This window comes from Malus domestica, chromosome 11 (assembly GCF_042453785.1).
Source record: "Malus domestica chromosome 11, GDT2T_hap1".
Classification (NCBI taxonomy): Eukaryota; Viridiplantae; Streptophyta; class Magnoliopsida; order Rosales; family Rosaceae; genus Malus; species Malus domestica.
The window spans coordinates 17,257,014-17,329,102 of NC_091671.1; the positions used below are offsets into that span (position 1 = coordinate 17,257,014).

The following is a 72,089-nucleotide window of genomic DNA, read 5'->3' on the forward strand; positions in this document are numbered from 1 at the left end:
CACAAGTGCGCCCACAAAGTAAGAGGATTTGGCGAATGGATTTCCGATGCCTCAGTCAGTTTCTCTGAAAAGAAAGAGTGTTTAGGGCTTAAGTGCATAGCAAAAGCTTACCCGAAATTGGTGTAGAGGGAGTATTTATGGGGAGGTGGCCTACCATGGTGTAGGGGTTCTGCCATACACATGACGGCTTTCCATTGGCCAAGGTGTATCATCTGTAGGATGGATGAGAAAGGAATAGTTTGAAGATATTAATTATGAGATAATATCTTGGGATGTTCTTGGAAGTATCCTTGATTGGATGTGATGAGGATTCCTTACTTATTTGAATTGACCATCAATCAGGAATGTATTAAATATAAGATTTAGTTATTAATCATATCTTTAATGTCTTTGACTTTTTCTCCTTGCCACAAGTAGAGGAGCTTGGTGATGTTTTAGTTTGCTGCTCAAGCCTCCAAGGATGTTAAGCTGTGTGGGAATATTTGTGGAGCTTGCATATTTAATAAAGGCATTCTTGTCTTCTTTGGGAAAAATTTTATGTGTCGTGTCTAGGATTTTTTGAATTATTTTTGGCACAAGTGTCCCTACACTTGCTGGGCTGCATGCAAAAAAAGGGAAAGAGGTATAAAAGATCCCAAGTTGAGTAGGCGAGCAGAAAGGTGTTTCTTATTTGTCATAGATTCTGCATTTTAACTTGGAGTTAAAGTCTTCTAGGAAATGGAAACCAATTACCACCAAAATCTATTAAGTCTATCTTAAGTAGATTATTAAACAAATTTGGAGAGCAATTTTTGTCCCAACAAGAGAGAGAGAAAACCAGAGGAAGTTGTACCCCATCTCCTAGTCTTCTTCTTTGCTTGCCCTTGCAAAGAATCGATCGTCATCATTGTCTTCTTCTTTATATTGCATCGAGGTAAGAAAAAGTTCATTTTTTTTCTTCTTCTTTTTATTTTTCTAGAGCCGCAGGGCTTAATGGGAAGGCTCAGCCAGGGTCGAGATCTAAACTGGCGTGGCTAGAATGCCAAGGGCTGCTGTATAAGGAGTTGGTGTGGCAATGGCAACGACTTGAGATTGGCATGGGCTATGAGAATGGGCGATGGGATGCTGAGTTGGTAAACTGCGTGAGCTAGGCTTACGAATAACAACGATTCAGTTTGGGGATAGAAAATGTTATATCTATCCCCATAACTACGAAAATTATCCATATCTATAACTGCAAATTAACCATCGGGGGTTATCCATAACCATATTCACCATGTAACAGATTCTTTATGGTACTGTTTGGTACACAGACGGGACGAAATGGGACAGAACAGGACGGGACGGGACAGGACGGAATAGAACGGAACAGATGATGTAAATATTGAAAAAGATAAGGAGAAATTTTGTCATAAAATGTTATAAATTTGTGTTCCACGGATGTGGAACGGGTCGTTCCAAGGGGAAGAGGTGGAACGAAAAATTAGCCAAATTTCGTCCCATGGGACAACCCGTTCCACAGTTTTTAGGCACACCAAACGTGGGACGGAAAAGCTCGTCCCGTTCTGTTCCGTCCCGTCCCACGTACCAAACGGTACCTATCAGTTAGCTGTTATATCCATGTTTGTCAATACAAAAAAATATATTCGTTCAGTTGATGCATCATAATTTAGTAGATATTAATTTCGTCATTGAACATTTGATATATAAAATGATTCAATGAACATATCTTGTGGAGTAGAAAAATTAAAGGATTGAATTTAAAACATTGATGATGTTGGCTGATCTTTGATGTCTTTCATAAGCACCATTGAATTTTCATTGATTTTGATTCAAAACTTTGAACTTTCCTCGCAAAATGCAACTCATATTGCGCAACTTTTATATTCTCAAGGTAATGGGTTCAGTGAATAATGTGTATATAAATTATATTATATATTATTTGGGTCGGATTTAGGTACGTATACGAATCGGGGACCCAAATAACCATATCCAAAACCAAAACATAATATTCACATTTTCCCCATATCCAAAATGTACCTGAATTTTCATACCTAAAGTCCGTCCCATTCGGGCGGTTATCCATCGTTCTATTGTCCCTTTACATATTCATCAACAACCGACGTATGGCACCGACAATAATGAGTGCAACCCTTACTCACCGATCTGCTATGGTAAGTATAGCGGTGCGTAAGCCGGTGACGGTGACACGACAACGACACGTTTTACTGGTGTGTGACGGCACGTGATACCACTATGGCGGCGTATGGCCAGGGCATAGCAGTGCGTGCAAGACCTAGGACCTATCATAGGGCTTTTCAGTGTTCTGAATCACATGGTGCCCTCCGTTTGTGCAAGTTTGAAGCCTAAATGGCTGTTTTGGATTAATTCCCATAAAATGTTCATTAAACGTTATTTTAGCGTTATAGTTAATTCACAGGCTTAGTAGAAATTAAAAAGGAATCATGCAAGGAGCCTAACAAGGAAGGATGCTCTGCTTACCAGTAAATGGATCCCATCAAACTAAATGTTTTACATTATTACTATATATCGATGCATATTAATACTATTGATTAGTCTTTGATGAGACTTAAGTAAGATTAGTTTAAATGATATCATGAGACTATTGGTGATTTATTTTCACCACATGGTCATCATATGCATTGTATAGCTAGCCATGGTCGTAGGTTTATTACAGGTACTGATATTTCTAGTAGTGGCTAGATTTGGTAGTAGATGTTAGTAATCATTCAGGTAGATGCAAATTTACTTGCTTACGATACACTTAAATTACTTTTGATTATGTGAATGGTTTTACTTTCTTTGATATGACGAGCTATGCGGTATGATCTTGACTACTACTATGGTAGTATATTATGTATGTAGTTTTTCACTATATATGTGATTTCAAAACGGGAATTATTATATTCGAATGATTTCTACTAGATAAACTTGATCCACTCACACTTTGTTTTTCAACCCCTCAGGACGTAGCGGGTACAAGGATAACCCTTGGAGTGACGAGTAGGCTTAGCAGTGAGACCTTCCCTTCAGATTTTTGGTGATGACTCCCTTACTCCAGTTTATTCTAGTTTGTAATAATTGCATGATCATAATTTCGATTATGCATGGCACTACACTGCTATGTGCTTACTGTTGTGTGAAACTACTGTCGGCTCTGGTGTGGTGTGATAATATTGAAATATTATCCTTGAATATGTGTCCCTAAGTGGGGAGGTTGATTAGGAATACTTTGTAGTTTCTTTTATTTATTAAAAAATGAAATGTTTGTTTCAAATTCATTCACATCATAATTATCTTCTGAGAGCTTTCGTCATTAAGTTGGTTTGTGACATCATCTCACGATGGGGTCATATAGTCAACTTAGTGGCGGCCAACATATTATAGCCATGTAACTTATGTTATTGGAGTTGGAGTATGTCAGCTTAGTATCAGAGCATGGTTAATGGGCGTACATTTGCATCCAATGTTGCCAGTTATTGTGATAGTAATTTAATGTTTACTTAACAAAACTATGTTGCCTAGGCATATAGTTAACTGAAGCATTATCTTAATTGATTCCTAATACTAATCGAGGCTGCACTCATACAGAGATTGCCATAAGTCATAGTGCCTACTCTATTGACGGCCATGGGCCTGGAGAAGAAGCCAAATCTTGATTGGAGCATATAGATGATGTCCTTGAGGTTATGAGATGTCCAAATGACCAGAGTGAGCACAGTTACATTCTTTTTGATGAAGCGCGCTAAAAACTGGTGGAAGATGAAGCGCCAAAATATTCAGGCTAAAGAAGTTTGGATTTGGGATGTTTTCAATGAGTAATTCAAGAATAATTTTCTGAGTCTCGAGTTTCAGGCTATCAAAAGGCGAGAGTTTCTGGCTCTCAAACAGGGTGAAATGTCAGTGGTTGACTATGACTGGGAGTTTTGGCGCCTTGTGGAGTATTGCCCGGGTATTAGAGATAATGCGAAAGAGAAGAAGAAGTAGTTCATCGCGTGTCTGAATTCGGAGTTGTGCGCTTATTCAGTGGGTTAATGATGGTGTCACATATGAGACACTTTCTGCACAGGTTAAAGGGTTGAGCAAGCTAATAACAGGAAGAAGTAGAAACATGTAGTGAAAGGTAAGCAAGCAAGCACTGATGAAGGGCAGTTCAATGGGTTCAAGAATAAGTTCAAGGTCGAGAATATCAATGAAGCATTGTTTATGGGCGGAATGAAATGTAAAGTGGTTTTTTTCAAAAGAAAAGTTAGCCTTCTACTACTAGCGGTAGGTGTAATACCACTACACGATAGGCCAATAAGGGTTCTACTGGTAGTGGCCGATTTTCGGGTATGGGATTATGCTTTAATTGTGATCAGCTGGGACACTTTCAAAGGAAATGTCCTAATCTGAGGTAACAATTGAAGATATCTTACAGAATGACTCAACAGCCTGATTATGAGGTTCCAAATAATCAATATCAGCAATTTGCACTTTACCTTGCATTTGGGTACCAATTTTTTCCTCCTATTCACCAGTTTCCTCAGATCGATATGCCTTAGGTTCCACAACGTACTCCGCAGTTTGGTCATCATAATACTTCTCAAGGATAGTCGAGTGGTGGAGCTTATGGTAGTCAGAGTCAGAATAACCGACATTGCCGAAGGAGTCAAACTCAGAGATCTTGGGTTTAAGATGAATTTTTCAATACATAGAACTATGTCCCACACTTTTTGGTAATCCCAGAAATTGTATCCTTTAGGCCTCGTATCAGGACTAGAATGCAAGTGAATATGGTCGGGGACATTTCCCCACACTTCCAAGGAGATAACTTTGAGTAGAAAAAGCAATTATGTTGTTGGACTCACTTTTTGTAACACCCCAAACCCCAATTATATGTATAGTTTTGTTGTTCCCCAAAATGTTTATGAAATTATCAATTTAGTCCATATTTCTTTACCCAAGTGAGCTGCCATGTGGTAGCACCCCTAACAAACCTTACATTTTTTCTCTCTCTCTCTCTCTTACCCCGTGACCCTTTTCCTTTCTCCCTCTTTCTCTCTACACTCACTCCCGTCTCTCTCTCTCTCCCTCAGTCCCCGATCTCTCACCCCTCGACCCACACCCGAGAGCTCCACACCACCCTCCCCGACATCAACAGCGTTATCATCGTCATTATAAACTTCGCTCTTCTATCTCTCTCCCGTCGCTGCGAGGAACGACAAAACCTAGAAAACTCCAGCGGGGTTTTATTAATTTTTTCGGTTGGGTAAGCCTTGAATTTCCCTCTATTCGTTCTAGATTCTAGCATGAATGTGTTTTAATGAGTTTTATAACGTTTTTATCAAGGTTTTAGAACGAAATCGGTTTGGAGGAAAACTCACCCAGCTCCGGCAAGCCATGACTTTCGTGGGATTTTTTTCGAGCACTCACGGCCGTTACACGGCAAAGAAAGGGTATAGGAATACTCTACTATCTCCCCTCTTCATTTTGGTGTATGGTTTGGACCCTAGTTTGCTAGAAAGCCGCCAACCAGAGCTGTAGCAGCTCCGACTTTCTTTTCCGAGCAGCACGTAGGCCATTCAGGTCACCCAAACCCCCACAGGCCTTAGCCCGCACTTGGACCAGCCCAGTTCTCCTTTTTGGTTATTTGGCCTGCGGGCCGTACCTTGTTTGGGCTCAGTGAATGTGTGTGTGTGTGTTGGGCCGTGCCTGTGTGAGGTGTGTGTGTGTCTGTGCGTGTGTGTGTTGTTGTGTGCGTGTATCCGTGCATGTGTGCATGCTGGTGTGTGTTGTGTGTTGTGTAGGTTTGGGCTCAAGCCTAAACCACCATTTTTGTCCCTAAACCTATCCCAACCCAAAACCCATTTTCTTTTATTTAATTTGTTTTAAATCAAATAGGGCCCCTTGGGCCATTTTCTGATAAGCCCAATCTCTAAACCCTTGGGGTTTTGGACCTAAGCCCTAATCCAGATCCAAGTTCAAAACCCGTAGACCTAGTCTGACCCAATTGACTGACCCGTTGACTTTGACTTTCGGGTTGACTTTTAGTTTTCGTCTGAGACCCTTCCTAGGCTAATTTCAACGTCCTAAATCCGTTTCCGATGTCCATATTCCCAAATTAAATCGTTTGAGTAGAGTTTGACTAAATATACCATTTTTGTGTTTATGGGTAATTATTGTGGCTTTTGCATATTCGCTAATTGCGCGGCTTTTCGATGGCAAAGTATTGTGAGTGGACCTCTTCTAAAATTACATGATTGTATAGTTCAATTGCATAAATGAACAGCATGCCTTACGAGTTTATGTTTTGATTTTATGTTAAGCATGTTTATTGAATATGTTGATTTTCGTCTCATGTTTTTTGTGAGGAATTCATTGTTGGCCTATTTTGAGCTATATTTTTAATATATAGTATTTTTATAAAAATCATGAACTGGTAGACTATCCGATGGATGACGATAGGATGCTAGAACATGTTTTCGAAACCCCTCTTTATAGTACAGATGATGGATGACTTTATACTATGAAGTGGTTATTTTTTAGAGGCCTAACTATTTGTGTGTACCTAGTGGACACTATGCCACCTGGGGCGAGGATCTGGTGTTGGCAGTTAGGCCGGGAGAAATAATCCCTGGCTATGGGCTGAGGGACACGAAGCAGGCATTGGGCCGGGAGTTAGTAATCTTTGGCTACGGGCGCAGAGACCACGGTGTTGGCATAGGGCCGGGAGTTATATTATTAATTAGTGATCTTACTGGCAGCACACCGCGCTTACGAGACGATACACGTGATGATTTATATAATGTTTTTCTGCGTTATACCTGTTGAGATGTTTTATGGCATGCTAAAGTTTCAGAAAACCTATCACTTATTATGCTAGTAGTTTTCATTATTTATAAACCTGGGGGTTAGTATGTTCATAACTGTTTTCGTATTATGTATGTGTGTATATATATATATATATGAACTTGGTCCACTCACCCTTGTTTTGCGCCCCCTTTCAGGATTTAGAATCGAGGTGTACGATCCCGACATCAACGCTTTCGCATTGGCTTATTCAAGTCCTTTCGGTGTAGGACCCACATCCTTTTATTTATTCAATTTTATATTAATTCTTTTAGAGCTCTAGTTAGTCGTATGCTCTGAACACGTTCCTAAATTATTAACTCATTGTATTTAAATTTCATAACCCTTATTTACTTCTTATTCTTAGCTTTTGTATCAATTAATGGCTTTCGTCACCCTCGGGTGTCGGCCAGCACGTGTCTATCCTGGTATTCGGGGAATATCAGGGTCGGAGCGTGTCACTTTTGTATCTATGAACAACATCTACTAATTCAGTTTCAATCAGGATTCTCTTATACCAATATCTCAGCTTATAGTGAGGGCGAGCGTGATCACAATGGTATTTTTCACCTACTTGTCTAGAAGAAAAGGATAAATCTAAATCCTCTATTATCATCAGAGGAAAAATGCCATGGACCAAGTGAAATGATTGTCAACTACCGCCTTCTCCTTGCCTTTGTTATAAGGGAGAGGCGTTGAAAGGGGATTTAGATTTGCTTGGGAGGATGAAGAAAAACCCTTTTGAATAGAGGCATAACTTTTCCTAGCAAGCGCTAGAGCTTGCTCCTTTTTTGTGTTTGCACTGAAAAAAATTCATGAGTTGAAAAGTCAGGCAAAAAATTTGATTCACCCTTAATATATTCAATATCAAAATCAATTGTTGACAAGATCCCTTGCCATATACCAAAAGTTTTCTTTGATGCTAAATTTTTAACATCTTTCAGTAAAATATCTTTGGCGGCCTTACAATTCACTGTAATCAAGAATCGTTTATTAAGAATGTCACTTTTGAATTTTGTGACTGTGTGAACTATAGAAAGTAACTCCTTCTTAACCGTTGAATAGTTATGATGGCTGATTTCTAGACTCCTGAAGTGAAATGAACTAATTGTTCTTTAGCATCACCATATCCTTCTTCAAAAGCATCAGTTTCTACAATTTTAAAAGCTTCTGGGTTAGCTAAAGCAAGACATGGATTCCTTGACTTTTCTTTTCAAAAGTCCAACTGCACCGTTTTGTTCTTCACCCCATGGAACATGGGTTTTCTTTAACCTTTGATATAAAGGTTTGCTGTCTTTGGCAAGATCCTTATAGAAGTCTCTATCATAATTTAGACTTCCTAAGAATCTCTACAATTGTGTCTTGTCCAATATTTCATCTAGAAATTTATCAGCAAACTTAATAGCACTGTCAATAGGCAAAAATATTGGGAAATTTGGTGAAATAGCCAAAATTTTGATCATGAATTGAATTTTAACCAACTATTATAACTTTTTATAATTATAACCAAAATTTGATATGAAAATACTACAATACCCTTTTTTTAATTAAATAATTACACAACTACATCTTCTCCATCTATTATGCAGTCTTTCCGATTCTTTCCTGCAACACGGTCAGTATTGCTCTACTCTCGTATTGATTTTGATGAAATAGCCAAAATTTTGATCATGAATTGAATTTTAACTAACTATTATATTTTTATAATTATAACCAAAATTTGACATGAAAATATTACAATACGCTTTTTTAATTAAATAATTACACAACTAACTACATCTTCTCCATCTATTATGCAGTCTTTTCGATTCTTTCCTGCAACACAGTCAGTATTGCTCTACTCTCGTATTGATTTTGTTTCTTTCAAAAAAAAACTACATAAAACCCTAAAACACCACAGCATCCATCCCATTGTCAATTTAATGTTTTTTTTTTCAATAACGAGCCTATTGGTCGGAATTGGATCGATATATCTCATATGACTTGGATAAAGGAATCGGTTGATAGGATCTTAATTACCAGTCATCACGAAGCTCGTTTGTGAAGGAAGGAAATGCATCACGGTAATGTTTATTTTATAGTGATTTGATGTTTTTGTTGATTCTCCGTTTTCTTTTCACCAGAATTGAATCTACAAATCTCCAATGACTTCAATAGACGAATTTACCGACTGACAGTTGACGAAGATGAAGAAGCTATAGGTTTCTGTAAACTTGAGTGAAGAAGATATACTTTTGTAATTATTTTAGTTAAGAGAGGGGAATACCATTTCTGGGAAATTAATTTATCAATACTGCTGACAAATTTCAAGGTTGAGATGCTTGTGTTTGGATCAGTGAGTTCTAGTACTGGTTCAAGGTTTGGCGACTTCTTCTTCCTTACCATAAAATTGCCCATCAATTCCTGAAACTCGCTTTTACTTTTTATTTTGCTAGCTTTTGCTTTGAACTTCATCTTCTGGAGAGAACTGATAGAGTTCGAGGACTTGAACCCTTTGTTTTAGTTGTCAGAGTTCTCCGTTTGTAGCATTGATTTAATGTTGTAGCTCATTTACAGTTGGTTCCTTTTTTACCGAACTTTCAACTATTCTATCAATTACTATTTTAAAGCTATAAGCTTTTAACTGGTTGTTTTACTATATTTTTCTGAAGTTTCACATTTTTCCAAAGGATCTTCTAACTTATCAATTAAGTCTAAAATCAGACTTTCTTCTTTGATAATAACACAAAGATTAAGATTTTTCATATGACATGAACAATCTTCTTCTTCTGAGCTAGAACTACTATTTTCAAATGTAGACTCAAATGATTCTCCATTTTCAAGAGCTGCGACCTCATTTTCACTTTCTTCAGAATCAGAGTTCAACATCAGTTCGCACAACTGTCACTTTAATCCTTCATCAAGATTAAGATTATTAATCTTGTATTTCATCCTACATTGATGTTGCATGTGTCCAACTCTTCCGCACTTGTAACAAACAAGAGGCTTTTCTTGTAATCATTTCCTATTCCCTTCTTGTTTGCGAGAATGATATTTCTTTTTCTGGAAAGACCTATAATGTTTTTCAGGATTTTTAGGACTTTCTTTTGAATACCTTTTGTGAAATTTTTTATTTTTCTTAAAAGGTTTTCTTAAGGAAGATGATTTATGTTAGGCTCAAATCCAAATTGCTCAAAGAAATCACCCATTTCTTTTTCCCTATACTCTTTTGCTTTTCAAGCTGCTTCTTAATTTCATATCATTACAGAGTGCTAAACGTTCAATACAAATTTCAGCCATTAATTCTCCATAAGTTCGTCTATCATATGCTATGACTCATCCACACTTATTTCTAAAGTCAGCTTCGCATCTTCTCTGCAAAAAGAGTAGGTAATCTAGAAAGAAATTTCTCTTTTCAGAAATCTGTATTACAATCAGATCTAATGAAAACTTTAGAATAAAAGACATCTTTATACCATCAGAAGTGAGATAGTGTTGGACATTTTAGATTCATCAAGAGTTCTCTAGATCTATCAAATTGGAGCTCAGCTATTCCATAAAGTGAAGTGTAATTGTATAAATAAGGGTATTAACTGAATCTTCTTGTCTTACAACTTCTCCATTTATTTCTACCTGACTAGTTGCTGAAAAGATTTGTTCTTTTGCTTCATCGCTTAGACGAAAATCCCACCATCCACAAAGTTGTCCAATAAATCCCGCAGCCATAATCTAGGCGATGGTTTCATCAAAATTTCCTTTTATCTTACCAGCTGTTGAGAACATAAACATATGTCTCACGGTAATAAGGATCTAATATTTTGTATGGTCATCGATGTTCCATTCAATCCATCGTATTGAACCCTTTCTTCCATATCATTTTCTTTGAATTGAAGGTCTACTAGGGTTGGTTTGGGATAATAATTCTTTGTGATAGCCGTTCTTTCGACTATCCTGCCAAATTTTATCGTATTTATCTCCGATTTGGGTTTACGCTCTATGAATTGCTCTTCTAATTTTGAAATTTGAGCTACCGAAATTACCGAGATCTTTGGCTCATCTAACTTTATCGAACTTAATCTTTTGGCCAAAGCATCTACAAACCTATTATCAATAAATGGGTGTTTTTCCAACTTATGATTCTTAAGTTCAGGGTTATAGGTTGGTTTAAGCATGGCTTTTCTAAAACTATTCTTTTCCTTTTCATTCTTCTTTTCTTCAAAAGAATTGGGAGATGTTCCTGTAGAAATATAGAGAGATGGGCCATACGGTCCACTTCCAACAACACCAATATTGTCCCCAACTTGGTAATTACCACTTACACAATCCGTCAGGTGTGGGGTTTTATCACAAAAGACATCGGTATTAGTTAGAGTGCGGTTAGGATATTTAAACTATCATTTTTCTTTTTGTATGGCCGATGTGGGATTCAACACACCCCATCATGTGGGATCCAATTAGTGGGTCACACGCGGAAGATCCACACATCGGCAACCACGTGGAGCCAATAGGACTCACCCTACACGTCGCGCCAAGGGACCCACCATCATCGCGCTGGGCCAAGGAGACCCACCCATCACATGGCAGTACAGTACGGGCTCACTCCCTGGCTCTGATACCATGTAGAAATATCAGAGAGACGGGCCATACGGCCCACTTCCAACAACACTGAGCTTGTCCCCAACTTGGTAATTACCACATCCACAATCCGTCAAGTGTGGGGTTTTATCACAAAAGGCCTCGGTATTAGATATTTAAACTATTATTTTTCTTTTTGTATGGCCGTTGTGGGATTCAACAGTTCCTTGTACTCTAGGATTCCAAATTCTAGATTTAAGAGAATCATTACTCTTTAATGAGTTCTCTATCCTCGAGGCTTGTCTTCTTAAGGATTGAAGGAACAAGTTGGTATAATTATATTTTGCTGTATCATAGCATCAACTCCAGTATGCAGAGAAGCATTTTGTCCTCCATCTGGTACTTCTTTACAAGGAGAGGCAATTGTTCCTTTTGGATTTTTTTGAATAGCCTTTTCTGGCTGATGTATAGCTTTTTCTTCTGTTCCTTGTTTTGTTGTATAAATTCTAAATGAGTTGTCTAGAGTACTTATATATTGAGTATATTCAAGAAACCTGTATTTCTTAGCACATCATTCAAATCAAGGAAGGAACCTTTTATTAAATTATTTTTGTATTATAAAGGTCTAGTGAAGTTTTCTCAAGAATACTCTTCTTTCTGACCCTTCTTTTTTCAAAGCACTTTCTTCACTGAGATAATCTTTCTCAATGAATTAGTTATCTAGCTCAAATTTTGTTGTTACACATATGTTAGATTCAACATCATCCCAAGATAATGCTGGTTGGGGCGGATTCCTAGAAGGTGTTGTGGCTCCTGTGTTTTCAACTTTGTACAATGGAAACTGGACTTGTTCGTTGGTCTTGCTAAAGCCTTCTAAAATGATTTGCTCATAGGAATTCGATCCTGAAGTGGATTTTTAACCGAATTTGTCCTAAATGGGATAGGTTGGGTTACGCTTTGAAAATCAACGCTTAACCTAGGACCTAGACTTAGTAGGGTCGGCCTATTGTTTGAGAATTGTATTTCTACATCTCAGTCTTCGTATTGATTAATCTGATACGGTTCTCGATTTTGAATGAGTTTAGGGGGAGTTGCCTCCTGCAACCTCCATCTTTTAGGTAGAGTCATTCTACCTATTTATTTTTTGTACTACCGTATGGGCTTTTCCTAAATTGGCCTGGAACAAAGTGGTCTGTTCCTTGTTGTCCATGACCTTGGCTTTAGGTACGCTACTACGTTTTACTATTTGCGCGTTCGTGCGCAGAATCCGTCCCTCAAAGATAGTGAAGAAAGACTTTGCGTGACGAAAAACATCATTGGTCGCAAAAACACGGCGCGATGGTTTACCTTTTGTCACACACAATTTTTAGGAACGAATGTTTTCTTCGCACAAAATACTAGGATACATACATGGGGCGACTATTATTCGTCTCTCTAAACTTTGTGCGACGACAATTTATTATTGCGCGATGAAACCTAGTTTGTCGCTTGAGTTTTGCGAGACGCAGGTTTTCATCGCGCAAAAATAAAACTATATTTTTTAAAATTTAATTTTACATTCTGTTTTTTTAATTTTGTAATAAAAATAAATTGCATTTTTTTTGTAATAAAATTGAATTGCAATTAAAAAATGTAATGAAGAGAAAACTAATATATTTAAATTAATATAAATGTATGTACTATGTACAAGAAAAATGTTTAAAAAGTAAGGAAGTAAAAAACTAAGAAAATAATGCGGCGTAATCTACGTGGTCATCATGCGGAGGTGGTTGGAAGGTCTCGAGGTTGTCGACAGGCTCAGAGGTCGAAGGGGCAGAGGTGTGGGCATGCTCGGGTTGGAGGGGCTCAGAAGTCGACTGGGGACGAAGATCCAAGAGACGAATGTCGGACTGACTGAAGGCCTGTACAAAGTTGTCACCTGACTCTTTAACTACAACGATGAAGAGGCTCTAGGTTCCCGCCGCCGAGCATTCCCCATTCCCCTACAATATGTCTCCAGCCTCAGCCCGAGAGTTTGATCCAAGGTCTCCATAAGGATCTGAAACCCCGCATCCTCTGGGGATCTACAAACTCGAGTAGAGTCTCGGGAGGAAGCTGGGAGGCGGACTCATGAAGAACCAACTGCCTCTTCTCCATCATTGTCGCCTGTGTAATATAACATCAAATATTAATTATAACATTCATATAATAACCATGAAACTTGAATGTGTAAGATAATAATTAAAATTGAAGAATACTTACATGAAGGGACTCGACCAACTCATCCCTAGGTCGAACGTAAACGTCGTTAAAGACATCAATCTCTGAGAATTTTGAACCCTCTTGAATAGAACAAGAGAAGAAAAATGTTAGTACGAAAAAAAAATAATAGTAATGACATATTAAAAATTGAATATGAAAAACTTTATTATTACCCGCCGTCGCGCCTCTATCCTATATGAGAAGGGCTTCGAACCGAAATGGTGGGGAAAAGTCTTCTTCTCCCTATTGCTCTTGTTGGCTTTCACCTTCTTCCGTTATACAAAAAATAAACATATTAGTTCAAATTTAAATGAAATATAAAAAAATAAATAAACATTAGTAAGAAACGTATAATAATTTTAAACTTAATACAAAAAAATACCACATAGCGGGGCTCATGAAAATAACTGCAGAGCCATGCCCAATTATCCTCCCGACCCTCAAACTTCATCGGGCAACCCTCCTCAAGAGCAACCTGCGGATCATTAAATGTCTCAAAATATTGGTGCAAATCGCTCTTCCACTGCTTGTACCATTCAGAGAAGAGCCTGTTGACGTACACCAACATATCATCGTTGATGTCCTCGAAATTGTAGTTTGTCTACAATGTAACAAATTAATTACATACATTAAGTAACATAAATATATAAAATTTGAAGGAAAAACAATTAAAAGGTAGGATACTCACCGACAACTGTGCGCTAACCTTTGTCCTCACCTCATCTGGCATCACCTTCCAATACTTCCATTGCATAGGGCAATAGATCCGAACGATGTGACCAATGTTGTGGGCCAATGCGCTATGTTGCTCTACCGTTGGTGTAGCCCGATGCCGGTCGTTGTATCTGATAGTGATATGTCTGTTGGTCACCCAGGTGATCTTCGTCGTTTTCAACTGGCGACAAGTTCCCCATGTGTTTTTCTTGGCTACAAAGAAATATAAAATTAATGTTTTCCCAAAACTAATAACAAAACCTACTAAAATTTCGGCATAACCTCCCTATAATTAAAACATATCCCAAAACCCTGAAAATAACATAAACAATATATGTATCCAACTAAATGATCACAACTGTTTAATAATAGGTTCATAACGATGACATCAATAAACAATATATATAATAACTGTTTAATCCTTAAATGACATAACTTAACATACTGAACCTAAAATAACAAAACTAAGTTAACCAAATTCTTATCATATTTCATATTTGGTATTCCTTATAAGTTAACAAAAATATATATGATACTTAGAGCTGATTCACTTGGGCAACAGCTGCCTTATGTAGGCCTCGAAATATAAACACAAACATATCCTTCAACATGCCTAATTCAGTGGCATGTCACTCACACCAACCCCATAAAAGCATCTTGACCTATATGCATTTCATTAAAGGAGGAACACTTACCTATATGCATTTCATTCAAGGAGAAACAAAAACATTCCCAAATAATATCACTGACATATTTAATAAAGTCCCAAAAGCTTACAAATTTGAGGAAGCATAACCACGCCATATCTATCACTTTCATATGCAATCCAACAAAATTTCTCTTCGATAAATTATAGACGAAACTCAGGTAAGTCAATACAAGGTCATTGTTTGTCCTAATAAACCCACATTCTCTACCTGCCTTATATAATAAACATGTATATATACACACATATTAACAAACAACATCAACATCAATCCAAATCAAAAAACAAATCCACCAAACTTGCTCATCCAACATAAAATCAACTAATTAATCCATACAGTACCAACAGATTCCAGTAAATTGTGCCTTCATATCAAAGTACCCAAAAATCAACTAATTAATCCGTAAATTCACAACGCACAGTTCATAATTTAACTAATTAATCCCATAATTCTTCACCCATGTAACAAAATTATGTGGATTGGGTGGGATTGATAGGACCACCAAATCCCCTAAAATATGAAAAATTGTAATCCCTAATCCCCAAATTGTAAACCCTAATCCCCAAATTGTAAACCCTAAAATCTGAAAAATTGTAAACACTAATCCCCAAATTGTAAACTCTAATCCACAAATTGTAAACCCTAAAATCTGAAAAATTGGAAACCCTAATTCTCTAACCTAATAGTCTATAAATTGGAACCCCTAATTCCCCAAACGAAAATTGAAATAAATTAATAAAATTGGAAATATTTACCATGTTAGCAACTAGAGGGGGAGAAGGGGAGAGGGTGAGAGGCCGAGAGGTAGGGTGAGGGTGAGAGGTCGAGAAGTGGGGTGAGGGTGAGAGGCAGAAAGGTAGGGTGAAGGTGTGTCGGAGGAGGAAGAGAGACTGCGAGGGGGCGAGAGGGGGAGAGGGTGACATAGAGGGAGGGTGTGTCGGAGGGAGTTTACCAAAGACGAAGAGGTGAGGGGAAAAGTGTGTGCAATTTCAGTTTAATCCTGACTTTCTTGCGCGACAAATATAAGATATTCATCGAGCAAAAGATTCAAATTTTAACGAAATAATTTTCATGCACGCCAAAAAGTCAAAATTTTCAACTCCTTTAGCGACAAAACAAAAACTAATCGTCGCGCAAATAATAGTTGTGCGATGAAGGGTTCTTGGTCGTCGCTCTAGGAGCTAAAAATTTATGTTTGAACTTATATTTTCAAAAAAAACATAAACAATTTTTTTATAACATAAGATAAATAAATTACAAAAGAAATCATTTAATATGTTTTACATAGCAAGTAAAAAATAATTGCATTATTCATCATCCGAACTGTAATAACTTTTGCTATCTTCATGATAGGATTTTTACTACTCATGTGAACGGGCTTAAATCTCCTATTTTACTTGCAAGAATCACAAGGTTATTGTAGTATAAACGGACCTCGCAAGGTCGTCTCCACAGGGACTATTAAATAATTCGAAACTAATCAGATTCCATTTAATTATTGTAAAGTAGAAATTGAAGTGATTGATTTTATAACCTAATTAAAATAAAAACGAAATTAATGAATTAAAATAAACAATCTGCAATATTAGAGCTAGAGAGAAAATAAAACAGTTTTGGGAGAATAAAATTAAGAAAGCACTAAGGTTCCACCATCACCTAGCAATCCTATGAATTTTTACCCATTACTTATGATCTATACATGCCACTTTGAAGGTTAGATTTTCCTAATTCATATTCTACTTGGAACCTCCAACATAGAACGTATATCTAACATGCAACCCGTCCGGACGTTCGGATCAAATCTGAACATGAAAGACTCATTATGCTTTATGAAAATCCTTTGAAAAACCATGCAATCCTTAAGACGTGATATTCATCCTAAGTGAAATTACAATTATTAATCACAAGAAGCCAGCGTCAATTTCAAGGAACCTTCCGACCAAAATTGCATCAAATTACTTTTCTAAAGATCCTAATGGTGATCAGGCATTAAGACAATTAGATAGTTTTTATCCCGGTGATTAACAATTCAAAGTATGCATGCAATCAATCATAAGAAATTAAATAAAAATCACATATTCATGCTAAGGCTCAAGGTTTCGCCCTAGCAAAAGAAATTAGTTCCGCATACTCATAATTGAAATCATAGAAAATATATTCAAGAAAAGGATTGAAAGCACCTTCAAGTAAAAAGTCTCCAAAACCCTAACAATTCTCTCTGTCTCCAAAATTGCATAAAAGAAAGCGTAAAGAAATATGGTAGACGGCCAAGCAATATATCTGCTCAGCCTCCACACAAACCCTAGGAAACTAAAATTAATTCCCATAAAATAGGAAACATAACCCTAAATTAAATGGTAAAATTCGCCTAAAATCTGAACAGCCACGTTTTGGACCCATAAGCTGCTCCAAAACTGGCCCAATATAGCTGGATTTAATGTTTGGAATATTCTGAACACTTTTCCAAAAGGTCACGAACCCATCCGAGGTCATCTTGGGCTCCAAAAACGCAATTTAAGCCCAAAAACGTCATTTTCCAGCACTGCGCACTGCTTCTTTATTTCATTGCCAGAAAATAACCGCTTGGTGGAAAAATCCCAAATTTTGATACGATCAAGCTAAGTGACTCACAAACGTACTCCAACTGGAATTACTCCAAAATCGTCCATTTGGTCCTGTTTTTCTCCAGAGGAAGTCGAAAGTCCTATATTGATAATACAATTCAAAGTATCAAAATTCTTTCAAAATATTTACCAAAATATACTAAGATTAGGGTAAAATATATAATATAAAATCTACTCATCACTTCACTATCATGACTTTTGGTGTCCTAATCCTCCTCCTCGATAGGTACGTCATCATTGTCGTTCGGGGCCCACTGCACCATCGTATCACGGAAGATCACCAAGGTCAATTGTAATTGACTGAATCGGTATTTCGATTAAAGACATTCCTTGTATCTGAAACGGTTATTGGATAAGATTTGTATCTCAAAGTGTTTCCGCATCATTTTCCATTGAAGATTCTAAACGTTGGTCAGCGACGTTGTCGACGTCATCATCAGTTGGGTCTTGTTCTGGTATAGTATACACGTTCCTCTGATCCATCTTCTGAACCACTTTCCAGCCTCTCTCGGCTTTAGGGTCATCTAGATACACGATCTGTTTTACCATGTTTGCTAAAATGTAAGGGTCGTCATCGTACCAAGTTCTGTTAATGTTCACAGATAGTTAGCCATGGTCGAGTTTAACACTTCCTTGCCTATTTGGATTTGTATCAAACTATCGACACTTAAACATGATCACTTGGTATTGGTCTTTGTAAAGCAATTGCATGACATTTGTTAGTTTGCCATAGAAATCAATGTTCGAACTTTCACCTCCACTTGGGACATGGACACCACTATTTTGCATGTACAACTTGTCATCTTGTGCAGTCCCCAAAAACTTGACGTCGTTAACATGGCAACCCGAGAACAATTCAGCGTGAATCGGGTTAAAAGCCAACTTATATAACTCTTCATTGTAAGTGGGGGAATTCGATGCTTTCAATTTATTCACCTAATATTATACAAAAACATACACATGTTAGTTTCAGAAAATTAAATGCTACAATATATATCACAAATAAAAAACACTTATAACTTACATATTTAAGAAACCATTGTGGAAACAATTCTCGGTGTTTATTGGCATACAAATGTGATGGATGTTCTCGCTTCATCATCTCTTTATGCTCATCTAAGTATGCCATTATCCCATCACAATTGTTCAGTATGAACCAATGCGCTACCTTCATGTCATTTTTTGAAAACGACTCGCCTTGTACAGAATCTCCAAAGGGTCGTGCGCTTTAGGCAAAAACAGAAAGTTTCTCCTTTCTCACACCCCCGTCATTATTGCGCAAACAAAAAATTGAAAATCATCTCCACATCTTTTAAATACATTCCACAGAAAGTAAGCGACTCATATTGAACCCAAGCCCTATAATTGATCCTTTGGGCTTCGCCCCTATTGCGTACACTTTTTTTTAGCTCCCCGAGAAGCCTACCAAAATAAAACAATATGATACAAATTAGTAAGCATGGGCTAATGATACATAAACAAATGATGAGGATTATATACCTTTCTATTGGATCCAGCGATCGTTGATAGGACCAGTAAGCAATGCCTCTTCAAGCAAGTGAACCATCACGTGGATCATACTTCTGAAGAAAGTTGGAGGGAATATCATCTCAAACTTGCATAGGACTTGGACAATGTCATGGCAAACCTAATTAACATCCGTCTTTCGCAACGTTCTTGCCGTTAGTTGGGAAAAAAAATCTAGACAACAACATGATTGGCTTCACTATATTTTCCAGCAATAGGTGTCGAATACCCATAGGAAATAAGCGTTGCATAAACACATGGTAGTCATGGCTCTTTGTCATTCGGTTTCATGGAAAAAAAAATGCAAGATCCATTCTGACTTTATCACTGTCCCTATTCATCCATAAATCCCTCCATATGCCCATTCTTTCCAAATCAAGACGAGCTTTGATCGTGTCCTTTGTCTTTCCCTCGATATCTAGAATCGTGCCCACTAATGTGTCAAAGACATTTTTCTCAGCTTGCATAAAATCGAGGTTGTGTCTCAATTTTAGTTTCGACCAATACGGGAGCAAAGAAAACATAAGCTTGTGCGTTCAGTTCATATGTGTAGAAGGTCTGGTCCAACTCATTGTTTTCTTGAATGGAGCAATATCCAAACGATTAAGCTCTAGGTTTGAGGCGATGCTCTGTGTTCCCGACAAACTCTTTATCCTTTTCCTTTGTAGAATAAAATACAATTGATTTTGCAAGCGTGAATTTTTTCATAACCCAAACTAAGACCATTCAACACCTTTTGCGCATGTCTATGGTCTTTCGGCAAACAATTGTCCTTCGGAAGCATTCTCTTGAAAACCCCAAAAAAGTAATCGAAACACTGGTTCGACATACAATACTTTATTCTTCCGTGCATTTGTTCCACAATGGCCGTGGGGATAGAAAAGCTCTCGCACCCCGGGTATAACTCTTGGTTGGCATTTTTTAATTTTCATATTGTTCGAACTTTGCACTGTCCATTGGTGTAGGCACGTCATCTTCCCCTTCCTGATTGGTGTTTGTTGATACAAATGAAAAAGCATCATTTATAATATCCATGACTTGTTCATTAGGATCCACAATAGGTTCAAGATTGTCCACTCTTGTGGCGTTTGAAGACGAAGCATTGTCTAATTGTTCCCCATGATGGTTTCAAGTATTATATGTCTCAATCATTCCATTCCTTACTAAATGAAATCGAACATTTTCAATTGTTTCCCTTAACGTGTTGTTACACCTCCTACAAGGACACCGGATTCTAGTTGCACCCGGGTTGTGTGTACGTGCAAAGTCAATAAAATCCTCGACTCCATCCAAGTATTTGTCCGCACATCTATTCAGGTTCTGTATCCACATCCTGTCCATAATTCCTGGAACCACAATAATAATACAACAACTTCATACAAAATGATAATGTCACCTTATACCTCCGGTAAGGGCCCTATCCCATTCAGGAATGCATAGTCATGTCACGTAATTTACCGCTACAATACATTAGATTTTGACGTGGAAGAATTTCGGCATCATCTCAATACAGTTCTTCAGGTGTACGACGTAGATATAAAATACCTATGTACCACTCGAAGAACGTACAGAGATGACACCAAAATCTCCATAACCGAAACCTAATGCTTCAACCATAAACTACGTGTCATAACTGTGCATTCCCAAACTATCCAAATAATGGGACAATTCAAGAATTAATTAGACCACAGTCATGCTTTCGCATCCATGCGCAAAATCCAACCAATCCTCAAATGGGAAACTAAGTTTTACTAAAAATAAAAAAAAACAAGTACGAAGTTAATTTCAATTAACTCCGTACAACACATATTTGTACGTCACGTACAAATTTAACAACTTAATATAAATATAATTTCACAACACAATATAAACATAACAAACTAAGTTCAACATAATTTAATTAATTTTATGTTTTTAAAAAAATTAAACGAAGAAAATAACTTCTCAATCGTTCTCCACATATCGCTAATCACACACAATATCCTTATAGACAACGAAATTAATGGCGTTAGTATGAATTTACATTAATACTTTTACCCTAACAACAAAAAATGCTTACCAGACACGCTAAGATAGCTCGATCAACCTAGAGAAGAAGATGGAGAAAGTATTAGATGATGAAATTGAGAGAAAATGGAAATGACGGATGTCGGATTAAGCACAATCACAAGGATGAGAGCAAAGGCACAATTTACAATTTTTTTGCAGTTTGCCTCTGCACATGGCTAAATCCAAATAAAAAGGTTCATTTTTGATTTTGCACGACTAACAAGGTCTTCGTTGCGCAAATATCCTTTTAGTGACTAACATGGTCTTTGTTGCGCAAATGTTATTTGCGCGACAAAAAAAGAAACATTCGTTGCCCAAGTTTACCATTCTTTTATTTTATTTGTTTTACTTTACAATTTATTCTTTTCAACAAATTGCGTGACAAAAACATGTATCGTCGCGCAATGTATATTTTATTTTTTTATTTTTTTATTTTTATGTTTTTATATTTTATTTGTATGTATTGTAAATTTTTGTTTTATTATAAATAAAAAACTCAAGCCTAATTAAACATTAAATTAATTAACAAAACTAATTTCCTATCCCAAATAGAAATTATAATTAATGTAATTATTAATACTCATCCACATAACATAAATTTATTAATGAAATTAAATATAAAGTACACAAAATCTTATTAAAAAAAAGAAGCAAGCCTCCTCAACTTCAATCTTCCCTCGCCCGCAACACATCAAACTTCCACTGTCGAAAACTCTGCTTGAAAAGCCCATCCACATAAATCCGTTGCTTCTCATCAATTTCATCAACATCCCAATGAACCTACATTAATGCCAGTAACAATAAATTAGTAATATAAAAAATATTACGTTTTAACAAAAATAATTGTTCATTAGTTACTACAAAAAAATATTACGTTGGTCGTGCAAATGCCCCATTTTTGTCGCGCAAGTTTTTCGCACCAAAAAAATTACCCTGCATTTTCTTTCTGACTTTACGCGATGACAACAAGTATTCGTCGTGCAATTTTTTTTTCCCTATCATTTCTACTTTACACAACGAAGTTTTTTTTCTGTCGCCCAAGTACGTCTTGTGCGACGAAATATTGTTTGTCACACTAGCTGTTTTTTCTACTAGTGGTACTATTGTATTCATGACTTTATATGAAATCTTGACTTTATATATATATATATATTATGTATATATATAGTTAGTACTTGAGTGCTTCTATAAATCTGTTGACCATAAAAATTACACAATGTACGACGCACGTAAGTCGAGTAACTTAATGAGTCAACCATATCCTTAGATGGTTGATTGCTGTCGACATGTCAACTTGCTACCCATCTTAGCCGAGCAAATACTTTTGAATGTGGTGGTATGATGGAATGTGTTTCCGACTCCGGAATCATGTGACCTTGGTCGAGGAAGCAACACTTTCGGCCTTGGATTCTATAACCTAAAGACAAGGTTGTGTAACTTGCAACGAAGTTCTAGGCCCTTACACTAGGTTCGGCATCCTCAACTATTTTAGTGAGAATATAGGTCCCTCACACTAGAATTAGATTGTAGAGATAAAGATACTCAAATGAGATAAAGAAATCGTTGAAGATAGGGTTTGAGAATGAAAGAAAGCTGGGTTTGGGGAAGAAGGAATGTTGGGTTTTGGGAAGAAGGAATGGCTTGGGGTTTGGGGAAGAAGGTAGGCTGGGTTTTGGGGGAGAAAGAATGGCTGGGAAGACGTCGGGGAGGGAAGGGTTGGGTTGGAGGGGGGAGGAGACCGTTCATCTCCTCTGTTCTTTTTTTTCTTTTCTTTTTTATAACTAAAAATGAAAATGTGGTGATTGGGTCAATTTGAGCTTGAGCCGTGAGTTCATAGTTTCATTGAGGGTGAAACCCTTTTTCTTTGTTTTGTTTAGCAATTAAAATTCTGATGATCAGTTCTTTTTTTTTAATGTCCCTTGTATGATTGGTGGATTTTTTTTCTTCCTTAAACCAAAATAAAGATAAAGGTAGATTCGTGAAAAATCTTTTCATTCAATAATTTTCCCACGTTGGAGGTGCTTATACAACAAAAGGACTGAGGGAGAGATGACCGGAGAGACGACCAAACCGAGATCAGCCGGAGACGGAAGAGATGGAGAAACAAAAGGATTGACGTTTTCTTTTTAGGGTTTTAGTCCAGTTTCATACAAGGGGAAATAATTGGGATTTTAGATTTAATATATCCTCCAAAATATTAAAAAAAAAAACATCCACCACGGGCCGATGGCGTGGCGAATTTTCAAAAGGCGGTGTGGTCGTTTGAAGTAACCACAACAAGCATATTGCGTGGTGGTTTTAATATTCCATCACGGGATTAAAAACCGTTGTAGATTATTCACTTTTAACAAATGGCCAGAATCTGACCGTGGTGAATTAATGTTATTTACCACGAGTTACATTTGACCGTGGTAATTGAATAGTTTCCACCACGAGCTGTTGATGCCCGTGATGGAATTGATGTGGTAAATATGCTGTTATGTACTAGTGGATCAGTGTCTTTATAGTAAAAGTGGTTTGGCCGTTGGTATGTCGAGCTATGAATGTCACATAATATCCGATTATAGAACACTCCACTTCACCTAGAAAGCTAATGCAATGATGTCGTTCGATAAAAGAATAAAAAATTCTTCACCGGCAGAGACTTAGGATAAATAACCAGCCAAAAAAGGAGAAATTGTTGTTTAACCATATTTTCAAGACTCCTTAGATGAGCTAATTCTATGACTCTGGTGTTTAGCCAAATTATCACCTTCACCATTTACCTTTGGAAAATTCTGTTTAACCAAATTGTAATAGTCCATCGGCTACCAATCCAAACCTGTTTAACCAAACTAAATTTGTGCTAACTTTGTTAGTGGAGCAGTTAGTGTTTATTTATTTTTAATATTTCATTTTACTAATATTTTTTTTATTATTTGATTAATTAGTTATAAGGGTAAAGTTGTCAATTTATTAGCACAATTTGACTGAATGAGTTATGTGAAAATGAATTAAACCTAAAGGGTATTAGTGTAATGTCTCAAATGTGTGGGGATTTTGAAAACTCGATAAACCTTAAGCGATATTAGTGCAACCAACCTTGGACAAGAGCGTGCATAAAAAAAAAAAAAAAAAAAAAAGGTGTGCACAAGTAATTTTTTATCTCTATATTCTTCTTGGTTTTTAAAAAGTTGTTTCTCGTTGGGCACAAACAACAGTATAAAATGCTTGATTTAGAATTTTTGGCTCAGGTGTTTGACTTGTTTCTCTGGCATTTTGCTTTCAAACGTTAAGGTAAGATCCCTTCAAAAAAGTTAACTTGATCGGGTTTAGTTGTCAAATTTGAGCATGCACTAGGAATTTAATATTTATTGGCGATGAAATGAGCAAAATTTGTAATATGTTTAGGCATGATCTTGTCCATAAAATGACAAAGAAACATCTGTAGAACTTCGATTACAAGAAGAAACATTGTAACCTTCATCTCCAATTTTGAAATCAGAAAGGCCTGCAGCAACAGGACAAACCCTATCACCACGTTTTCTTTAGGGTTCATTCAACCCTGAACCTTATAAATTTTGCCCTTGTGGCCAACCATCTCATCCGACAACCAAACATTAATAACACAATATTGAATATTTCTACAATTTAATCAAGTTTCCAACTATGGCAGCTCTCAAATTCTTTTCACTAGTAATTTCTTCAATCGCATTTGTCCAAATGGCCATGGCCGGAGACCCGGACATTATTACCGACTTCATTGCTCCTCCAAACGGAACAGTAGATGGCAACTTCTTCACATACACCGCATTTCGCGCTCTTGTTGGGGGCGGCCCTCCCACGGCTTTCAAGATATTAAAGGCAACCATGGCTGAGTTCCCTGCTCTCAATGGCCAGAGTGTTTCATACGCCGTCCTCGAATTCCCATCTAATAGTACCAATCCACCACACACTCATCCTCGCGCCGCTGAACTCCTTTTCCTTATTGACGGTACCCTCGAAGTCGGTTTTGTTGACACCAAAAACAAACTCTTTACACAGACCCTTCAAGTAGGTGATCTTTTTGTATTTCCCAAGGGACTAGCACACTTTCAGTACAATGCTGATCCACAATTCCCAGCTCTGGCAGTGTCTGCCTTTGGAAGTGCAAATGCAGGAACTGTATCAATACCTAACACCTTATTTGCCACCGGCGTTGATGACAATGTCTTGGCTATCTCCTTCAAGACGGATGTTGCCACCATTCAAAAGCTCAAGGCTGGACTTGCACCCAAGCCATGAGGACAGAATTGTTAACCAGAAGTTCAATGTTCTGCTCAAGCAATTTTCTATCCTTTTTTTTCTTCTAATTCTGTTCGAATAATTTACCCTTAATGTATTCAAAGGGCATGTTCCTACAAATGATTATGGTCAACCAACTAAAATATTCACTTTCTTTTCCATTGTTTTTCCTTAATGCCAAACGTCCTAAAGTTAAACAGTACAGAGAAATAAACTCATCCGAGATGGCAAGTAAAACAGAATTATGCTCTAAGCCTATAAAACAAATCAAAAAGAAAAGGCAGCATATAAAATCGTACCCGTCTGTAAATACATATTCTTAACGTAAAGCTTGGTTTTTTTTTTCTTCGAACGTAAAGCTCAGTTAGCGAGGACAAAAACTACATAACATTCCAGTTCTTCAATGCTAACACTGCCATAAACTACATCCGCCCCCAAGATTTATGTATAAAATCGCCGGAGAAGAAACATATGCAAGTCGCTTACAGTCTTCTACCTCTTCTGCCACCCTTTCTTCTAGTGCTGTCAGTGGGAATTGGAGTTGCATCCTCTGGAAAAGAGGAAGCAAGAATGATTCAAGACCACCACTGATAAAAGGATTGGCATACAAAGTTAAATCGTTCTAGGTTCAGTCGGTACATTACTATATCTCACAACAGAAACCCCTACCAAATCTCCTAGGCTAAAACGATGACGAGGATAGGTTGCACTCTTTTTCATGCAATAGTCGTGCAATAGTGATCTTAAACATTCTTTTAGAAATAAAAGGGCTTATCGGTCCGGCCAATCCTCATTCCAGATCGAGCATGGGCCCGTAGTGGAGAGTGAAGACCAGGACCAGGAGTCTTGGTTTTGTTGCCTCCAGTGGCACGGAGCTTAATATGAAGAGCAGTAATTCTATGTTCCTGTTAAGAATTGAAAGTCAACTCATCTTACTGATTAAACTATATCATTTGCTAGCAAATCAACCATAACCTATTCAGGCTGGCAATAGTATTCAGTTTCTAATCATGAACGTAGTTAATGGGAGATGAGGATGACCTTGCATCTCTGAGACACGTCCTGTGCAGCAAGCATGGCCGCATATGGTTAAGACTCATTCCGATCAAGCTCTGAAAATTTGGTAGAATATGGGGTATATATAGAGATAGAGCCGGCCATAGTGTTTAATGGAGAAATATTCTCTACATATTCCAAAGATATTAAATAGAAAATAATATCTTCAGATAATGGAGTAATTATCCCTAATTGATTTAAATTAGGATTACTTACTTGATTGGAGTTGATTTTCAAATGGGAATGTATTAAAGATAGGATTTCGGTAATTAATCCTTATCTTTAATTCCTTGCCAAGGGCAGGTGAGTTATGGGCATTCATATTTAGCTGCTGACAGCTTCAGGGATGTGAGCTGCGCGTGGGAGCATCTGAAAACCTGCCCATTTATTAAGGGCAATCTTGTCTTTCTGGAATAAAAGTCCACGTGTTGCCTCTAGGATTTTTGGGATTATTTTAGGCTCCACAAATGCCCCCACACCTACTGTGTTGCATGCAGGAAAATCATAGTAGGTGTAGGAATCCCAAGCTGCTTAGGCTTGTAGAATTGTTGCCCAATTTGAACTTGATATTCTTTCTTAATTTGGAGATAGACTTCTTCTAGGAAAAGAAAAATAATTATTCCCAATACCTATTTAATTATGCCTTAAGCAGGGGATTAAATAAATTTGGAGAACAATTATTATCCCAACAAGAAAGAGAAGCCAGAGGAAATTTATATTCCCCCTCCTCTAGCGTTCTTATTTTCTTGCTCTTGCAAAGAGTCGTTTCTCGTTCTTCTTCTTTTTCTTCGTGCCGCACCAAGGTAAGAAAATTTGAATTTTCTTCTGCTGGCGTCCTGCTGGTGTCTGTGATCTGGGCCAGAAGCCTAGGTCTACTTTGACTTGCGCTGGGCAAGGGAGAAAGAGGGGAAGGAGGCGTGGGCCTCCCCTATGTTGGGTTGGAACGGCTTGGGCCGTGGGCACAAGAGAGAGCATGAGGGCCGTGAGGCTTGGTGTGGGGGCACTGGGATTACGGTCCTTTTTTTTTTTTTTAATCTCTTCTCGCGAGTTGCCTTCTAAATATTTTTCCTCGTGCTTTTTGCAAGGACTTTAAGATGTCTTCCTCCGATACCAAAAGTGACGAATATTTTCCACCTTTGCACCGTCAAGGTGGTTCCTCAGCAAGGTGGGTTACTTCGAGGCTGCACATGTCAAGATCAATTACGACGAGTTGTTTTGGGATTTTCTTTAGGCATACAAGCATGCAATTCCGTCAGGGGTTCACATGAAGTGGGTGAAAGATGACAGCGGCCATGAACCATGCTACGATGGCGTTATTACTAGGAAGAAGGCCATTAAATTCCATCTGTACTACTTTGTGTTGGGATTCACTTTCCCATAAACCACTTTTTTCAGGAGGTGATTTGTTCCATGAAATGCGCACCTGCTCAGTTCTCCCCAAATGCATTTCGTGCGATGGCGGGGTTCTCAAACTTGAGCAGGTTCATTGATCTCCGCTTGGCCATAAATGAGTTTTGGTACTTCTTTGAGATCGACCATAAGGAAGGTGTGGGGCAGCTGAGGTCTCGCCATAGGTTGCTAGATGCTTCTAGCAAAGGCAATCATGAGTGGGCGAGAGACACATTAGAGGTGAGCGAAGAGTGGAAGTCTGACTCTTCTCCTGAGTTGCGTGTCCCAACTACCTTTATCAGCAGTAAGTGAACTGCTTCATTCTTGTCCTGCTTGAATTTTTTGTTAAGCTACTCCATGACTTCAATTTATTGTTCGTATTTGTTACTTTGCGTAGATTCTAAGTTTGGCTAAACTCCAAGGACTTCGGCAGATATGAAGAAGGTGCACGTCGCCTTGGGCATTCCTGCTGAGTAACGTGAGTGGCGCTTGGTGCTCAACCCTCTTCGTCGGGACAAAGGTGGCCTGCCTCTGAATGAAGAGATAAAGTGAATAAAGGATGAGGCGTTGGCTCACTCGATCGTTGTTGTAGAGCCCGCTACCAATGATGGTGAAAAAAAAGGTATTCCTCACCTGCTTGTGAACCTTCAGTTGAGAATAAGCCAATGACTTCTTCTACTGCTCGTGGGAGCTCGTTTGCTGTCGAGAAGCTTGTCATTGATCTAACTTCCCCCAAGGGGGCGAAGAAGACCGTTGAGCTTGAGCCTGTGATACCTGCTACTCCGAAGGTGACCGCATCCATTGCTGAGAGACTTGCCTAGCGGAATGGTTCAGTGACGCCTCAGGTGTCCAGGTTTGTATTGAAACATCCATCAGAAGGTAAGTCTGGATTCGCTTATGAAAGGTTCACCGCTAGGAAGAGCGAGAAGGTGGATTCTGCCGCTAAGGTGGCACCTGAGCCTATTCCTTCTTCTACTATGACTGACTCGTCTGCTGAGAAAGGGAAATCTGCTCGCATGGGTAGTTGTGAGAGATCTATTGAGTCTGAGGCTAGAGATTTTCCCGAGGTTTCTGTGGTGCTGAAGGGTGACCTGCTCGAGGACGTCAATGTATGAGCCAAGTTTGTTGACAGTGTTGGGAAAATTATCATCCGCTCAAACTCCTTTGTGAAACGTCCTGCCTACTCGAGGAGGTCCTCCTGATTGCTATAATCCACAAGACTTTGATCCTGGCATCTAAGACTATGTACGTTGATTAGGATGTTGTCAAGTGTGCCAAAGAGGCAGAAGTGGCGTTGGTGGCTCTGCTTCGCTCGGCTGCTGAAAAGATAGAGAAACTCAAATCTGAACTCGCCATTTTGAAGGGGTCTAATGTCTCTACCCCTACTTCTTTGTAGCTGGAGATCACTCATCAAGAGGTCGCCCATTTGAATGCTAGGTTTAGTGTGACTCAAGCGATGTTGGAAGCTGTAGAGAAGGAAGTCAGTTGTGTTTCTCTGGTGGTTGAGGACCTTAAGCATGTCAATTTGGAGCTACGATCTGCTTGCTTTGCCAAAGACGAGGAGCTTATCTTCATGCATGCTGAAGTGTGTCGTCTCAATAAGGTTGCCAGTAAGCTTGAGTCCAATAAGGTGGATTTGTAAGGTGCGCTGTCTGCTAGTGAAAACTTGAAAAAGGAATTGGATGAGCTACAGGGTGCTCACATTGGGCTTGTTGAGGAGAATGTGCATCTAAAGAATGAAGAAGTTGGTCACGAAGTGGCACTTGCCTCTTGTCAGGCCGATTTCTACAAGCTTGGCTATGTAGACCATCTTCAGGGCAAGCTGTCAGATTATGAGTTTTCCGAGAAGGACTTCGAGACTTTTTCCATTTATCCCGTTGATCTTCTTGATTTCTCATTTGAGGGTGCCCTTAGAGGTGCAACTGAGAGTCAGGCTATCCAGGCAGGGGTGGCTGAGGATGAGTTGATGAAAGCTTTGGTTGCTGGGAGTAATGCAGTTGCTGAAGGCATGGCAGTCGAGGAACCAGTGGTTGCGCAAGCTACTAAGGAGTAGTCTTTTTGCTTAGACTTATGAGTTTTCTTTTCTTTTTTTTTTCCTTTTTGTTCTGCTTTGCTTGAACTTTGTTGGCCTTCAAGCCGATTTATCAATTTGCTAGAAATTTAATAAATGGCGTTCCTTGTTTTGCTTCATCCTTTTATTTCGCCATATTTCTTGCAAAACTTTATCCTAGGATGTTCAGTTGGGTGAGTTGCCTTAATGAAGCAGCTGATCCCACATCGTCACTTAGGTTTTAGCTTTGTCTTCGGGGCTTTGGGAGCCTTGCCTGCTTAAGGTGACTTGCAAACTTTGTTGTAGGACCGGTGGTTGTATTGGCTACTTTGATGGAACAGTTGACTCGCATGGTCACTTTTAGGCTTCGGTTTTTGCTTTAATGCTCATAGAGCTTTGCCTACAAGAGGAAAAATACTAGATTTCTAACTTATAGAGCCGGCGGTCAAACTTGTTGCCTCCGAATAAAGCAGGTGAGTTCGCGTAGCTACTATAGCTGTGAATCTCAGCTTTGGATAGCTTCATGAGCTTTAGCCCTCCCGGGGTGTACTACGAAATTTTTAACCTATAGGGCCAATGATCGAACAAGTATTTGGTGCAGAAAACAGATGAGTTCGCGTGGCTACTATGGTTGTATTCCGGCTTTCGAGTGGCTTCTTGAGCCTTGGCCCTCTTGAGGCATGTTGCGAGATTTTTAACTTATAGAGTTATCAGCCAGACTCATGCTTTTTGTAGGAAGCAGAGAATGTCTGCATAGATACTATAGTCATGACACTCGACTTTAGTGGCTTCTTGAGCTTTGGCCCTCCCGGGGAATATTGCGAGATTTTTAACTTACAGAGTCGTCGGGCGGACTCATGCTTCTCACAGGAAGCAGAGAAGGTCTGTGTAGCTACTGTAGTCGTACGTCGGCTTTGTCTCAGCAAAACTTAAACCATAGATTGTCGGGTGAAAGCGTTACTTTTAAGTAAGTAAGTGAGTCCGCGTAGTTATAGTAGGTGTAAGTCTCGACTTACGGATTACCTTGGGCTGCCGGCCATTGGGTCATCGGCTGGGTTTCTTACTTACAGAAGCACACGAGCCGTTTAACCACTTCAGCCATCGTCTCTGGCTGTCAGAGGCATTTTAGGTTTTAGGTGTAGGCAAAATCACACCTCAGAAGCCATATCCTTCCGAGTCGCAACTTTGATTCCGCAGGTTGCTTAACTAGTATTGCAACACTTTAAAACTAAGTCATTTCATGAAGATTTACACGTCGAGGATGGACCATCTTGTCACGCGAATTCTTTCATGAGTAAGGATCCTGCATTTAGTGTATCTTCCGGCTAAAGACCCGGGATCCTGCGGAATTGAATCTTTTAGTTAGCTAAGTCTATTCCAGGGGAAGGACTACCATGGCCAATTATGGAAGTCGTCCGACTCAGGTAGTCACTGTATTTAGGGGAAACTGAATAGTCGTACCACCCATCGACGTCTAGATATTTCAGATTAATTTACCCTCTCGTATTGGAGAGCATATGCCATGTTTGAACGGGCAGAGGGCGTCTTCTACTTGTCACAGGTGTACACCATGTCTGCACGGCAGCGGGCATTTTTTGCTTGTCACAGAGGTCATTAGTTTACCCTCTCACGCTGGAGAGCTTACGCCATGTCTGTAGGGCAGCGGGTGTCTTCTGCTTGTCACATGAGTGATTAGTTTATCCTCTATTACTGGAGAGCTTACACCATGTTTGTAGGGTAGCGGGCGTTTTCTACTTGTCACAGGGTTGATTAGTTTATCCTCTATCGTTGGAGAGCTTACACCATGTCTGCAAGGAAACGGGCGTCTTCTACTTGTCATAGAGGTGATTAGTTTACCCTCTTACGCTGGAGAGCTTACGCCATGTCTGCAGGGCAGCGGGCGTCTTCTGCTTGTCACATGGGTGATTAGTTTACCCTCTCACACTGGAGAGTTTACACTATGTTTGTAGAGTAGCGGGCGTTTTCTGCTTGTCATAGGGGTGATTAGTTTACCCTTTCGCGTTGAAGACTTACGCAATGTCAGCAGGGTAGTGGGCGTCTTTTGCTTGTTGCAGGGATGGTTAGTTTGTTTATGCATTTAGCCCAGGCTTATGAATAATTCCTTCAATCTTCATTGAAAATAGAAGCTTTTATTAACTTTGCTCGTGGGTAGTAATGGCATAACAACTGATAATTCTCGGCATGCGAGGTCTTGTTCGTTGAGATGCTTAAGTCTTCAAACTTTTTTCATCTTGAACAGGGCCCAAGGAATGGTGGAAGGTCACACGTAATACTTTCTCAGGTTGTAGGCATTCTACTGCTTGTCAACTTCTTTGTCACTCATAGTGGTGAGGGTGTAGCTGCCTCTTCTGCCTACTCGGCTAATTTTGTACGGACCTTCCCAGATGGAAGCCCTTTTTTTGGAGCCCTCCCATTGGGCGGTGATGAAAGCTTTTCTGAGGACTAAGTCTCATGGCTGGAATTGCTAGATTTTTGCCCTCATGTTATAGTTGGAGATGAGCTGCTGCTGATAGGCCGTAATGCGGGTGATAACCTTCTCGCGTTCCTCATCTACCAGGTCCAAGTTGGTGGCCATCTTCTTTTCATTCTGCTCTAAATTTGGCAGTACAGTGATGATACTTCGCACCATATTGTTGGTAGAAATGATAGCCTCAGAACTATACGTCAGGGAGAATAGAGTTTCGCCAATTGCTCGTCTCTTGGTGGTGCGATATGCCCATAGAACACCCGGGAGCTCGTTTGGCCACTTGCCCTTCTTGTCGAAGAGGGTCTTCTTAAGGCAGTCGATGATGGTCTTGTTTGACGCCTCAGCTTGCCCGTTGCTCTGTAAATACCAGGGCGTAGACATGTGTTGTTTGATGCCATACTTTTTGAAGAACTTTGCCAAGTTTTTACCCACAAACTATAGACTATTATCAGTGACGATGGAGTGTGGGATGCCGAAGCGGTAAAGGATGCTCTTCCATATGAAGCCCTCTATGTCTGTCTGGTAGTTGTAGCCATGGGTTCAGCTTTGACCCATTTTGTGAAGTAGTCAGTTGCTACGATCATCATGCCTCTACCCCCCAGTAGCAGGCGACATTGGTCCTACCAGGTCAATAGCCCACTGCATGAATGGCCAAGGGCCTGTCTGCTAGTGGAGCTCACTGCCAGATAGTGCAGGCACAGGCTTGAAAAGTTAGCAGCTTTCCCACCTTTGTACATGCTCTTTGGCATCTTGATGCATGGTTAGCTAATAATAGCCAGCGTTAAGAGCTTTTTACGCCAAAGAGCAGTTTCCTAAATAGCTTCCATAGACGCCTTCAAGGATTGAGCTAAGAATCTTCAGGTCGTCGGGAGGCGATAAGCAACAAAGATGTGGTCCTGAAAAGGATCTTCAAACGAGCATGCTGTTCCACATGTAGTAGCATGCTTCCTTCATTTGGAGCTTCTTGGACTCTAGTATGTCTGCGGGGAATGTTCCATTGACTATGTAATCGATGATGGGATCTTGCCAACTCGGGGTTGTGCTGATTTGCACCACCTCGACCACTGGTTCCTCATCTATGCTTGGTTGTTCCAAGTACTAGACTAGGATGGAGCACCTGATCTGTTGGTCTAGCACAGAGCCTATGTTTGCTAGTGTGTTTGCATGGGCATTTTCTGCTCGTGGAACCTGAGTGAGTATGTACACCTGAAACGTCGCTAGCTATTCTTGTACCTTCTCAAGGTATCGAGCCATCCTTGGATGTTTTGCTATGTACTCCCCTGAAGTTTGGTTAGTGATCAGCTGGGAATCGGAATAGATTGCGACCTTTTTCACCGCTTGGTCATTTGCTAATCAGAGACCTGTTAGTAGGCCTTCTACTCTGTTTCGTTGTTTGACACCTTGAAGTTGAGAATGATCGCCTGCTCGAGCATCAAACTGTCAAGGGTAGTAAGAACTAGGCCTTCCTCCGATCCTTGATGGTTGAATGATCCATCGACTTGCAAATGCCAAAAATCTCCATCATGTGGGGCTGGTATGACTATGGCATGCTCGGCTGCGTCCGGGGTATTTTTAGGCCATGTTGTTGAATCATTCAAGCTTGGGGTGAATTCTGCTATGAAGTCTACCAACATTTGGGCTTTTATCATCGTGCGGGGTTGGTATGCTAAGCCGTATTGGCCAAGTTTCAATGCCCACTTCATCACTCATTGGGAAACATCTGGATTATGCAAAACTGATCGCAGTAGGTATTGGGTCATGACAATGACCATATGCCCTTGAAAGTAAGGTCTGAGCTTTCGAGCTGCAACAACTAGTGCCAAAATTAGCTTTTCAATCTTCGAGTATCTGGTTTCCGCATCAATGAAAGCTTTGGATGTATAGAATACAAGCAGTTGGGCCCCCAACTCCTCTTGTATGAGGGCAGAGCTTACTGCTACTTCTGATACCTCTTGATAAATGTACAGGTTTTCTGCTACTTCCAGCTTAGATAATAATGGAGGTGATGTCAGGTACTACTTCAAGTCCTGAACTGCTTTCTTGCATCCATCGCTAAAGGAAAAGATTGAGTGCGGCTGCTCGTCCGGTCAGACTTTGGATCTCCTTCAGAGTTACAGGTGATTTCATGTCCAAGATCGCTCTGATCTGCCTTGGATAAGCCTCGATTCCTCGTTAGGTTACAAGGTACCCTAAGAATCGGCCTAAGGAGATGCCAAAAGTGCACTTGGCTAGGTTGAGCATCATATTGTATTCTCGGAGGATGGCAAAAGTTGCTGCCAAGTTGCGAATGTGGTCTGACCGCTGCTTACCTTTCACCATGATGTCGTCGACGTAAACTTCCGTGGTGACTCCGATCTATTTCTTGAACATCTTGTTTACTAGTCGTTGGTAGGTTGCTCTTGCGTTCTTGAGGCCAAAGGGCCTTGTAGCAGTATGTGCCTCGCTCGATCACGAATGCAGTATTTTCTTTGTTAGGCTTGTGCATGGCAATCTTATTATAGCTTGAGTACGCATCCAAGAAGCTGAGCAGCTGGTTCTCGGATGTTGAGTCAACGAGCAGGTTGATTCAGGGAACTAGGTAGTTGTCTTTAGAGCATGCCTTGTTGAGGTCATTATAATCCACGCATTCCTTCCATTTGCCCTTCTCTTTTTTCATTATTAATACGACGTTAGCCAACCATGCTGAGTGTGCCATTTCCTCAATGAATTCGGCCTCCAGTAACTTATTGATCTCCGCTTTAATAATTGCTACTCGCTCGGGTGCAAAATGTAGCTTTTTCTGGATAACAGGTTTGGCAGCCAGATCGACGTGCAGCTTGTGACAAGCTATCGCTGGATCGATACTAGGCATGTCAGAGGGTGACTATGCGAAGACGTCGCGATTTTTCCTAAGGAAAGCCCTGAGTTCTTCTTTCTCCGTCGGGCTCAGACGTGAGTCAATTCTAACCGTCTTTTCCAGCTGGTGGGTGTCAAGAATAATGTCTTCGGCGTCCTCTTCGGGTTTCCATCCTGATTCATCTTCTAGGGCATTATTAACCTTGACGCCATCTTAGCGGAGGTAAAGTTGTCTTTCTGCATTTCAGCTGCTATTGCTGGAGCAAAAGACTTCTTTTTTTATTCCTTAAGAACTAGTACAATGCATTGCCTGGACATGGCCTGGTTGCCTTTGATCTCTCCGACTGCTCTTCCTGGTATGCGAAATCAGATTTTCTAATACTCGATCAAGGTCACAGCTCCAATCTTCACTAGCCAAGGTCGGCCCAGTATCCCGTTTTGGGGAGATAGGTCAGTAACGATCATGAAGGTTTGCGATGAGACAATTGGTGAGCTAGTTACACTGAGTGTGATAGTGCCAATGATAGTTGAGGTAAGTCAGTTGAATCCGGTCAAGACCTCTGCTTTGCATTGGATCATGTTTTCCAAGCACATCTTTTGGATTACTAACAGTTGTAGGATGTTGACTGAGCTGCCGTTGTCCATCATAATTCTGTCAATGATGGCATGGCCCAGTTAAACAGAAATCACCAAAGCGTCGTCATCGGGAAACTTTACTCCCTCAGTGTCTTGCTTGGTAAAACTGACAATTAGCCCAGGTACAGTATCTATGGCTTGAACCTGATAGACCGATCGCACCTGCTGGATCTTCCTCTGTTTGGAGTTGTCGATGGCCCCCCAGATGCTCAAATTTGGCAAAGATTTCATTGATTCAGATTGTCTTAGTTGGGGGTTTGGCATTGGCATTTGCTTTTCTCACCTTGGCTTGGCAGCTGGTTTGTTGACATACTGGTCGCACTTGCCTTCCTTCACGAGTTGCTTAAGGTACCTTTTCCATGTGGTGCAGTCATTGGTTGCATGCCCATTGCCTCTTATGGGTGGCGGTAGCTTGAACCATGGCTTGTCCTTGAGGTCGCGAAGGATCTGGTTGATCGAGACTAAGAACTTGGTGTACATCTTGGGCGCTGCGCCTCCCTTGGCTGTAGACCCATCCATGCGTCTGTCTCCTGGTTTGCTTTTATTGTTGAGTGGTTTATGGCTTGCCTTCTTCTGAGTCGCTTCCTCATCTTTACACGGCTACTTAGTGGCTTCTGGAAGCACTTTTCCTCATCCTAGAGAGAATTTTTTTTTCCAAAGCATAAAAGTTTGCTAGGGATAGGTTCTCGCCCATAATCAGTTCTTCGAAAAGTGGGTGATTTGCTGAGAACCCTTTTCGGAAAGCTGAGCATGCGATGCTATCATCGCATCCAACAATCTTCGCCTTCTCCACCTTGAATCTCTTGACGTAAGTACGGAGTGACTCATTTAGGTCATTTTTCATGTTGAAGAGGTGGTCAGACTTCTTTTTGATCGAGCGGTAAGACGAATATTCCTTAGTGAAAACTAAGGAAAGTTCACTAAAGTTCCAGATTGAACATGGTAGCAGGGTGTGGAACCAGTCTTGCTTCTCGCCTTGGAGCATTGTAGCAAAGATCTTCCACATGAGGGCGTCATTGTTGGCGTAGAAGGTCATGACGCTTCGATAGGGCATTAGGTGCCTGTTCGGATCTTCATCTCCCCTGAACGAGGTGAAATGTGGTAGGTTAAACTTCCGCGGTGGCTCTGTCTGCTTGATCTCGTCTGTAAATGGTGACTTATTCATGTTGGCCACGTCTCTACGGAAGACATCGTCAGTAATGTCAATGTGCTGGAATCTACGCTGCTGCTGTGCTATGAGCCTTTGTACTTCCTCCTAGATTTGCCCATGGTAGGACAGCGAAGCCTCCAACTGCCCCCGGTGTTAACCTGCCGGTCTTTATTGCTCTTCGACTCGTCCTGCTCGTCTGTGTCGCAGTTGTGGTGCACTCGGTTCGCCCTGTGCTGCTTACCGCTGCTCTTGGCAGGGGTTGCCAATGGAACTTGAGCTAGACTGTTCACGTACTCTTCTCTGTACATCATGCGGCTGCTTACTCTGTTACCTTGTAAGAGGATCTCCTTGTGGGCCTAGCCTCGTGTTGAAGCTTCTCCCATAATGTCTTAAGTGAAGTATGGATCCAACCTTGAATGCACGCTGACTTGTGAGCCTAGTTGGGAATGAATGCTTCTCTGCGCATGTAGGCAGGAGAAGATGTTTCCCTGAGAGCCAAAACAAGAGTGCACACTACCTGAACGTATGGTTCGTGGCGGGCTGAGTGGCTCATTGCCGGGATGTCGCTAGAATGAGTCACGTTCTTTCGCCTTTGTCTTGCTTCGGGACACCTCATTTGGGGCGCGTTACATCTCGATGTGCTCAAGGAGTTAGTTCACCAAGGTGGCCTCCTGCGCAAGGGCGTTTGTCAAACTGGTGACCTGCTAAGGTAGGTGGTGCTCGCCATTTGGATTGGAAGAGTCTGGATAATGGGTGTTTCCATGTGTTGTGGAAGTATATTAGACTGCAGGTACAAAACTTGAGCCCAAAGCAAGCATTCCTACAGAAAAGCAGGGTGAAAATAACCATGAGTCGATCGCGGAACCTGTAGTCAGAATCTTGTTAGCTAGAGGTAGCCTTGGAATGGATTGGGCCGTGGGCCGAGTAATTTGGAGCAGGTCGTGGGGCGTGTTGGACAGACGCCTATTAACCTTGGGCCTGCATGGCCGTTAGCCCTCATGGCCATTGGGCTGCCACATCTTGGCCTGCTGGCTGGGTGGCTTGGGCTTAGGCCAGTTGAACTACCTAGCTAGTAGCAACTGACACATTATGGGCTTGGGTTTGGGCCTGCTGTGCAGTTAGGCATGTTGTTGCAAAGGGCTGGGCCTCATACCCTGAACCTGTTATGGCAACTGCCAAGTTTTGGGCCTCTTACCCATGGGCTTGGAAATGGATTTGGGCCTCCTGCCTAAGGTTTGGTTGACTGTGGCACAGCAAGGGCTGCAGCGATGGGAGTGGCGCTGTGGCCTGGTGGCTTTACTGTGGCTGCTGGGTCACAGTGTGATGGTGGTGGCGCGAACTTCCGTCGTGGGGCTATGTCCTCATCTCCACTCTCCGGTCCAAATCCTTGCACGTAAGGGGTTCCGTTCAATTCTGAATTTCCTACCATTGTATCCTTTCTCTAGCGATTGATCAAAAACTTTTCTAGGAAAAATTCATTGATACGACATGTGAGAAATTCAATGTAATAGAAAATTCAAGAAACAAATGTGAGAAGCTTCTTCGAGTGTTTTGAATCAGCTCTCAATGAAAGCACCAATTTGTTGATGCAAATTTCTGTCGTCTTCAGTCTTGACGAAAATGCACCTGCAAAACAATCAACACCTTTGATCAAAGACCTAAGCCTCACGCACCCATAAGGTTGGGGGGGGGGGTTAGGTCAACGGATCTCTGATGTCTAAGTTAGTTTCTCTGAGAGAGTAAAATGTTAGGGCTTTTTTAGGGTTGCCAAAGCTCTAAAAATTTGGTAGAATATGAGGTATTTATAGAGATAGGGCCAACCATAGTGTTTAATGGAGAGATATTCTCTAAACATTCCCAAGATATTAAATAGGAAATAATATCTTGAGATAATGCAGTAATTATCCCTAATTGATTTAAATTAGAATTACTTACTTGATTGGAGTCAATCTTCAAATGGGAATGTATTAAAGATAGGATTTGGGTAATTAATCCTTATCTTAAATTCCTTGCCAAGGGTAGTGAGTTGTGGGCACTCGTATTCAGCTGCTGAGACCTCCAGGGATGTGAGTTGAGCGTGGGAGCATTTGAAAAGTCTGCCCATTTATTGAGGGTAATCTTATCTTTCTTGAATAAAAGTCCACGTGTCACCTCTAAAATTTTTGAGATTATTTTAGGCTCCACAGCAATGACAATACGGAAACAGCCATGTCAACTATTCACATCAAAATTGGAACCAACTGATAAACTACCTAGACCAGCAATCTTAAGCTTGAGAAACACTCATGACTAATTTTGACCACGCCCCAGTCCGCAGAACTGAAGCCTCCGTATAAACTCCAATATGACACAGAAAAAAATTTATGGGAAGTGTACGTCTTTCAAGGGGCATGAAAATTAAGCATTCCAGAAACAGTTTCTCCATTATCTAATGCTGCAAACATACCTCGTTAGACAAGGCCCAATCGCAAGCAAATGTGGTTTGAATCGGATGTTACTGCATCTATAAATTTATCATGTTTGATACTCCAGATGAGTATCTACATGATAAACTTGGATATTAGGCAAGATCAGATAGACAAACACAAGAATTATGGAATCAGAATCTCTGATATAATTGATGACGGGTCAAGCAACTTAGCTTGTCCTCATATTATAAGCAGTACATTAGAATTGTACGAAATTATCATTTTACTTGGGCTTAAATGTGAGCAAGTGGCAAGGTATTATAGGGCTTTTGTAATGGATGGTGGGAGAGCTCTATATTCTCTCCAAGCCTAACGGCTATTTTTGTACTATTGTGATGAGTAAATGAATATACACACAGAAAGCATGTTGGTTGCTTTGTGAGAATTGAATCCAATTTTGCATCACCATTTCCATTTTCTTAGCTCTGCCTTTCTTCGTGATGAAATCACTAAAATCCAACTAAAACCTTCTCAGATTCTAACAACGTAGCGGTAATGCGAGTACATCTGCGCCAGTGACCCAGGCCGGCCGACCTCCCAGGCAACTCCATAACCGTAGGTCCATAGTAGCCCCCCAGCATGTGTCAGCACCCGCCTCCTCCCCATCTCACCCTTCTCAGGGTAGCGCATAGGTTGAATCGACGACCGTCTTGGAGATGGAGGAAGGAAACCTCCCCACTAGCCTGACGACTAAAAACCTCAAGGGTTTTGTAGGGGCTTGAAGACAACCAGATCACTTGGGTCACGCAGCAGAGGATCTATATTGTATACCTAGCCCAGCCATTGCCGAGTGAGAGTGTCAGAGTCAACAGTTTGTTGATTCACGATTGTGGTGCCCTCATCCGCACCAAGTACCCCATGAACACTGCTTCATGGATTACGCATAGGTACCCGATTCGTGCCAAGATGAACCGCCAACTTTTGGTAAGTATTGCTTGCTTAATTGTGTGGATTACCACTAGAAGACAAACCCACATCTATCACGGTGAATACCTATGGTAGATTGCAATTCACCACAAACGATGTGCCCATTAAGTATCTGGACGTGATAAAAAGTCCTAACTTTTACCACGGGTAAAGCGCATTATTCATTATATTATAATCACGAACAATGCATGTGATAGATTTTAGGGTTCAGGGTTTAGGGTTTAGGTCTACTAATTGACCACGGCTAATGGCTATTATAAAATGTTTTTTAAAAATAAAAAAAATAACTAACTAAAAAATATATAAAGAAACAACAAAATTGCACATTTACTATAATACAATATTTCATGAATAATCATATGGTCAAAATGTATTACAAGATGTACAAAGCTAACAACACCCACAATGATTTAAACTACACATGAATTCCAAATAGGTTTTAATGACAAGGAAATTGTCACTTGAAAGACTTCACTTTTCTTTGAACACCTCCAAACGAAGTCCTTTGATAGTGAAATACTACTTGTAATGCTTGAACCTAACTAATTGCTCTCTTTATCTGTATAGACAAAAGCATGGATCAAAAGAAAATTTAATTTATCTAATAAAAACGAAGCATAACAAAACTAATAGTTTTAAACAATCCCATCCAACTACTGGAACATCAATAAATCTAATATCATAACATTTATTCATATATAAAACTTTGAAAGAAAAGTCATGTCTCAAGAACATCATATACAAATTCAATCTACAAACCCATCGATTTCACTAATATAAAAATAAAATAATAAATTAAAAAATCCAAATACATATATCAACTATATATCCCATTAGGTTTAATGTGAGCAAGCTTATGAAATGGAGAAAATCCACTAACTATTGAAACTGAGCAACACAAAATATTTAATAAAGCAAAGATAATTAATTAAAATAAAATAAAAGGAATGAAGAAAGTGTTGTAGACATAATTCACTAAACAAATATGGAGGCTATAGAGAGAGCAAAGGTGCGGCATAGAGAGAAGAAGAAGAGAGATGTGTAATTGTGGGTGTCTTCTATTCCAACCCATTATGCCTTTATTTATAGTAGTAGGATAGGTAAAAACCTTTCCCTTTAGGATTACAACATTTAATAGGTAATCTACTTCTAATGGGAATATAAGAGATATTCCAAGATATACTAGGATTTACACAATCACATTCCCAAACCGAAGTTTTCGGGAATCCCAATTTCAAAACCGATCCCAAACCAAATTTTTGGGAATCCCAAAATAGTTTCGGGATTTCGAGGACAAATCAGGAATCCATAAATAGTGACTAATGCATAAATTGCCTTAAGATCTACTAAACTGAAGTAACAAAATGACAAAGCTATACAGATTACAAACCAGAAACAAAGCTATAGCTGACTGACCTTATGCCAAATCCCTCGAGCTCTTTTTCAATTAGACGCAATAACTTTATAAAACCTGAATTGGTGGCAAATGATGCCATAACTTCCAGATTATGGTAATAACTTACCAACAAGAAAAGCTATTCAGCCCCATTAAAAAGAAAAATAACAGGTCGAGGAGGAACCCATCCAGAATCCACCATTAGCCTTGCTATTTCCAGCATTGATGCTACAAAAGAATAAAAAAATAAAGAAAATATCATGAACATGCAAGAAATGGTTAAAATGCCCCAAATTTCAAACAAAATTGAAAACCCCCAAATCCAAAACCCTAGAATTCAAATGCCTAAATTAAAAACGAATTGAAGCTACAAATAGACTTTACCACATCAAGATTACAAGACGAAGACAAGAATATTACCTTAATGAAGAGTGAAGTAGAAGGAAGCAGAGGTGGCTGTACTGATTATCGAATGCAGAGGAAGTTATCAAATGCAAAAAGAAAATGGAAGACTAGAGTCTGGATGTAGTGTAAAGGTAAGGGGGAGGAGTGAAAAAGTAGAGGGAGGGAGAGAGAGAGAGAGAGAGAGAGAGATTTGTGGCCCTGAACTGAAAGGAGTACATGAGTAGGGAGGGAAGGAAGTGAAGGTGAGGTGAGGTCAGAGAGTGAAGGTGAGGTTGGGTTTCATTTTGAATGAACGACTGAGATTAATTCTCAACCAATCTAATGACTTATAATATCTAAAACTATATATACTTTAACTTCTGTTCGGTTTGGGAATACTGAAAAATTCATATTGTGAGACCGATTCCCGTATCGAAAAGTTCAGGATCGGTACCAAAATTTTCGAGAATTTCGGTTTAGGATTTTTTCGGTTAAGTTTCAGGATTTTTTTGGTACGGTTCAGGATTTTCAGTATTTTTTTTCCACCCCTAAGTATTACAACTAATATGTTTATTTTTTGTATAACAGAAAAGGCGAAGGCGAACAAGATTAATCAGGAGAAGAAGACTCTTCTCCACCATTCGGGTTCGAGGCCTTTCTCTTATAGGATGGAGGCGCAAAGGAAGGTATATATTACAGCTTTCATTTCCAATTTTAAAATGTCGCTAATAATTTTTTTTTTCGTACTAACATTTTCCTTATCTTTTTCGATTTCAAGAGGGTTCAAAATTTCCGGAAATCAACATCTTTGCTGACACTTATGTTCGGCCTGGGGATGAGTTCACCGAGTCCCTTCATGTATGTAATTTCTTATGCATTAAACATTTATACTAATTATTTCAAATTGTTTTCTATTAATAATCCATGTTTTTTTTTCACAGGTGACTATGGTGGAGAAGAGTTAGTCGGTGCTTCAGTGCCTCCCAGCTTTCCTCGGACATGCCGATCGAGTCTGTGGATCCCTTTGAGGATGCAGGGTTTCACATAGTGACAGAGACGTTGGATCAGACTTTCGGTCGGAGGCCAATGACATATTGTTGGGGGATGGAAAATGTCAGGCGGCGGGAGAGTATAGCCTTGTCATCCTTGCAGTCAAAGGGCCGGGTTACTGCTTTGACGCAGGAAATCGCTGGCTTGAGGAATGAGCTGGCATCATACAAGTCTCAAATGTCAATGCTTGTACAAGCCCTTAGTTCCTTAGGAATATGTCTCCCCGGTTTTTATGCACCATCGCCCTCAGAGCACTTCCACACTGAGCAAGCACAGCAATCAGGCATGTCGACCTCCGACCCCGTCCCCAACCAGCAACAAGATTACCAAGTACCTCCGAACGACATGCTTATAGATTTTTTCAGCTTTTTTTTTTGTAGTTTCGTTCCCGCTTTCTTTTAAAACTTTATATTTGTAAGTACATTTTTATTTATATTATAAAGAAAATAAAAACTTATTCATTAATTTGCTTTTTTTTGTCATTAGTATGAAATCATTTTTTTTTTTTAATTTTCCTTTTATTCTATTTATTTTTTTATTAAACATTACATTTGCACGACGCCGACCAGTGGTCGCTCAAAATTAAGCACATCTTACTACTACGTTGCACATTACCACGCGCCTCTTACATTTTTCGTCGTGCAAACTTTTCGAGACAAACTAGTCACAAAGCGCACTTGTACCGTTTTATATTGTACCACGAAAACCTTTGTCCATATAACTTTAGCGCGACGAGTAGTAAAGTGTGGCGCAATTTCTTTTTTCACGACCTTTGCGCGACGATTTTCTAGTCACCATAGTTTTTTTGTGACCTAACAATGATTTACGCGACAAAAGCTCCCTCGTCGCGCAAACTGTTTAATTTAGTAGTGCCTCTTCGTAAGTTCTCAGATTGGCCTGTGGTATGCCCTGAACCTTGGATGGGGTAGCCTCCCCTCCCCCTGATCTTTTAAAATACACAAATAAAAAAACTAAAAACTAAAGACTAAAGGAAATTACAAAATGTGCCGTAAAATTTTGTATTATTGAACGAATTCAATTTTTTTTTTTTAATTCTTATAGTGTTATTTGCGGCTAGAGGCTGACAAACACTATTAACAGTCTAAGAATTATGTTACTTAGGGCTGGTTTGGTATTGCTGTGCTTTGAAAAAAAAGCTGCTGTGAGAATAAGCGGCTGTGCTGTGAGAATAAGCGGCTGTGAAATAAATCAGCAGAGCGTTTGGTAAACTTTTTTGTAAAAGTGCTTTTGGAAAAAAAAGCAGTCTGATAGTGGGTCTTTTCATTAAATGAGCACTGTAGCCCCGTGTGCTTTGAAAAAAAGCCAGTTTTCCAAAGCTGCAAATAGCAGCTTCAGCTTTTTCCTTTGATTTCAGCTTATTCTCACAGCAGCTTCCAAAATAAGCCCTTTTTTTCAGTTTACCAAACACCTAAAACCCTAACAGCTTTTTTTCATAGGTGCTTTTTTTTAAGCACCTCACTCCTAAACTAGGTCTTAGCAGCAAGAAGTACTGATGCTGTTTGAGTTAATTGGTACCCAAAATACTAGTTTTTGTTTTCTGTTTTCTTTTTTCCGAACCAAAATACTGATTTACACCGACCTGGGACGCAATTGGTTGAACTAAAATGCTAGATTGTTGGTTGTTACAAAATTTTGCAACAAGATAATATAAAACTGGGCAATGGAGGAATGGAGTCTGGCCATACAACCACTTTGATGTTATAAGCTGCAGACCGCAGGTAATTAACATTGATTAAAAGGTAGCAATGGATGTTGTTAATTCAGCCCATACCTTGAACCAAAAGGGTCTAACCAACAAAATAAAAAACAAAAAGGGACGTCGAAACATACATATACTTCTATTAATATTTATTTCTATTTAATATTAGTATTGGAGAAGTTAAGCAAGAGTTATTATATTCTTGTTTCTATTCCAAGAAAAAAAAAATACAAATTAACAACTGTGGAACCGCAGCTACGACAACGATTACATTGTAATCTTCATCTCCAGTTTGGCAAGTCTTTCTGTACAAAGCTGTTCTCGCTATACTTTTTCTATAAAGCAAAGGTTAAGCTGGAATTAACGTCTTGTGGGGGTCAAGAATCAGAACTGAATGAACATATACCCTATTGTGTTGTAATATTATTACTCAACAAGGAACATTTTGTGAACAAAGCCAAATGCTCATAAGCATATACTTCTGTTCTACTCCATCTATATATTCAATGCTGCTCAAGATAAGCTAGAGCCCTAACTTTCATTGTTTCCTACTGTAACTACAACGAAACATCGTAATGTTCGACTAAGTTAACATGAAATAAATTAATATTCTAAACTGCAACTACAGCAAGGCCTGCAGCTACAAATTAATAAATTCGAATGCTGTTGTTGCCTTCTCTTTAGAGTTGACACAACCACCACTTTATATATAGTCCCTAGAAGCACAAATAACTCATCCAACTCAAATTTAGTTAATCAGGTTTCAACAATGGCCTCCAGAACTTCCAGCCTCAAATTCTCATCACTAATAATTTTCTCATTTGCCATTGTCCAAATAGCAATAGCGGGAGACCCGGACATTCTTACTGACTTCATAGTGCCTCCAAATGCAAATGGAACTGTAGATGGAAACTTCTTTACATACACCGGCTTTCGTGCCCTTGTTGAAGGAGACCCTCCCACAGCCTTCAAGGCTATGAAGGCATCCTTGGCTGAATTCCCTGCTCTTAATGGGCAGAGTGTTTCATATGCCATCCTTCAGTTCCCAAATGGAACTACCAACCCACCACACACTCATCCTCGCTCGGCTGAGCTACTTTTCCTCGTTGGTGGTACCCTTGAAGTTGGTTTTGTTGACACCAAAAACAACCTCTTTACGCAGACGCTTCAGACAGGTGATCTATTTGTGTTTCCCAAGGGACTTGCGCACTTCCAATACAATGCTGATGCAGAAAACTCAGCCATAGCAATTTCTGCATTTGGAAGTGCAAATGCAGGAACTGTATCAATCCCCTCCACCTTGTTCACCACCGGCATCGATGACAATGTGTTAGCTATCTCGTTCAAGACTGATGTTGGCACCATTCAAAAGCTCAAGGCTGGTCTTGCTCCCAAGCCGTAAAGATAGTCACAAAATCAGAGAATTGATGACCAGTATTACATTGTTTGTTGAATAATTACCAATAATGTGTTCAAAGCGTGTGCCATCAACCTGTATTACATTGTTTGCCACAATTAATTTATTCTAAACTATATGAGAACATGTCCTTGATTTGTGGTGGATTAATATTTTGGTTTTGTATTAAATAATATTTTGATTTTACAATTCAGTATAAGGGTTAAAAAAAAGGCCTTTTTAACCTTAATTCTTGAAAAAGATAAAAATTAATAAAAACCTAGTGTCAGATTATATATTGGATATAGTCCCTTGATGTGTCCTTAATTCAAATTAATTAATGTGTATTTTATTCAATGTCTCCATTACACATTTTAATTTATTTTTTGACCAATTTTTTATTTATTTATTAGTTTTATTTAACATTCTTCAAACTTGAAAGACTCAATGAATGTGCCTAAATGTTTGTACCGAAATGTTTATATTGAATTAATGTACCAAATGTTAGTACCAAAATGTGTAATATTGAATTAATGTACGTAAATGTGTATACCAAAATAAATATATTAAAATATACTGAATGATTTAATTTACCTAAATGAAGAAGACAAAATATATCGAATATTGTACAACAAAACTTAGTTTATCTATGTTTACAACAAAATATATTATGATGAATTACATGAAAATTATAATTATAATGAAAAATTAGAAACAGAGAAATAAAAAACAGTAAAATATAATTAATAAATGAGGTGACTAATGTATTAAGGGACTAAAATTAGATTTTGATCTAACTCATGATTTTAGTCTAAAAGTCATCTTTGCCAAGGATTAAAATCAAGTTTCCTAAAAAAAAAAAAGGGGGCACATGTCTGATTCATAAAACTTAAGAGTTGTGGTTAGAACAATTATGGGGAAATTGAGTAAAAAAGAAGAATTGTTTGATGTGTGGTGTAAGTGGAGTGTGAGGTGTATATAGTATGGAGTGTGAGGGTAGTAGCGGAAAATATGTGGGGTATATATATTAAGATAAACTGTAACTGAAAAAGTAGATGTGGTGTGAAATGTATGAAATGTACGAAATGTATGAAGTTTTCCAAAGTCCGAAGATTGAAGTGCTTGACTTCGGATTATAGATTGTTGAATCTTGGGAGATTGACGCCTACCGAACTACAAGCACAAGAGTAGGGACGAAATTCTATCTTTAGGACATTATATTTATGCAAGTCTCAATCTCTAAGTTTGTCAGTTTTTCTAACTTTCTCTCTAGTTGTTTATATTAATCTTATATATAATTGATGTTGTGAATTTGTTTATTATCATTAGAATTACATTGTTATTTTTTCATATTTTCTGATATTGCTCCAACAACTAACATTGATTAATAGAGAGCAATGGGTGTTGTGAATCCAGCCCATACCTTGAACCAAAAGGGGTCTAACCAACAAAATAAACAACAAAAAGGGACATCTAAGAATCTTACTGCCCTCATCAAACATTCCATAATTAGATATTTGGTTGTAAGCTTCCGTCTTCCGTCTTCCACCCCCATTTGGTATCAGAGCCCAGTGAGTGGTAATTGCATTAGCATCTTTATAATTTGCAAGTCAGGTTCATATTTAAACTTCCATTTTATAGCCTATCTTATCTGTCGGTCCTCATAGTCGTTTATTTAAATTCCCCAACCAATCAGTAAGGCGTGTTCTAAACAATAAGACCCAGGAGAGGCATGAGCGGGGAAGGAGTTTAGCTAACGCACAAGGAAGGTGAATCAGTATAAGTTTTCTGTATTTTGATTGTTTGATTTGTGAACTTTATGAGTAGATTATTTAGATCTAATTCAATGGCCAGCATTAGCTCTAGGTCCAGTTTAGGCGCTATTCCTGATATTGTTAATGAAGAACAGAAACTTGATTTTCAAACTGATGATAGTATTGACTTTGCAGATTGGAATATCCCCAAGGTTTCAAGTAAAAATATTTACAAAAAGAAATGGTCAGTGGCCTCATTTAGAAGTGAACACCATGTCAAGACAGTTGAAAAGGCTTATGCTCTTAGTAAAGAACATGAGACTTGTCAATTGTTTTCATCTGAACAAATTAAATCTCATAGGAAAGATGGTCATAATTACATTCACATTGGCTTAGTTTAGATAGCCGTAAAACCCTTAACGCGTATAGGCCTTAATACCTTTATTTTATTATGTCTCCGAGATGCTAGATTCACTAATTTTAGTGACAGTATCCTTGGAATGATTGAGTCAAGCTTATACAATGGACCTATCCATTTTGATTGCTTTCCAGATCTTACCATATGTCTTTCAGACCCCCACATGATGAAAGCACTCACATTAAACATCAAAACTTCAGGATATCAAGTCCTAGAAGGAACACAGCCCTTGACATTAATTTACAGAGTCTATTACAAAGTCACTAGCACAAATATGAATTTCCAAGCTTTAACTAAAAGTCCTAAAGATCATACACTTTTAATTCAAACCAATCACGAAAATTCAAACATTACAGTACCCAGAACCATTAGGTGGTCAGATATCAGTCTACCTTCATATTGGTGTTTAATTAATGAAAGCAAGCCAATAGCTATCCAAAACAATCTAGTTAATCTAGACAACATAGAACAATACTTTGACGAGACTGTCAAAATTAATTTTGATCGTCCAGCCAGAAGATCTTGTGAGTCAGTCCACTCACAAAAGTCATTTGCTCCTAGCCGGAATTCTTTTTCTGGATCCATACCAACCGATAGGATGGGTCAAGATCAAGAGTTAATTAATTCATTAGCCAATAAGAAATTGAAAGCAGTAGACACTAGTTCATCCGTTACTCAACAAGAATTAATCAATGATTTGATTAATATCAAATTAAAATCAGTAGAAACAACCTCTCAGGTTACACATCTGGTTTATCAACCTCAAACCCAAGATCAAGGAGAACAAACTTCTCCTACAGAAACTAATTTTGACGCAAGTCAAATTAACCATCAACTTTTAGTTTTAAACAAACCATTTAAAAAGAACCGCAAAAGGCTCAATGCTGATATTGAAGCCGAAGAAAACATTCCACGAAGAAATATTTTCTGAAACAAATATACTCAAGAAGAAAAATTGGAAATTTATAAAAAAAAATGGAATGAATTCATGCAAACACACATATTTAAAGTATTTTTCTTTGATTATGTTGCGAAGTACTATGAGTCTGAAAAGAAATTAGAGGTAATAACCAAAGAAAATTGGCTTAAAGAAGACAAGACTATTGTCTCCTCCAGTCATCCTCCACAAGAAACAATTTTAATCACAAAGGGTAACAACCAAATTCCAGCAACTTCTTTCAAATTCCCCAAGGAAGATTTAGGAGTTAAATCAGTCATTGAATAAAATAATTTCACTAATCAAAGTCTCCATACAATTGGAAAACAATTAGATAAAATTGAAACTAAAATTGACAAACTCTCTCAACCAAAACCTTTAATCAGGGAAAAAACCCTGGTTAATATCCCAGAGTCCTCAAAGGCACTAGCCTTGAAAACAACCTCAATCTCAACAAGTCAAAAAATTAATCAGTTGTTATTTCATTAAAAAAGGAAAAAACAGTTCATGTTTTAAAACATCCCAATGAAACTCCATCAGAAATATCTTCATCATGCCTTGAGTCAGAAAGTGATTTAGATTTCATCCGAAAAGTTGAGCAAGCTTTTCACAATCTAGAACTCAAAAGAGTAATAAATAAACGAGTCAATCTCACATCTCTTACCAAGAATTGGTATCCCAGACCTAGTCCTCCTGATCTTTAATTTGAAGAAAGAAATATCCAAAATTAATTTTCTATCTCTTATGATAAACTCTATGAATGGAATCTAGATGGTTTATCAAAACAAGAACTTCTTAACAAACTTCAACATATCTCTATGGTTGCTAATAGTTATATTACCAATCATAATCTCAGCCAACCACAAGTTGTCGACATTTTGGTCACTAGATTTACAGGAATGCTCCATTCCTGGTGGGAGAAACATCTCACGGAACAATCCAGAAACGAAATAATAAACGCTGTTAAAAGAGATGAAGAGGGAATGCCCATTTTTTATGAACACATTGGACAAGGTGTCCTTGACGCAATCAACACACTACTTTTTACGATCATAGAACACTTCATAGGAACACCTAGTAATGTCATCTCTAGGATCCATGATTAACTCAGCAATCTGAGATGTCCAACTCTAAGCAACTTTAGATGGTATAAAGATGTGTTCATGTCTAGAGTCATGCTCAAAGAAGGCAGTAATCAACCATTTTTTAAAGAAAAATTTATAAATGCATTACCAAATCTTTTTGCACATAAAATCAGAAATGTTTTAGTAAATGAAGATGGTATTATACCATATCATACCCTTACTTATGGAAATATAATTAATATTATCCAAAAGGAAGACTTGAAAATGTGTATAGATGTGAAAATTTCAAAACAAGTTAATAAAGACAAATCCATTGCTAAATATGAATTATGAACGTTCTGTGAACAATATAGATTACCTCCTATATCTCATTCTAATAAGAAGAAAAGGTCAGATACCTACAACAGGTATCCAACCAAATACTCCAAAAGACATCCCAAATATAACAAATACAAAAACAAGAATTTTGAAAGAAATAAATTTTATAAAAAACCCAAACATTCCAAATGGAAGAAGAAATTTACTAAGAAATTTCAAACCAAAGACCAAAGCCAAAAAGGTAAATGCTACAAATGTGGCAAATTTGGTCATTACGCCAACAAATGTCGAGTTAAGACACTCTTAGTTCAAGCATGGACCAACATATTTCTTCATCAAACATCTGACTTTAGTCACTCTTAGTTCATCACATTTGATAAAAGTTTCAGGTTAAACTTCCCGGCATGGTTTCTTAACTCAACATTTGTTGGCGTAATGACCAAATTTGCCACATTTGTAGCATTTACCTTTCTGGCTTTGGCCTTTGGTTTGAAATTTCTTATTAAATTTCTTCTTCCATTTGGAATGTTTGGGTTTTTCATAAAATTCATTTCTTTCAAAATTCTTGTTTTTGTATTTGTTATATTTGGGATGTTTTTTGGAGTATTTGGTTGGATACCTGTTGTAGGTATCTGACCTTTTCTTCTTATTAGAAGGAGCAATAAGAGGTAATCCATATTGTTCACAGAACGTTCCTAATTCATATTTAGCTATGGATTTGTCTTTATTAACTTGTTTTGAAAATTTCATATCTATACACATTTTCAAGCCTTCCTTCTGGATAATATTAATTATATTTCCATAAGTAAGGGTATGATATGGTATAATACCATCTTCATTTACTAAAACATTTCTGATTTTATGTGCAAAAAGATTTGGTAATCCATTTATAAATTTTTCTTTCTAAAATGGTTGATTACTGTCTTCTCTGAGCATGACTCTAAACACGAACACATCTTTGTACCATCTAAAGTCGCTTAGAGTTGGACATCTCAGATTGCTGAGTTGATCATGGATCCTAAAGGTGACATTACTAGGTGTTTCTATGAAGTGTTCTATGATTGTAAAAAGTAGTGTGTTGATTGCGTCAAGGACACCTTGTCCAATGTGTTCATCAAAAATGGGTATTCCCTCTTCATCTCTTTTAACAGCATTTATTATTTCGTTTCTAGATTGTTCCGTGAGATGTTTGTCCAATGTGGGATTGACTCGTTTATTTATTACTCTTTTGAGTTATAGATTTTGAAAAGCTTGCTCAACTTTTCGGATGGAATATGAATAACTGTCTGACTCAGGGGATGATGAAGATATTTCTGATGGAGTTTCATTGGGATATTTTAAAACATGAACTGTTTTTTCCTTTTTTAATTCAAGTAACAACTGATCAATTTTTTGACTTGTTGAGATTGAGGTTGTTTTCAAGGCTACTGCCTTTGAGGAGGATTCTGGGAAATTAACTAGGGGTTTTTCCCTGATTAAAGGTTTTGGTTGAGAGAGTTTGTCAATTTTAGTTTCAATTTTATCTAATTGTTTTCCAATTGTATGAAGACTTTGATTAGTGAAATTGTTTTGTTCAATGATTGGTTTAACTCCTAGGTCTTCCTTGGGAACCTTGAAAGGAGTTGCTGGAATTTGGATATTACCCTTTGTGGTTAAGATTGTTTCTTGTGGAGGATGACTAGAGGAGTCAATAGTCTTGTCTTCTTTAAGCCAATTTTCTTTGGTTATTACTTCTAATTTTTTTTCAGACTCATAGTACTTTTCAACATAATTGAAGAAAAATACTTCAAATCTGTGGGTTTCCATGAATTCGTTCCATTATATATATATATATATATATATATATATATAACACACACACACACACACACATATATATATATATATATATATCTATTATATATTTATTTCCATTTTAATATAAGTGTTGGAGAAATTAAGTAAGAGTTGTAACGTTCTTGGTTTTATTCCAAAAAAAAAAGAAAAAAAAAATACAAATTAACAACTGTGGAACCGCAGCTACGACAACGATTACATTGTAAACTTCATCTCCTGTTACCATCAGCTTGGCCTGCAGCAGTTGCGCATTCAAATCGTAAACCCTATAAATAGTGCCCCTTTATAGAGCCCCAATCATCTGATCCAAATACCAAGCACATACATAGCAATAGCGTATCACATTATTTCTGAAAGTGATCCACTATTTCTTAAACTACAACAAAATAACTCATATTATTTCTGAAAGTGAACCAAAATAACACACGTCATTTCTAGAACTATAGTATAATAACCCAATATTTTTTAAAGTAACAAAAATAACCCACATTATTTTTGAAACTACAATATAATAACTCACACTATTTCTGAAAGTAAATCAAAATAACCCATATTATTTATGAAACTACAGTATTATAACTCACACTGTTTCTGGATCTACAATATAATAACTCACACTATTTCTAAAAGTGAACCAAAATAACCCACACTATTCTTGAAAGTGAACCACTATTTCTTCAACTACAACAAATAACCCATACTATTTCTGAAAATGAACCAAAATAACCCACATTATTTCTTGAACTATAACATTGTAACCCACACCATTTCTGAAAGTGAACCAAAATAACTCACACTATTTCTAGAACTACAACTACACTATTTTTGGAACTACAGAATAATAACCTACACTATTTTTGAAAGTGATCCAAAATAGCTCACACTATTTATGAAAAATAACAAAATAAACACTATTTCTAGAACTAGAACAAAATAACTCACACTAATTCTGGATTTGAACAAAATAACATACATTATGGCTTCAACTGTCGCAAAATTATACACTATTTATAACGCTGAAGAAAACACACACTATATCTTATAGTTCTAAAAGACGCTAGGCGCTAGTCAGGTGGCTGACTGGGTGAATGTAAGTAAATTTATTTATCTTTAGTACTTTGATGAATTTGATAGAATGAGATGAAAATTTAAATAATTACAATTCCGTAGTATGAAGTGGCAACCATTTTAGAATAATATTTTTATAATTTTGGTGTTTAAAAGAATTATTGAATAATCGTTACATGAGCAAAAACTTTTGAATGCATTTAACTTTTTGTAGAGATGACTTTAAAGGACAACTTCAAAATAAACAATCAAATCGTCGTGCAACATTGCAGAATGAGAAAGAAAATAATACGATTTCCAAATTGATTTGTATAAAAAAATAACAAGGTGATTTGTAAAAAACATAACATGGCGACATATAAAGCTACAATTCAAAACAATTGATTTGCTGATATAAAAATAATTTAATTGGATATTGCTACTATGTAATTTTAATTTCATGCGCAAATTTTATTTTTTATTTTTTTTGTTGATTAATTTTGATTTTATTCACGTTGCTAGATTATTAAGATGCATTCCTATTGGATACATGAGTAATAGGTAACATTAATGATGATAGCTTATTTTTGAATTTATTTAAAAGTCAAATCAATTAGTGCTACAATCAGGGACGGCCTGATTGGGAGAATTGATGGAAACTTTTCAAAGTTTCATTTTTATATGATATTTAGGCTTTAACGTGTTAATGGCATAGTTGTAAATAAAGAAAAATTTGTTACTAACGGAATTGGGCTGATATAATGAAGTTTCTGTCAATGGTATGGCTGGAAAAAAAAATTATTGCGTGTTGGGCTTTTTATTCAGCCCATGACTCTTAATGTTTGTAGGGTCTGATATAAGTTAGCTTTGTCCTTATAATTAAATATGAAACCCTTTTAGTTAAATAATAGTTTATGGTGATTTTTGGTTAAGTTAAACTTACTTCAAACCCTTTTCTTTAAAACTTCCTTTATAAATCCATGAAATTTTATGGAGTTTAATTGATTTGTAGAAATTCATGTAAAATTTTGATTCAATTCGCTCGAAATCTCACGGGGAGATGTGAGATTTGTATATGCCTAAAATACACTACAAAATCTCTAAAATTCCCTTGAATTCCTCAACTTTTTAAAATTCTTTAAAATTAATTTCTAATTGAATACACTCAGAATGTTATAAACTGATTTAAAATTCTAATTGAATACACCTAAATCTCTAAGAATTTTAATTATCTATCTTAAAATTCAGATTGAATACAATTTGAATTTCAGATAATCACTTAAAATCCTAATTGAATACCTCTAAATTCATTAAAAGAGTTAAAATCCATCAAAATCTCAATTTGAATGCACAATACCAAATGGAGGAATCTAATCGAGAAATAGAAACAAAACCAAATAAACTAAAACTGAAAAAAAAAATTAATAATAATAAGTACATGAGATGATCGAATAAACCAAATAAGCATAGTTTTTCCTTTGCCGAGGAAACCATCATAGGAGAAGTGGATAGTGGGTTTCAGAATTTAATTGCACTTCATAGACATACGTTAAAAAAACTACTACGATTTCTTTTACTGGTCTAGTTTTGCACGATGGATAGGTGTGGTGTTTGCCTGGTTCTACGCGGTTATTGTTTCCGTTTTTATTTTCTTAAATAGTATAGATAATTACACATTTTGAAATTTTGCAAAATTTGGTGTACCTGCCTCCTCCAAAATTTTTCAATTAAGCGTGTATTGTTTTATCAGACATTATGCCCGTGGTAGATAACAAAAAGGGGTTGTGGATACAAATAATATTGACCACGAGCATTATCCATGGTGGCTTAGTAAATTTACAATGCGCAACTTTGTGCGTAGTCGTTCACTGCTATTTTACAACGGGCTAAAATTTGATTGTAGTAAAAATTTGTTATTTACCGTGTGCTTGTCATGCTCGTGGTAAAATTGTACTTTTTTTTTTAACAAACACATAAAGCCTGTGATAAAATTGTTATGGTAGATGAGCTATTTGTGTGGAATGGCCAGTATTGTATAAGGCATGGAAGTTTGAGCTGCACAAGTACTACGACACTTTTCTGACACCTGAGGCAGCTCTTGCAGGGACTTGGATTGTCTGCCCTCCCATTTCGGTGCCCTACCCGTGCCCTCCTGTTTTGTGTGGTCACGGTTAAGCCACGTCAATATTTTATATTATTTTTTTATAAAAATAATAAAACAAAAAGAAATAGTAATATAAAATGTTGACGTGGTTTAACCGTGACCACAAAAATAGAAGGGCACGGAGAGGGCACCACAATTAGAGGGCAGACAATCCAAGTCCCTCTTGCAGAACTACCCCAGGAGTTTGTGGAGAAGGTGGTCGAGTGGGAGTAGCTTTGTATTCATTTTCAAAGTGAAAAGTCTTAGGTAGTCAAAGTTTATTTATATTTTAATTTTAATTATTATATATATTTTTTCAGTTAAGTTAAATTAATATTTTGTAATGGACAGAAAAATCTGCGGCAATTAAAGGTAATCGGGACAAAAAACTGTATCTTCACCGCTCCGGTTCTCAACCCCTATCTTACCAAGTCAAGGAATGGCGGGCGGCTGGGGAGCCTTTCTCCAAGGTGGTGGTTTGGGGGGGATGCACGCCAATTATGAAAACGAGGTTGCGATGAAATTTATGTAAGTATTCATTTATAATTCTTTTACAGTAAGTTTCGTTACAGTAAATAAGATTTAAATTATAATTGATAATCTTCCTTTATTTCCATTGTTTTTTTGTAGACTTCTATGATACTCGATAAAGGAGTGTTAGTGTAATTAACCTTTATTTTTAAGGAAAACTAATGAAAAGGGCTTGAAAACTTTGAGTTTTAATGATAAGGACAAAATAAAGGGTAAAGTGAATAGTACCAGGATTGACTTTTGAGTGTAAAAATGTGGTTTTTCGTTAAAGTGAACAGTACCAGGTGTTTTTCGTTAAAGTTCCCTTATTTTTAGGGTTTGAATTGGATACATGATAGAAAGCATGTAATATAAGGAAACAGAGGTGCGCAAAAACCATTTCCGTCAAACAACAAAATACATATATTTTTCACCAAGGACTTCCACTAGGACTCGCAAACATGGCCTGTTTAAGTTATGTACAACTCGAAAATTTTCAAGTTATTAGTGTGTAAATTACCATTTGTGACAAGCAAGGTTCTAAAAGACGTTAAGCTGGTCAGGCGGCGGGTTGGGGCCTAACACCTAGGTGGCTAGGCGAGAACTAGGCAGGGACTAGGCGGATTCAAATAAATTTATTATATGTTGTATTAATAAATGCTTATTTATACTTAAAAAACACATAATTGTATTGAGATACATAAACTGCATAATAAAATGACATATAGATTATAAAGTGTTAGAACATATTGAAAACAATAATGAGTGTTCATCCAAGTATTCAATAAGTCTATTACATTTTATTGAAAAAATAAAATGCAAAATGAAAGTTATCGATTTTCTGTCTAAGTGGTGGGCGTCTAGGAGAGCTGGGCGGATGCTTAAGTGGGTCTAAGTACCCTTTCTTAATTTTTAAACTCTCAGAGACTAATTGGGACGGTGATCAGCTGCCTAGCGCCTAGGCAAGGATTTTTAGAATAGTGGTGACAAGCACCTGATGGAATCTTGTTTTCGGTACACACAAATCTGATGAACAGGAGCAACCTACATCCCAAAGAAAAAACATATGATTACAACCTTGAGCGACCAAAGTATAACTCTAAGAAATGGCCAGCTGATGTTGTATGCAATAGATTAAGAATTTGTACTTACAGAACGGTATATTCTAATTCCTTTTTATTTCCTGTATAATTAGGATTTTACCTACGCAACCTCGGGATACCTTAATTCTGACAGATCGATTATCCATTTTTAGCTCATGAGACTGATGAGATCGTGTTCTTATTTGAGGTGCATATATACCGTTAAGGGGTCCTAATCTTTTCGACTTGAGTAGTCTGAAAAAACACATACAGCCTTGCCAATAACAACCTTGTGCGGAATAACTCATGCTTCTTTTCCATGTATATGCATGGCCAAGTGAATAGCAGCTTCCTTATCATCCAACCCAGCTTTCAGTAAATGTGATTCTGATTGGTCAATGCCACCAGAAGTGTGAAGCTCCTCATGTCATATATATATAGCTAGCTAGTACTTGAGGGTTTCTATATATCTATTGACCCTAAAAACTACACAGCCTATGAGGCGCGTAGGTCGAGTAACTTAATGAGTTAACTATGTCCTTCAGTGGTTGATTGCTGATATGGGCATCCCAATTCGCTACTGAGCTCGGCCAGGCAAATACTTATGAATGTGGTGGTATGATGGAATGTGTTCCCGAATTCAGAATCAGGTGACCTTGGTTGAGGAAGCAACACTCTTGGCCTTAGATTCTATAGGTTGTGCAACTCGCTACGAAGTTTAGGGTCTTCTATATTGGGTTCAGCAACCTCAACTATTTTAGTGAGAATATAGGTCCATCGAACTAGAATTAGATTGTAGAGACAAAGATACTTAAACGAGATGAGTGACTTTATAGTAAAAGTGGTTCGGCCGTTGATATGTCGAACTTTAAATGTTACATGAAAATATCTAATCGTAGAAAAATTCAGTTCACCGAGAAAGCTAATGAAGTGAGGTTGTTCGGCAAAAAAAGTCAAATACTCTTCACCAGGAGAGACTTGGGATAAATAACTAGTCGAAAAAGGAGATCTTATTGTTTAACCAAATTTTCAAGACTCCTTAGCCAAGCTAATTCTACGACTCTAGTGATGTTTAGCCAAACTATCATCTTCACCAGTTGCCTATATAAAATTTTGTTTCAGCAAACTGTAATCGCCCATCGGCTACCAACTCAAATCTGATTAACCGAATTGAATTTGTGCTGACTTGTTAGTGGAGTAGTTAGTGTTTATTTATTTTTATTATTTCCTTTTTCTATTTTAGTATTTAATAAAAGGGTAAAGTTGTGAATTTAATAGCAGAATTTTGACAGAAGAGGTTATGTGAAAGTGAATTAAAACCTGAAGGCTGTTAGTGTAATGTCTCAAATATGAATGGGTTTTGTGAAATCTCGATAAACCTCAAGGAATTTATTATTTAATTAATTAGTTGTAAGTTGGTAAAGTTGTCAATTTATTAGCAGAATTTTGACTAAGGGAGTTATGTGAATGTGAATTAAATCCTGAGGGGTGTTAGTTTAATGTCTCAAATGTGAGGAGGTTTTGTGAAAACTCGATAAACCTTAAGAAATATTAGTGTAACTAACCCTAATTAGGAGTGTGCATGAAAGTAGGCTTGACAATTTCTGTCACGACCCGTTAACCCGACATGAAATGACACGAAATTAACAGGTTATCGGGACGACACGATATGAATCGGGTCGTTATGGGTAACCCGATAAACACCTGTTAAGATAACAAGTTGGTCCAGGTATACATGTGGATAACCTGATACACGATATGTAAAATATTAATTTAATAATTTTATACCCCTAAAAATACTATAATAATTATACATATATATATATATATATGTATGTATATATATATTAAATTAAATATGATATAGTACTATTGATTTATTTATTTTTATAGTTATTTTGGTAAACTTCTCATAATTTGAATGGTTTACAATATTTGGTTTTTCTATACTTAGTTTATGCAGAAGAGAGGTATGATGTAGAAAACCTTACAGAAAACATCATCAACATAAAGGCAACAGATCGAGCTAAAGTTCCAACACAAATTCTCCATGATGATCGAGGAAAATTGAAGGATTTTGTAAAAGGAATGACATGCAACCTTTGAGTTTCATTGGTAAGGTTTTAACTTCACAACCTTGAAAAGGAAAACTCCTTCATTTTGCATATCCTTGCACATTTGATATTTTGTAGTAGACTAGTAGTTCATTGGTGTTTTTTTATTATGCTCTTATTTTGGAGTGTAGATGTAGTACTTAACGACAAATGCGTTTTTAGGTTTTGAAGTAATATTTATGACACACCCCGACCTAGATTGAGGCATGCTGGCCGTCATGTGGGACTGACGTAACCATGTGCACAGTGCGGAAGCAATAAAAACCAAACTACTAGCAATACTAGCTAAGATAGAGTGCTAGTGCGAGATTAAATGTGAAATACACAATCAAAGCATAAATATCCTAGACGCAATCAAGCAGGACAAGTACTAATTATACAACACCCAAGGGTGATCCTACATCTATGATGTTTTGTCAGAACCCCCGTCGAAATCCTCGTGAGCCACTAAAGCACTTCTACCTAAAACCTGGAGGGGCACAAAACAGAAAGTGTGAGTTGGCAAAAACAAAGTTTTTCAAATCATTTCATTTCTCCAAAGTTCTAACCTCTCGCCGTAAAACCTATATAATTTTCCCAGAAAAATATAATATATGCTATATTAGAATTCATGCTCAGGATGAAAATCCATAGAAATATATCATGCCAAAGTATCTTAATGAAATGCCATAAATAATCCAGTTAAATATACCAGTGCTAGATATCATAACAGCTGGATCTACCTAACTTGACCTACACGGGTGAGTATATAGCTCATAACCTATCTCAATCATATCAAATCAAATCCTGCACACGAGTCGGAACCACCTAAAGTGATCTGTAGGACAGGACTAGGTGTAAAATAAATATGCTCTAGTGCTACGATAACATGAAGACTGTGCGAATAATCGTGGGTCACTTACGAGTCGGAACCACCATAGTGGTTAGTACGACAAGCCTATGCACCTAACTTGGATCAAAGGTGAGCATATGGTGTGGGAGGTGAACACCACGTGAAGGACTGTGCCCTAACTCTAGGCAGGAGCACTAACACCGGGATGCAAGTTTATGAGCTCTCAATACATCACATCATATCTCGCATAATTGAAGCAATCTCATATCTTTAATTTATGAACTTACCATGTACTTACATGTGCATCTGCAACACCAATCATAAGTATATGCAACTACTAATGCATAATAAAATAAACAAATACTTTGCATGGCATTTCAAAACGTAATTTCATTTAAACACATTTTCTGGAAAAATACCAAGTATATAAGTATATACTAAAAACCAAAAGCCCACTCACTAATATGTCGAAGGGTCGTAGCCCTTGAGTCTCGATTGATGGCGCTCGTCCTCCGGATATGTCTCACCTATATGCGAAATAACTGAATAAACGTTATTTAAAGCACATACACAAAACTAGGAAATAACTTCTCATACCCCACGCGCCGGCCAAGGCACGGCTAGACACGCGGCCCACGCACAGGCACGTGCCTAGCATAGGGGACGGGATAGTCAACGCCGTTAGGGAATATTCCGTTTAAAACTAGAATATGCCGTTAATTATACCTGACGGCGTTAGAATATTCCGTCAACTTTGACGGCATATTCTCCTCCTTCTTCCTTGGTTCGCCAGAGTCCGGCGTCGGTGCCGCTGCGATCGTCGAAAACTGGAAAATCTTAGAACTTCAATATCTTATTCATTTCTCAACCAAAATTCATGAAATTTGAACCAAATTGAAGCTTAAGATGAGAAGAACATATTCATACCACTTTGGGGACCTAAAACCAACAAAAAGTCGCCTAAAAAACCTTCGATATTCCGGCCAAACCTGCAACTTGCTATACCTATGCTTCTTGACGTCCAAATAACTTCAAAATTACTCCCCGAGCTTCGTGAAGACATTTTAAGGCTCTCTATTACTTAAAAATCCTTGAAAACTTCATGATTACGAGTGCATAAACAGTACTTCAAATCGGGTTTCTTGGGTTCTAGGGTTTTCGAGGGTTTCACGTACGACAATTGGTATGGATGTGTTCCTAAATTTACAAGGAACACAAAGACCACCCTCATAGCCTTGATCAACACCTGCAAAGGCTGGTTTGAAGTTGACCGTACAATTGTACGGATAATGGATGAAAACCGATAGAGGGAGGAGAGAGAAAGGTCAACGGGTGAGGGAATGGGTTGGTGCGTCTGTGTGGTCTAGTTTGCAGCCAATCACAACAAACAATAACCATAAATTTTAAGTTCCAAAAACTTAGGAACTAATTAAATTAGTCTAAAACCAACTCAAACCACAACATCGCACACAATGTACTCAACATCCAAGGGTATTATAGACATTTCACATAATCAAGGAATATCTTTCGGGACGGGCAGTCACATTTATGTGGCAATGTAGTATGTGCAAATTTAAGAATATTTTTTTTTCTTAATAGGTCATAACAGGTCGGGTCATTTTATCTGTTGGGTTAATGACTCATTAAGATAACATGTGTAACACGACACGACCCGTTAAAATAATAGGTATTACAAAAAAATGACACGAAGCACGACAAACACGACCTGTTTTCCAGGCCTACATGAAAGAAAAAAAGTTGTGCATAAATTATTTTTTATCATTATGTTCTTCTTAGTTTTTAAACAGTTGTTTCCCTTTGGGTATAAAATGCTTAATTTAGAATTTTTGGCTTAGGTGTTTGACTTGTTTCTCTGGCATTTTGCTTTCAAACGTTAAGGTAAAATCTCTTAAAAAAAAATAACTTGATCGGGTTTAGTTGTCAAATTCGAGCATACACTAGGAATTTAATATTTATTGGCGACGAAATGAGCTAAATTTGTAATGTTTTTAGGCATGATCTTGCCGTAAAATGATGGGTCCTTACCATAACTCATTGTCTCCAAACTGTTCCCTTTGAATTGTAATTGCATTAGTTATATATGGTGACTTAGCACCAAACCTTTTGTCAGTTGTGGCTGGTGGATATATATGTCCCTTTTGTAGTCCTTGGAGTTTCTATGAAATGAATTAAACCTTTTTAGCTTTCTCTGCATTTTCCTTTACTCTGATCCTTTTCTCCTCTATGCGGCTGGGAACCTAACATAAAATGACAAACAAACATATGTAGAACTTCAATTGCAAGAAGAAACATTGTAACCTTCATCTCCAATTTTGACATCAGAAAGGCCTGCAGCAACAATAAAAACCCTAATCACCTCGTTTCTTTAAGGTTCATTCAACCTTAAACCTTATAAATATTGCCCTTGTGGCCAACCATCTCATCCCACAACCAAACATTAATAGCACAATATTGAATAATTCTACAATTAAATCATTCAACTATGGCAGCTCTCAAATTCTTTTCACTACTAATTGCTTCAATCGCCTTTGTTCAAATGGCAATGGCCGGAGACCCGGACATTCTTACCGACTTTTTTTTTTTAACCGAAGATAGGATAAATTAGAGACGAATAGGAATGCTTACATCGTGGGCTAGAACATTAAACAAAAACTCATACAATCCCAAACAAAATCACCACCTTTCTGAAAGGAAAACTTAGCCACCGAGTGAGCCGCACGGTTACTCTCCCTAGGCACAAACGAAAACGTCATAGACGTTAACCTTTGTACTAGAAGCTCGATGTCACCAAGGATGCATTCAAAACTGTAGTCATGTGTAGATTCCTTTTTTAGCATCTGGATGATAACCAAAGCATTAGATTCAATTACCACATTGTCAAAGCCATTATCAATGCAGGCCAACAGAGCGCTCCGTATAGCACACGCCTCAGCAGCCGCCGCACTGTGACAAAAGCCAGTTCCCGACCCTCCAGCAATTTGAAGCAAACCCACGAAGTCATGGCCCACCCATCCCACTCCAGCGCGCAGAGAAGACTTACACCAAGCCGCATCGGTATTCATCTTGATAGAACCAAATTTCGGTTTCTTCCAGTGAGATTGCAAACGATTCGCCAGCTGGTGGGGTTTTAAGTGCTTTTGACATTCTCCCACAAGACCCTGGGACAGAGCCTCACAGTATTCGGAAATATTCTTCCTCCATAACGTCATGACTTCCAGGTGTTGTCTGTGTACACCATTGAATACCAATTCATTTCTATTTTTCTATAGTCTCCAGAGACCGAAAACACATTCTTACCGACTTTATTGCTCCTCCAAACGTAACAGTAGATGGCAACTTCTTCACAAACACTGTATTTCTCGATCTTGTTCGAGGCGGCCCTCCCACAGCTTTCGAGTTATTAAAGGCAACCATGGTTGAGTTCCCTGCTCTTAATGGCTAGAGTGTTCATACGCCATCCTCGAATTCCCATGTAAAAGTACCAACCCACCACACACTCATCCTTGCGCTGCTAAACTCATTTTCCTTGTTGACGATACCCTCGAAGTTGGTTTCGTGGACACCAAAAACACACTCTTTACACAGACCCTTCAAGTAGGTGATCTATTTGTATTTCCCAAAGGGCTAGCACACTTTCAGTACAATGCTGATCCACAAGTCCCAACTTTGGCAGTTTCTGCATTTGGAAGTGCAAATGCAGGAACTGTATAAATACCCAGCACCGTGTTTGCCACCGGCATTGACGACAATGTCTTGGCTATCTCTTTCAAGACCGATGTCACCACCATTCAAAAGCTCAAGGCTGGACTTGCACCCTAGCCATGAGGACAAAATTGTTAACCAGAAGTTCAATGTTCTGCTCAAGCAATTTTCTATCCTTTTTTTTTCTTCTAATTTTGTTTGAATAATTTACCCTTAATGTATTCAAAGGGCATGTTTGTTTCCTACAAATGATTTTGTTCAAATGGTATCAGACATAACTTAGGTTGATTAACAGGTAAAAGGTGAAACCTTTGCAGCACATAATTTTAGAGAAAGATTAAAAACAGAGAATGGAGAATGTTCTTGTATTTTCTTAGATTAAAATTGAAGAGGAATACACAGAAGATATATTAGCACCACAGTTAAATGTCAGATCCTATTTTTCAGGGATCAAGGACACATCTCCAGCCATTGAGACTATCAAAGGCTGTGATATTTCCACTTGGGAGAGGATCAAATGACATAGTACAATCCTAAATAGATAGGAATAATAGCTGTGCAGGTTTCCTAAATTAGAAACTAATCTAGCCGTTGTAATTTAAATCTAACGGCTACTTCTAAAAATAGTAAGTTCTTCATCTCTTCAATCTCTGAATGCTCTTCAACTCATTTATACAGGATTGTCATCTGCAGGTCAATATTAAGCTAGTATGCAACTTAATTCTCAACAGCCTCTCATAAGCTGCTTACTGGCTTTACTCCAAGTCTCAATCTCAATTGATTGAACCTCACCTTTGGCAGTGCCTTTGTAAATATATCTGCAAGTTGCTCTTTACTTCTGCCGAATCTTAAATCAATCACACCTTCTTGTAGAGCTTCTCTTATGAAGTGATACTTTATGTTTATGTGCCTAGTCTTCTAATGGAAAACTGGATTTCTGACCATGGAGATGGCTGACATATTATCACAGAACAAAGGGATTGCCTCAGTTTGCATTTCTCAGAAATCATTAAGGACAAACCTTAACCAAATGGACTGTACTGTTGCCTCAGATGCTGAGGCATACTTAGCTTTAGCAGTTGATAGTGCAACTGTGTTTTGTTTCACAGAAGCCCAGGAAAATACCTCGTTGCCAAAACTGAAAGCATATCCAGAGGTGCTCCTACTATCATCCTCACCACCTGCTTAATTTGCATCACAAAATCCAATGAGAATTGCAGACTTGTCTTTTACATATTCAATGCCATAGTTAATAGTCTCTTGCACATATCTTAGTACCCTTCTTGCAACTCCTAGATGCTTCTTTGTAGGACTATTCATAAACCTTGATAACAGACTTACAAAATACATCAAATCAGGTCTAGTTGCTGCTAAGTACAACAGGCTTCCCATTATTTTTCTGTAAAGCCTTTCATCAGCCAATTCACTCCCATCCACTTTCTTAAGTTTTTCATCAGTGGTCAAAGGAATAGATACAGGTTTGCAATCTTCAAATCCAAATTTCACCAGTAGAGACTTGGCATACTTACTTTGGTGAATGAACACTCCTTGATCAGTTTGTAGTATCCCTATGCCTAAGAAGTGATGTAGAATGCCAAGGTTAAACATTCGTTGTCCATATTTGTGAATTTTGTATGTGAATTTCTTTGTGAAATTTCATTATGAATTTTGTTGGAATCTGGATTTGTGAATTTTTATGTGAATTTAGATTGTGTCAGGTTTAGGGGTGGGGCGGTGTATGGTGGGGTGGGGTTGGGTGGGTGGGGGGGGGGGGGTGGTGTGGTTACAATTTAGGGGTAGGTACGAGGTGGTTTTAGGTGGTGCTGTGTTGAGCATGAGGTAGTGATGGTGGTGGTGGGGTGGGGAGGGTACGGTTTTGGGGCGGATATCGGGTGCTTTTAGGTGGTGGAGTGTTGAGCATGGGGTAGTTGTGGTGGTGGGGTGGGTACGGTTTAGGGGTTGGTACACGATTGTGGTAGTGAGTGAGCATGGAGCTGGTGGTGTGGGCATGAGGTTAGGTGGTGGTGGTTATGTGAAATTCTAAATTGGGTTAATTTATTTTAAAATTTTGAATTTGTGGGTTAGTTTAAAAATTATTTGAAATATTTGAGAATTTTAGAAATTGTTTGAAATTTTTGCCAATTTTAGAAATAAGAAACATGTGAAACTTTTGAAATACATTAGAAATTATGTGAAATTTTAGAAATTTTAGGAATTATTTGAAATGTTAGGCAATTTTAGAAATTGTTTGAAATTTAAGGAATTTTTGCAAATTTTAGAAATTATATATTTTTTTCACTGATATTTTCCTGTGTGATCACAAGTGGCTGCCTTTTTGCTTTCATCTCTACTCAGAGTGAGCACTAGGCCCCTAGTGCTACTCTGGCGACCAGCGGGACCTAAGTGGCCACTGTCGAATCGGCCGCCGGTAGGAGTACGTATGAGCCAATGACTCAAGCTACATAATCTGCAAGGCAACTCTATAACCGTAGTCGCCACCAGCCTATGCCCTTTCTCACCCTTCTCAAGGCAGCGCCGAGGCTGAATCTATAGAGGAGCTGGTAGAAGGAAACATCCCCGCAGGCTTGAGAACTAAAAATACTACATGTTCCCAATGTTGGCCAACAAATTCCCTCTTTGGCTCGTCTTGAAATACAGACCAAAGAGTTAGATATGTGTGCAATTTAATGGGTGATAAACCCATAAGGCGCAAGCAAGCTGATTGGCGGGATTCCCTTGAAGGTTGCACCGCCGACCAACCTTGATTTTCTAAGAAGGCTCCAAGTGTGAGCATGTTTGTCGGGACCTGAAGGGTGGTGAACTATGCCTGAGCACGACAAAGCTAGAGGAAACTTTGGTAGAGGCCCGCAGTGATACTGACGTACAAATCGTTCGTCTAACTTGGGTATAGGGGTGAAAAAGTAATTGAACCGTCTAGCAGCTGGTTCCCTTCGAAGTTTCCCTCAGGATGGCTGGAGCTCATGAACAAGCTTTATTAGGTAAAGCCAATGATTAGAGTCAAATGGGGTGACACACCCTTAACCAATTCTCAAACTTTAAACAGGTAGGAAGGTGCGACTGCTTCGTTGAGTCGTGCCACGGAATCTAGAGCTCCAAGTGGGCCATTTTGGTAAGCAGAACTGCGAAGGAAAGGCAAGGAAGTTAGTAACCTAGGAGTAGTTCAGGTTCGAGAATTTGGGTATTTTTCTTAATCCAACTCTACTCCATCGACTGAGACTGATACCAGACTTCATTGCGTAGAGATGGAGCTGGTGCGCCAAAGGGAATTCGTGCGCATTTACTTAACTGTCATAGCCAAGTCCTTGTCAGCTTCTAGCATTAGGATTCTCGAGCCCTTGGCCGAACTTTTGTAGCCATTCCTGGAGCCCCTTAGCAACCATCCTAGGAGCTGTCTCAGCAATCACACCACCCCTCACCACAGTAGTTTACCTTTTCTTGTTAGTTTTTGTAATATAATTTGTACAAATAAATTTTTTTTTGGGTTGTACACATTATATTTCCATTTTTGTAATAATTATATTTTTAATAATTTTTAATTGTTGTTTTTTTATTTAAAAAATCGTTGCGTGACAGAACCATTGTCACACAAACTGTTTACCGTAGAGTTTACTCGACGACTCTGTTGTCAGGTCAAGCTCACCACATTATTTAATCATGTCTTATCCGACGACATAGCTTTTGTTGACCAAGAGTCCTTTCGTCAGGCCATTTGGGTCAACGCACGCTCCCCCCATGACCACTTTCGTCGGGTTAACCCATATTTACCCAATAGAATAGTGTTTCCGTCATGTAAGGATTGGGGCGACGAGTTTTCCCCAACTATTATTTGCTGACGAAACTCAGTCGGGTAAAATCTTCGGCGACAAATGCTGCTTTTAGCCGATGAAGTTGTTCGGTCTGGCAATGTGGTTTTTTTAGTACATTAAATGAGGCAAAAAATGTGAGCTACTCCAAACACATGTTCTCCGTCTCGTAGAGCAGGCCCAAGGGTCATTTTTTCTTCCTTTGTTTCCCCTTTCTTTCTCCTAGACGACTGGGGAAAACCGCACCAAAAAAATATAGAATGACAAAGGTTAGGAATAAAAAAAAAAGTTCATTCGTTCTTTTGTTCTTGCACACAGTGAGAGTACTGTATCAATGGCGAACTAGCCTTTTGAAGGGAAAGCACAATTAAAAATAGAAATGTTAATCTCAAACAACGGTTCAAAGGCTGCTCTATAAAAGGCACACATACAAATTTGAAATGGAACCAAGTCCCACTATAGTCTCAAACAAAGCAAGCACAACAAAATGTTTAATCCCGAAACAATTTAGCTTCGTACTTCTAAATCGATACCAAAGTCATGATTTCTTTTACAATGTGTGAAAGAAATCAAGTTTCCAAAATATACATGATGTATGTACATATAATTTGAAATCCCATCCTCATATTTCATTATTCAATTTTTTGTAATCAGTATTTTCAGGAAATTACTATTATTTTTCTTTAATTTTATCATTTTAGTTGCTTGGTTACAAAATTTGATTTTCATGATTTGTCATTAAATATCTGTAGACCTTTATGGGTCACTTTTAGTATTTTCAGATAGAGCTTGATTCCACGGATGCATTGGCCAAAATCGTTTGCTAATCAGACCTTTAACGAAGAAATTAGAGCCCTTAAAGTCTGGGGCATTTTTATCATTTGAACATCTATATATAATAGGCCCCAAGGTTGTGGAACTGAAATCCTTTTTGGGAAAATGGACCCGTATGAAAACCAGGTGACCGAATTCCCTGGGTGAGTTTCAGACGGTTTTTTAGGCGATCTCTAGCAGCAACTGGCTGCAAGGCTCATTGCTACCACCTCCGTTTGACTCCCCTCAATGCCACGATCATAACCCACTGTTTGGGCCCAAAATAATATTATTGGGCTGAGCGTAGGTTCATGTTCAGCCCAAAGCTTTTCCAAACATACTATGGGTCATCCAATGGTCATAAGTCGCCCAGTCAAGCCTGTCGAGTCCTATTGCAAGAAGGATTTGACTGAATAAGAGCGAGTGGGTTGAGTCGTAGTATGAAAAAGAGTTTTGATGGAATGAGGATGCTGAGATTTGAGAAGTGAATGCGGCCTGGTAAAGAGTTTGGTTCAAAGTCCTAATGGAGGTTGGATTGGCCGAGACATGGTTAGATTAGGATAAAGAATCCTAATCCGGATATAGTTCTGGTTCAGCCATGATAAGGTTGTCTCCTATAAATACAAGACGATATACAGTGAAAAAAAACGCCAATTTAACACACAAACTACCCTGCGCAAACCCTCGCTCTATGCGAAACCTCTCAAACACATATTCAGTTTGGATAAACAGCACTATGGAGGCAACCGACGAACATCTTTAGTTTGGATAAACAACACTGTTGTCGTAGAATCAGCTAACCGAGAAGCATCTTTAGTTTGGATAAACAGCACTGCGACGAGGCCGATTGGTTATCTATCCAAGTCTCGGTCGAGAAGGATTTTTGAGTCCTTATTGGCGGAGGTCATCTTATTAGCCTTCTTGGCGAAGTGAGGTGTTACAAATTATCAGGCTTGGCACATTGAACGCTGAGTTATTGTATGATTAGATACTCACAAGTAGGATTTAGAGTTCGACATTCTGATGGTCAAATTACATTTACGATTAAGACGTACATTTGCTTTGAGTATTTGTGCCGTATAGTCTGGTGTCGATTCGGCGTGCTTATGCTTTTACAAATATAATCACTGTGGTCGAACCCGGCACCAACGATTGGTGAACTTCGTAGAACTAGTAGCCTTGTCTTCAAGCTTTAGAACCCGAAGGCCGAGATGTGTTTTTTCCTCGGTCGCAGTTGCAAGGTCAAGAAGTCAGCAGCGCATTCAACGCAACATCAACAAATTTTTCTCACTGGCCGAGCTCGACCGTCGAGTTGGCACGCCCCGCACACAACTAAAGGACATAGTTAGCTCATTAATTACTTGGCTTGCGCGCCACGTAGGCTTGGTAGTTTTTAGGGTCAACACCTACCTAGATTTTACCTCGTCTGGCAGCTGAACGTGGTGGCTCGAAGCCGTAAAAATCTTTTAGTTTCAACTAGCGATAGCCCAATTATGTTAAAGAATCCGGCAACGACCACCCCCATTTGATAGAGCTCGGCACCTTGAGCAAAACCTTTTCCTCTGATTGTCCATCGGTGCAATGATGCCGATGCAATGAGACTCGATTTTTGCAGCTACCCTTGACTTCCACGAATGTTTTCACCGCCTTTTACCCACAACCAGGCTCTGGTGTAGATATAAAAATTACTCCCCTTGTTGTGAGCTACATTTTGGTGTAATTAGAGTCATTTTTGTGTTGGTTGGAAATTTTAACGAATCGTAGCAGTAGGCCCCCACAAGCGGCAGCGCGTGGCAGCGACATACGAACAATGACCTGACCATGTGTTTCTAGGCTAATTTTGATGTTCTAATTTCATTTCTATTGCTCGGTTGATGTGATTTCATCGTTTGAGCCTAGTTTCGTAAATGGCCGCCACTTGCCCTTGTAGTTGGCAATCTACTGTTTGATAGCTATAAAATTTTAGTATGTTATATATTGTGCATATTATATGATGCTCTTAGAAATTTATGGACAGAAAATTCAATGTGCAAAACTTCCAAATTGAATTACATAGGGTTGGTGACCCTACCGTTGACTAAGGGTTAACTTTTAGTCAACCATATTTCGAATCATTCTTAAATGCTGAAATTAACATTACTACAAACCCGATTAGACCTCGTGGGCCTACCTTGGTTTCTGTGCCATCCTATGGATGTGTACCTTGGTTTGCATGCAAGTGGCACCCTATCGGGATTTACGTGTTTAATGCACTTTTAGATGATGAGTTAGAGACACTATTAGAATTTTAGTAGAACTAGCATATTAGAGTATTTCGTGTACTACTCTTCGTATGACTATATACTTGGTTGATAATTGGAATCGATAGTTTATGTGCTTATTATGTAAATCATGCTGGCATGATGTGTGATGTGTGATTATGAGACTACACCACGTAGCAGTGTGGTGCATGGATGATCTTACCTGGTTAATCCGCATTAGGGACGATACTATCATATGTAAGCTTATAGTTTAGCTTAGTTAATCCACATTGGGGACCATACTATATACAAAAGGGGCATGGTTCCACCGAGTTGGTCTGAAACCCTCCTCCTCCTGATTTCTGTTGACTTGGTCTGAAATCCAACTTCTTATTCACTTCTATTGAGTTGTTAAAGAACCTCAAAAAATTGTGATATGTCTAAAAGATTGTATGCCAATGGACACAAGTATTTTTTTCTGAAATTTCCTTTGATGCTAAATTCCATTCATATTGTCACTTGATACTACGTTGTAGTATTATTCTTCAACATTTGTAAATGAGAGGTTTTAGGTTCTAATCTTGTAGATGACAAGTCCAATACTATTTTTTTTAACCCTTAATATAAATATATTTGAGGCAACAATTGTAATTTGTTACACACTTGTCATTGTATACATACATATACAGGCTCTTTAAGGGAAGGGATTCCCATTTTTCTCAAAAAATAGGGATTAGTTGTGGAACTCACTCAACATTGAACTTCAATGATCCACACCATCTATTTTAAAGTCTCGATTTATAGATCATCCTTGCAAAAATTCAATTCAATCCAAAATCATTTATTTATCTAATTGTTATGATGAAATTTCAATGTTTTCTTAGAACAAAATGTTCGTCAATTCCTGATGCACAATGTGATTCATACTTATTGCTCCATGTTAGTGATAATTTTAATC

General features: G+C 38.3%; 2 protein-coding genes, 1 long non-coding RNA gene and 1 pseudogene across 3 annotated transcripts; 3 read left to right on the forward strand and 1 right to left on the reverse strand.

The window, feature by feature from the left end:
- Positions 1 to 13,399: 13,399 nt before the first annotated feature.
- Positions 13,400 to 13,912, reverse strand: LOC108173095 (uncharacterized). The gene is made up of 3 exons (XR_001789708.2): positions 13,800 to 13,912; positions 13,627 to 13,706; positions 13,400 to 13,530 (listed from the first exon to the last, which is right to left on the reverse strand). It is a non-coding gene; the product is annotated as an uncharacterized lncRNA (long non-coding RNA).
- A 10,983-nt stretch (positions 13,913 to 24,895) lies between these two features.
- On the forward strand, positions 24,896 to 25,510 carry LOC103453398 (putative germin-like protein 9-2). The gene has a single exon (XM_029089496.2). It carries the CDS (start codon positions 24,896 to 24,898, stop codon positions 25,508 to 25,510), a length of 615 nt encoding a protein of 204 aa, XP_028945329.1.
- Positions 25,511 to 45,818: 20,308 nt separating this feature from the next.
- LOC114819842 (germin-like protein 9-3) lies at positions 45,819 to 46,626 on the forward strand. The gene has a single exon (XM_029089497.2). The coding sequence runs from the start codon at positions 45,829 to 45,831 to the stop codon at positions 46,459 to 46,461; it is 633 nt and encodes a 210-aa protein (XP_028945330.1). The 5' UTR covers positions 45,819 to 45,828; the 3' UTR covers positions 46,462 to 46,626.
- Positions 46,627 to 48,301: 1,675 nt separating this feature from the next.
- LOC103453397 (putative germin-like protein 9-2) lies at positions 48,302 to 64,371 on the forward strand (annotated as a pseudogene).
- The last annotated feature ends 7,718 nt before the right edge of the window (positions 64,372 to 72,089 follow it).

Coding starts and splice junctions, on each gene's coding strand:
- LOC103453398 (XM_029089496.2), top strand. CDS start 24,896: ATGGCAGCTCTCAAATTCTTTTCACTAGTAATTTCTTCAATCGCATTT.
- LOC114819842 (XM_029089497.2), top strand. CDS start 45,829: ATGGCCTCCAGAACTTCCAGCCTCAAATTCTCATCACTAATAATTTTC.